The sequence below is a fragment of the Meles meles genome, chromosome 19 (assembly GCF_922984935.1).
Source record: "Meles meles chromosome 19, mMelMel3.1 paternal haplotype, whole genome shotgun sequence".
NCBI classification, from domain to species: Eukaryota; Metazoa; Chordata; class Mammalia; order Carnivora; family Mustelidae; genus Meles; species Meles meles.
Window position 1 is genome coordinate 48087214 of NC_060084.1, and position 58206 is coordinate 48145419.

Sequence of the window (58206 nt, forward strand, 5' to 3'; positions counted from 1 at the left end):
TAAATTCCTCAGGGAACTTTGGATCTCAAAGCTGCATCAAATGTCGGCTCCTCGGATATCACCGTTACGACCGTCGATAATAAACGGAGTTTATTGCTAATCGCGGTGAGGGAGAACACCGCAGTAGCGGACACAGCAGCAACTCCACGGGGCCACGAAGTCAGGGTTGGTATTCACTGAGAATTGCAAGTTTGGTTTCAATGCAACGAACTTGGTTAGGTTTGCGTAAGGATCGTGGTACTACAGTCCAGGATTGGGGGGAGCGGGGAGGGACAGCAAGGGTTTTTAGGTGCCAGCTGCTGCTGCTTACTTTCGAAGAGATTTAAGGTTGATGGAAGATTGAAGAGTGATGGAACCTGTGGAAGTTCCCGTGATGAACAATCAAGAAATTTGCTTGGACGGGAATCTCCTGGAATAGTAAAGGCGTGCTAATGACAACAGTTATGTTAATATAGACGGTATGTTGTGGGAAGGGAGGGAGGTAGCTAGGAAGTTTGATTCTTCAGTGTTCAAGCTGTCCACGCGGTGTGTCTTGTGGGGAGGGAAGGGAAAAGAGATAAGGGGAATGTGCTTGACTCCTCTGCCTCCTTTATTCCACAAGGCATCTAAGGGCTATCGACACTGTTTTGTGGCATGAGCTACTCATCCTAATAAGCTGAGAATTTATAAAAAGTTGATACAAACATTGATTATGCTCCAAAGAGAAATATCTTGAATTTCATTTACAAAAATAGGTTGTGTTAAAAAACGATTTAAGTGACTTTAAAGATCTCATTGGCTTTATGTAATGATTCTTCAATTGAGCATTATCCCTTCTAGTAAATGGAAGGGAGCTCCCAGGAGCTGCACAAATAGTCCATACAAGGAGGTTATTAGCAAAAAAGAAGAAGAAGAAAGAAGGAAGGAAAAGGGAAGAAAAGAAAGAAGGAAGGAAGGAAGAAGAAGAAAGAAAGAAGGAAAAGGGAAGAAAAGAAAGAAGGAAAGGATTATTTCAGGCCAGGTTACCTTGTCTTAGGGGAAGGCAGGGGGTCTTATCAGGCAAATTATTCCACTCCTGGGATAGAAGTCTTAGTTTGCCATCCTGGGGGCAAGTGATTCCCCCTTCGTTCGTTCGTTCTTTCGTTTGTTCCTTCCTTCCTTCTTCCCTCTCTTCCTCCTTCCCTCTCTTTCCCACTCTTTCCTTTCTTTCCCTCTTTCTTTTTCTTTCTCTTTCTCTCTCTCTCCCTTCTCTTTCTTCCTCCCCCCCCCCCCCCACTCTCTCTCCCCTTCCTCCCCTTCCTTCCTTCCGTTCCTTTTTTCCTTTTCTTTCCTTTCTAATAGTTGTGGCAGATGAAAATAGCTCTATTGCAGGGAATTTCAGAAAACACTGTGGTATGTGCCTATATAAAATTTAATTGTTTTGTAATTCATGTTCAGCCTCAGATTATCTCATTACATACTTTTACTGTTCTGCTCCCAACATAAATAAAGTGTTTTGTGATTGAATAACCCAAGTGAAACCAGGAAGCCACGATTTTTCTCCTCAGCTGGAAATGTATTTGTAGCTTTTTATTATGAAAGTTTTCAAACATATACAAAAACAGAGAGAATAGTAAAATGTTCCCCATACACTCATATCCCAATTTTAAGTTAATACCATTATAACCATCTAATTCATATATCATTTTTAAAAGGATTTTATTTATTTATTTGACAGACAGAGATCACAAGTAGGCAGAGAGGCAGGCAGAGAGAAAGAGGAGGAAGCAGGCTCCCTGCTGAGCAGAGAGCCCGATGCGGGGCTCCATCCCAGGACACTGGGATCATGACCTGAGCCGAAGACAGAGGCTTTAACCCACTGAGTCACCCAGGAGCCCCTCATTCCTATATCATTTTAATTTTTTAATTTAAGTTACGGAATCTTAGGACAAATCCCTGACATCGTGTTTTTAACTCCTCAATACTTTGGTAAATATTTCCTTAAAATATTTATTTCAAAACCACAGTATCATTATCACACTCAGTAATAATTACCAATAAATCCTTCACATCTCCCACTACCTGTAGAACTGTGCGCAGAAAGAGTTAGGGGTCTCCAGAAAAAGAAAGCGGGCTTTCATGACAGAAGTTACTTTAGGCCCCCAGCTGTTTTCTGTTATCCCTGTCCTACTGGCTCTACTTGCTTTAGCACAGTTCTTGCAAAACTTCCTAGGAGGTGTCAGAATTACAAAGAAATGCAAAAACCTCAGTAGTTGTGGATTTTTAAGGGAAATGAGAACTCTAGCAACCCAGAATATAGCCTAACCATATCAGAGACAATAAACCAGCAGCAGAACTCGAGGGCTGTTTCTTTCTTTCTTTCTTTCTTTTAAAGATTATATTTATTTGACAGAGATCTCAAGTAGGCAGAGAGGCAGGCAGAGAGAGAGGAAGCAGGCTCCCCACTGAGCAGAGATCCCGATGCGGGGCTCGATTCCAGGACCCTGGGATCATGACCTGAGTCGAAGGCAGAGGCTTTAACCCACTGAGCCACCCAGGAGCCCCTCTTTCTTTCTTTCTTTCTTTTTTTTTTTTTTTTAAAGATTTTATTGATTTATTTGAGAAAGAGACACAGTGAGAGAGGGAACATGGGCAGGGGGACTAGGAGAGGGAGAAGCAGGCCTCCCACTGAGCATGTGGGGCTTGATCCCAGGATACTGGGATCATGACCTGAGCCAAAGGCAGATGCTTAACGACTGAACCACCCAGGTGTCCCATCCAGTGCTCGTTCAAAAGCAAACAAGACCCCGCGCATTCCTTACCTAGAACGAAGGGCTCAAGACCTCCTCCTGTTTATACTGGCTCTCAGAGCATGCCCACAGCCCCATACCCTTGTCCGACAGTTACCTCTGCTTCATTATTCCACTAAAGTCTTCACCCTTGGAGGAGCACAAGATTCATTTACATAATATGGGAGGCCTGTATAGGCATGTTCTTTTTTAAAATATTTTATTTATTTGACAGAGAGAAATCACAACTATGCAGAGAGGCAGGCAGAGAGAGAGGAGGAAGCAGGCTCCCTGCAGAGCAGAGAGCCCGATGCGGGGCTGCACCCCAGGGCTTCAACCCACTGAGCCACCCAGGCGCCCCAAGGCATGTTTTTTAAAGAGCATGTGCAACCGTAGGCCCACCTTTGCATACAATAACGAAGCTCCCTTTGCTGAATATTCATCCTAACTCCTAAAGAGAAACCTCTCATCCCTGCCAGGGGAGTCACAGCTTTGGAAGCTAGTCCTGTGATCTCTTTATTTGCTGCAAACAAAATTTCCTTGGCATGACAGCTCCACCCAGTGTAGTCTCTACCTCTAACTCACCAAGGAGCAAACTCGCATTAATTTGGTTGCAGACACAAACTAAAATGCGAGTCTCTTATGTCAGGGACAAAATGGAGCTGGTTAATGCAAGTGCAAAAAAGGAAACTTATAACCTAACCTTGAAGGAATGTACATCTCTTCTCAGAAATCAGCAGAAGACACCAGCCAGTTCCCAAATGCCAGGTCTGATCATGACCATCTCTGTGATGAAGTTCTTGAACCTAGGTGAGGTTCAGTGGGGTGAGGTTCGGAGCCGACAGCTAAGAAAGAATTCTTAAGACATCTTTGGTGCAAAAAGGTGGTTTATTAGAGCACGGGGACAGGACCTGTGGGCAGACGGAGATGCTGCCCCGGGGATGTGAGGAGTGGTTGGTTATATACACAGGAGTTGGGTAGGTGAGGACAAAGGGGGTGTTCAGAAGGGCTATCTGGGTAAAGAAGACTGTCAGGATACTGAAGGCCCGATTATTATCAAGCCAAGGCCGTTTTCCGTCTAATGAGGCGCTAACACGAAGACAGTTGGGGGTCTCCTGGTGGAATGTCCCATTCCTGCTATCAAGCGCCCTTGTTAGTGAGATTTAGGTTTAGAAGAAATTTAACTTTATTTACTTATCCTTCTACCTCAGTCTCCTTCAGTTTTGTTTATGGAGGGGAGGGTGATGTTAGGGCTTGAGGAACTGAGTTATGTGCCTCTGGAAATGGGGCTATTGATAAGGTAACTTCTTTGTTGTAAATCTCAAGGACTTTTGTAAACCAAGGGGGAGACTCCGATCTTGCAGGATTGTGATCTCTGCAAGTTAACTATTTGTTTTTCTTTTATGGCAGTTAGAGGTGCCTGAGGAATGTCACACATAGGGGAGCGGGTGGAGAGGGGGTGCAGGGTGCCAGCTTTTGCTTTGTCCTCAGCCAGCCTCCTGCTCCCTCAGCAGTTGCACATTCTATTAATATACTGAAAACCATTAAATTGTATACTTTAGAAGCATGAATTTTATAATATGTGAATTATATCAATACAACTGTTGGGTCCCCCCAAAACTGGGTACCCCAATAATGGGTCCGTGATTAAAGGAACGAGACTGATATAAGGCGAAAGTCAAGCAAAGCTTTATTTCACGCCAAGCATCAAGAATCTAACCGAACTTTCGGGGCCGCACCCATTACAAGAGAGGGCGACCCTTCTCTGTTTCACAGACTAGCTTTTAAGGGCAAAGGCCATGCGGTTGGGCCTGGCCACGCACAGGTGGCCAATGAAAATGTAACACACAGGAAACTCCACAGTGATGCTAGGTGACCAATTGAATTACAATTTACCTTAGTAGACTTTTGAACCAGCCTATTACACCTTGATTAGGATTGGCGCCAAAAAGGTTCCCAGAGGGCGGGGGTCCCTACTCCTTGGTAGCTAAGGAGACAGTATGCAACCCCCCACTGATCGGATGTCTCCACCTGGCCAGACCCACCCTTTTTCTGGGCTTTGTTACCTGGAGCTGGTTTCCAGGGACTTGTTTCCAAGTAAATCCCCTGGGGGAAGGGGCAGGGACAGTTTCTAAATAGGTCCTTACACAACCACTTTAAAAGCATTGCTAGAGAGACTCTTCATAGTGACAAAATGTTAAATTAACCAAGACCATAGGACAATTCTAAATTGTATGCACCTGTGTAATAAATAGTTTGGCTGAATTTTGTCTCCAGGTCCTAGAAGATAGCCCTTAAACCCTTAGAATCTGCTGAGTGATAGGAATCTTTCTTATTCATGGTGGGGAGAGGTGGTTTCCTCAGACTATACCTGCTAGTTTATGCTGGAAAGATGAGTTTTGGGGAACCCCTAGATAGTCTATGATGATGGAATGAGTCAGGGTGGGGGCTGATCACACCAGAAAAACTGACCATGTGGTTCGAGGGTTGGGATTTAACTGGGTAATATTAATCTGTAGGGGGAAAGGGGAGTAGAGATTGAGGCACAAGACCGATGATTCAATCAGTCATATCTACAGACAATGAGGCTTGGGTAAGCTTCCCTAGTTGGCAATATTCTGAGTATTGTCACACATCTGTGTGCTGAGAAGGCAACATGTCCCTCCCAGACCTCAGCTTATTTGTCTCTCCTTTTGGCTGGTTCTGTTTATATACTTTTGCTAAAAACAAAACTGTAATTCGTAAATATAGTGTTTTCCTGAGTTCTGTAAGTGGTTACAGTGAATTATCAAAACTGAGGGGCTGGTGGTCTGCTGGTCAGAAGTAAGGGTGGAAATGGAGTCCATGAAATTGCAGCTCTTGTGAGGACTGGAAGTCTTATGAGGACTGTGCCCCTAAAATATGCAGTCTGACTTACCTCTGGGTAGTTGGAATGAGAGGTCATTGTACCATGTACTAACACGGGAATACTTCGATGATCTCAGGGTAGGAAAAGTTAATAAGTACATAAAGTTCCCTAATAATAAAAGGACAGATTGCTATATTAGACCCTATTCAAATTAAGAATGCATGTTTCATATGGTATAACTTACTTGTGGAGCATAAGGAATAACATGGAGGGCATTAGGGGAAGGAAAGCAAAAGTGAATTGGGGGAACTCGGAGGGGGAGATGAAGCATGAGAGACTATGGACTCTGAGAAACAAACTGAGGGTTTTGGAAGAGAGGGGTTGGGAGCGAGGTTAGCCTGGTGGTGGGTACTAAGGAGGGTACATATTGCATGGAGCACTGGGTGTGGTGCAAAAAAAAAATGAATCTTGGAACACTGAAAAAATAAAATAAAATAAGAATTATAGCTTAAAAAAAAAGAATGCATCTGTTCATCACAAAACATTATGAGACCTCATTTTAACAGTGAACAAAAATACTTCAAAAATCCCATTTTTAAGACATTTAGGAAAGCAGGAACACTGACTGGATATTTGATGATGTCAAGGAATGTTTTATGCGTTGGGGCAGAGAGAAGAAGAAGGGGGGAAAGAAATAGAGGAGAAGAGAATGTATTGTGGTTATGTTTTAAGAATAAAATTCTTATCTCTTAGAGATACATGCAGATGAAATGTGTGGAAACTGCTTCAGAATACAGGTTGGGAAAATCAGGTGGAGATAGAGATAAAATAAGATTATTAGCCATGAATAGTTATTTGTTAAAACTCAGTAATAAGTATATAATGGTTCATCATATTATATGCATTTACATTTTTTCTTTAAAAAAAAAACAGGTTATACGACAGTAAAGTGACAAAATGTTAATTTCACCAAGACCATAGACAAGTAAATCCAAGACCATAGACATAGTAAATCACGGAATGGGAGAAGATAAGTGCAGTACATATATCTGACAGAGGGCTTATATTAAAAATATAAAAAGTATTAAAAATATAAAAAGAGCTCTCACAAGTCAATAAAAAGAGACACAGGCCAATAGAAAAATAGTCAAGACACCTGAAAGGCATATTACAGGAATAGGAGTCCTGAATGGGTCCCTCTTCCCCCCTACTCCTAATTCCCAGTTACCTGTATCTTTTGAGGCAGCCCACAGCTGCTGGGACCTGTAGGTGAATAACATTGCCAGCTTCCCTATAGCGCACGTGAGGGAGCCAGAGCTTTCTTCTCTTCGTTGGAAAAAGCCTCAGTGAGTGTCTCAAGAGTGAGGAAGTGAGGATGTCAGTGCCTAGTCTGATGTCAAGGTCTGAGAAGTTTTACCATGCCCAAGAGGTGTATACATTCCAGTTCTCATTGTGATCATGTAATAACTAAATTTAAATCAATTGTTTGAAAGGAAGCAAGAAAGAAATTTTTTTAAAAAAACAAATATCCAGAATGATGAAATCTGGCAAGAATTATAAACTTGGGGTATTGAGGTACTTACTTTTTTCCATTTGTTCGTTCATTAAACAAATATTTTTTAAAGACTTATTTATTTTGGGGGAGGAGCAGAGGGAGAAAATCCATGCCATGTCAGCCATGAATCACCTTCTCTAACTGAATGCCCCAACTCAGTGTGACATAAGCTCTGCTCTAGGCAAGTAGGGCCAAGAAGACCTTCTCTCTCCATTCCCAGTATAGGGCTATCATTTCTACCCAGGAGGAACAGGCTAACATCATGTGTCTTTCCCTCCAGCTTGATGATGCAGAAGCTCTATTCCAGGCAAGCACAGTTGAGAAGTCTGGGACTCCTTTCCACACTCAGTCTCCACTTGGAGTGAAGGTTCTTCTCCAGGTGTGGCAGACCAGAAAAATTGACCCTGATTGATCCTGCCCCAGCTTGCTCATGGGACAGAAGTCTTAACTCAGGAGAGGATAGCTAATAGACCAAGGGCTCCTATCCCTGTATAATATCCTGCTTATAGAGAGGAGGGTCACTGTTCCAGCCCCCAGACACAGAGAATTGTGAAACGTTCTGCCCAGGAGGAGAGCCAGACCATAAGAACAGAGAACTCTGCAATTCTCCCTAAAGGGACTGGCTTTGTTTGAAAGAGTGTGGATGAGTTCAAGCCCAAGATCACTGTTCAAAACAAGGGAGATTTTGGAGAAGAGGAATTAAGAGGAGGTTAGTACCTCCATGGTAGCAACAACAGAAACAGAATACATCTTAGGGGCTTGACAGAGAGAACCAGAGTGAGAGAGAGAAATGGCTAAGAAAAGCCTTCATCAGGTTGGGGCAAGCCTCAAAGGCCTACAAAAGGGCTCATGGATTTACTGGTGAACTCCATCAAATATTTAAAGAAGAATTAACACCAATTCTTCACAAACTCAATTCATTCTATAAGGCCTGTATTACTCTGACACAAAATTAACAAAGATATCACAAGAAAACCAAAGATTAATCCTTGCAAATACAGATGTAAAAATCTTCAGTGAAATACTGGCTTAATTAATCCAGCAGTACATAAAAGGGATTATACAGAATGACCAGTGGGATTTATCTCAGGAATGCAAGGTTGGTTTAATACCTGAGTATCATTAATGTGATATACCACACTGATAGAATAAAGGACAAAATCCACATTATTAACTCCTTAAAACACGTGAAAAGCAGTTGACAATAAAACCATTTTAAGAACAGTCTATAAACTAGGAATAGAAGAAACTTCCTCAATTTGATAAAAGACATCTGTGAAGAAAACACATTCAGCCAACACTGAATGTTTTCAGGAATGACGCAAGGATATCCGCTCTTGCTACTTCAGCATTGTACTGGTGTTTCTAGCCAGGGCCAGTAGGCAAGAAGAAGAAAAAAAAAGCACTCAGATAGAAAAGGAAGAATACAACTATATTTGCATGTGATAAACTTGTATATTGAAAATCCTAAGAAGTCAACTTAAAATTATTAGAACTAATGAGGAAGTTCAGCAAGACTGTAGAAGATCAACATAAAAAATTAATTTCTACACACTAGCAATAGACAATCCAAAACTGAAATTAAGAAAAGATTAATATTTACTTAATAATTTCAGATATCCCATTTCACCTAGATTTAATGCTTTGGTAAAGGACATTCACTGCAAAATCTAAAAGAAGAAAGCCACATAAAATCCTCCTTATCAGAACAAGTAATTATTTATGTGAGGTATCCTGCACATGTTATCTGATGCATGTATATGCACATACACACATATTTTTGATATTAATCTGTGAAGACTGAAACCTGTTTTCTGTAAATTACATTATGTTTTGTCATGGTTTTTAAAGATTTTATTAAGTAATTTCCACACCCAATGTGGGGCTTGAACTCACAACCCTAAGATCAAGAGTCACAAGCTCCATTGAGTGAGCTAGCCAGGTGCTCCATGTTTTGTTTGAATATACCATGTTTGGTATATTCCTTGTTGTTACAGGAATATACCAAATCTTTTCAGAATCTATTGATGAACACTTGTTATATCCAGTTGTAAAAGCTCAATGACATCATTGATATGATACTTATCTTTTCTGTTTTAAATTTCCTATTCTAAGGTTTGTAGATCTAAGAGAGACACATTAAACAGTTTAAAATATACTGGCCAATTCCTTTTCAACATCTGTGTATGTTTTTACTGGAACCCACAGAGAAAAATGTGTAATGATGCCAACCTTGCCCCAATAATGAATATATTTGAAAATTAAATGACCAGAAGTGCCTGGGTGGCTCAGCAGGTTAAGTGTCCAACTCTTGATCTCAGATGAGGGCTTGCTCTCAGGGTCATCAATTCAACCCCATGTTGGGATCCATGCTGGGCATGGAGCCTACTTTTAAAAGAAAAAGTAAATGACCAGATGATAATAATTTAAAAAGAAATCTTTTCCTTTGGGGATTGGGAAGGAGAATACTTGATAGGGAACTTGAGAAAACTACTATCCTTGAAGTTCAACATAATCCTACCTGAAATGTTGATGGAAGAAATGCTACCATACTCTGAATACAATCATAGCTAAAGCCTTGGGACACCTGGGTGGCTCAGTCATTAAGCATCTGCCTTCGGCTCAGGTCATGATCCCAGGGTCCTGGGATGGAGCCCTGCATCAGGCTCCCTGCTTGGCAGGAAGTCTGCTTCACCCACTCCCACTCCCCCTGCTTCTGTTCCCTCTCTAGTTCTCTCTCCGTCAAACAAATAAATAAATGAAATCTTTTTAAAAAATAATATCAAAGCCTCAATGAAAGTATGCAGAAAAAAAAAGCAATTACCAATTGCTGGACTTTACTTGCTTGAGTTTACTATGACAATTTTGTCCTTAGTAACTACTTTTGACAATTTCTAAGTGCTATATTAAAATTCTACTCTAACACTGTAGTGGGGACAAAAGATTCAAGTGTTATGTAGTATCCTATTATGAAAGGCTAAAAAATTAATTTTCAGTTAGGCTGTACTGTCATAAAAATCACAAAAAAATAGTTAAACTTATACTGTATGTAAGCAGTGGAACACCAGACAGAGTCCCAAATGATAAGAACCCAACTTGAGAAGGCTTTTATAAATTAGCCAAAGACAGCCCCTGTATATTGGCCCTATGTTGTTTATTTCTTCGTAGCAGGCTGGGACCATTAGCTTAGAAGCGCTAGTGCCACACTCAAATCCAATTAAACACATTCGTTTGTTTTTGTTTTTGTTTTATTTAATTTTATTTTTTCACTGTTCCAAGATTCACTGCTTATACACCACACCCAGTGCTCCATGCAATACGTGCCCTTCTTAATACTCACCACCAGGTCCACCTAACCCCCCAAGCCTCTCCCCTCCAAAACCCTCAGTTTGTTTCTCAAAGTCCACAGTCTCTCATGCTTCATCTCCCCCTCTGATTTCCCCCAATTCACTTTTCCTTTCCTTCTAATGTCCTCCATGCTATTCCTTATGCTCCACAAGTAAGTGAAACCATATGATAATTGACTTTCTCTGCTTGACTTATTTCATTCAGCATAATCTCCTCCAGTCTCGTCCATGTTGATGTAAAAGTTGGGTAGTCATCCTTTCTGATGGACGCATAATATTCCATTGTATATATGAACCATATCTTCTTTATCCATTCACCTGTTGAAGGGCATCTTGGCTCTTTCCAGAGTTTGGTGATTGTGGCCATTGCTGCTATGAACACTGGGGTAGAGATGGCCCTTCTTTTCACTACGTCTGTATCTTTGGGGTAACAGTGTCTTTTGAAAAGCATAGGTTTTAATTTTTTTTTAAAGAATTTATTTATTTATTTGACAGAGAGAGATCACAAGTAGGCAGAGAGGCAGGCGAGAGAGAGGGGGAAGCAGGCTCCCCGCTGAGCAGAGAGCCCGATGTGGGGCTCGATCCCAGGACCCTGAGATCATGACCTGAGCTGAAGGCAGAGGCTTAAACCACTGAGCCACCCAGGGGCCCCGGTTTTAAATTTTGATGAAGTACAGCTGATCAATTTTCTTGTATGGATCATACCAAGAACTAACCCCATGACTAACTCAAGGTGATAAAGAAAACTATCCCACATTTTCCAGACTTTTTACTGTTTAGGATTTACATTTAGGTCTAAGACCCATTTTGAGTTAATTTTTCATATGGTATGATGTATAGGTCGAGAGTCATTCTTTTGCACATGGATGCTTAATTATTCCTGAATATTTTACTGAAAGATTATTTCTCCCATTGAATTGCTTTCGCACAGTTGTCAAAAGTCAATTGACCACATATATTTGGGCCTACTTCTGGACTCTATTATGTTCTACTGTTTTATGTGTCTATCCTTTCACCAATACCACACTATCTTGATTAATAGTATCTTTATATTAAGTCTTGAGATCAGATAGTGTGAATCTTCCAAGATTGTTTTCCTTTTTTATTTTTTAGGTCATTTTTATTTCTTTGCTTCTTGCAGATTTTAGAAATAGCTTGTCAATTTCTGCAAAAACTCCCGTTGGACTATTGAGTGGGACTGTGTTGCACTTATAGATCAATTTAGGATAAATTGCTTAACAAAAGTGAGTCTTCCTTCTATTAGAAGCTCATATCTATTTGTTTGAATGATCTTTTAAATTTTTCATCAGTATTTTGTAATATGCAGCATAGAGATCACACACACTCATGTCCCTTACTTGCCCCCCAATATTATATATTTGATGCTATTGTAAGTGGTACTGCTTTTTTCTTTCCTGATTTCAATTTCCAATACTTCAGAACAAGTATAGTGATTTCTGTATATTAGTCTTTTATCCAGTGACTTTGCTAAACTAATTTATTAGTTCTTTCATTAACTCCTTGAACTCGTCTGCATAATCTTGGCTTCTGCAATTAGAGTTTTTTCTCTTTTCCTATCTTTTTTTTTCTCACCTTAGTGTGTTGGCTACTACCTCCCATATGATGTTGACATGGGGTGGTGAGAGTATAAGTCCTTGCCTTGTTTCCAAACTTCAGGTGAAAGGATCCAATCTTTTTTTTCCTTCTAGCAGTTTGTATTTTATTTTTTATATTAACTAACTGGAATTAAAATAAAAACTTTTTTAAAAGATTCAATCTTTCACCATTAAAAATGATGCTATCAATATTTTTGCCAATGTCCTTTATCAGCTTGAGGAAGTTTCCCTTTAATTCCTAGGTTTGGGGGGTTTTTTTAAGTCATGAATTGATGTTCAATTTTGTCAAAGTCTTCTCCTTTTAACTGAATAGACAGTTTGACTTCTGAATATTGAAACAATTTGCATTTTCAGAATCTATACCACTTGTGATGAGTTATCCTTTGTAGAAATTGTTAAATGATATTTTGTTGGGAATTTCCACAACTATTGTCATGAAGAATATTAATAGTTTTCTGCTTTTATAATGTCACTGTTGGATTTTGTTATCAGGGTAATGCTGCTTCATAAAATGACAGGTATAGTGCCCATAATTTTTTTAAGATTTTGATTAGAATGAAAATCATTTTTTCCTGACATATTTCGCTAGAATTTGCCAGTAAAGCCATTTGCCCCTAGGTTTCCTTTGCTAGATGGATTTTTTAAAAATTTAAACAAAAAAGCTAGTAGAACTAACAAATTACTTTAGCAAAGTCACTGTATTATTAGTTTTAGAGGTAGAATTTAGTGATTCTTCAGTTGCATACAACACCTAGCTAAAATGCTAGTTTTTATCTATACATTCAACTTATTTGGGAGATACAGGACTATCCAGGCTGTCCACTTCTTGTGTATGATTTGGTAATATGTGTCTTTCAAGGAATTCATACATTTTGTTGAAATTGTTAATTTTATAGGCATAAAGGTGTTTCTAATATGAAGTTTGTTCCCAATGTTTTCAGGGACCTTGACACCTGGAAGCCATGCACTGGGTTGACATTCTAGAACTGCTGCTCCTGGTGGTTGGTAACAGGTATCACTTGCTTGATACAGTTTAATTCCATTTGGAATAGAGAACATACCTTGCATGATTTGACTTTTAAATTTGGTATGGTTTGCTTTATGGTCCAGAATACGATTTATATTGGCAAATGTTCCAAATCACTTGAAAGTAATGTGTATTCAGCCACTATTGGATGACATGTTCTCAAAATGGCAAATAAGTCAAGCTGGGTGGTAATGTTGTTCAAGTCTTCGATATCCTTACTGATTTTCTGCCATCTTGTTTTGTCAATTACTAAGGGAACTATTTAGTTTTCCAAATATACTTGTGGGTTTCTATCAGTTCTTGCTTCATGAATCTTGAAACACTTGTTAGGTACATACACATTTAGAATTGTATGTTACCTGCTGTACCCTTGCTAATAGTCCTTGTGTGAACTCTTTGTTGGTATGAATATAGATAGTCCAGCTTTCTTTTGATTAGTTTTAGCATGGCATACCTTTTTTCATCCTTAGTCTTTTAACCTACTTACCTCTTTATATTAAAAACTTTCTCTTACAGAAAACATAAAGCATATGTTAGGTTTTGCTTTTTTATCCAATCTGACAATGTTTTAAGTGGTGTGTTTAGAACATTTACATTTAATGTAATTATTGATATCACAGGATTTAAACATCATGCTAATGTTTACTATTTCCACCATGTGATATTTGTTCAATTTTCCTGCTTTTGGATAGAGTTTTTTTTTTTAATAATTCCATTTTTTCTCTACTTCTGACTTATTAGTTATATACCAGTTTAAGTTTTTTAATGGTTGCTCTGGAGCTTATAATATGCACCTATAATTTTCCACAGTCTACCTTCTAATATGTGGATTCATGTAGTGTAGAATAGCAAGCTTCCAATTACTCTCTGCTCTGCTTTATGGTATTGTCACATTTTACTCCTTGTATATGCTATAAACTCACAAAACAGCTCACATTTTTTGCTTTAATGAATATTTTCAAGTGATTAAAAAGAAGAAAAACTATTTTACATTTGACTTGATTTTAAGCATTTTCAAAGTTCGTTTACTCATTTTGTCTCAATTTCTATCTCTTTCTCTTTCCATTTCCTTCTCTTTCGCTTTTCTTTTCTTCTCTCTTTTGATCCGAATTTACTTCTGGTATAATATTCTGTAGAAATTCCTTTAATATTTCTTATAGTACTGATCTGCTGGTAGTGAATTCTATTGGCTTTTATTTACCTGAAAATCTTTATTTTTGCATACTTTTTTGAGAAACATTTTCATTGGGCTAGGAATTTTTGATTAGCACTATTTTGTTTCAGAATGTTAAAGATACCACTTCACTGACTCTGGCTTGAATAGTTTTTGGTGAGAAGTCAGCTTTTTTTCTCATCTCTGTTCTTTGTATGTAATGTGTCCTTTTTCTCTGCCATCAATATTTCCTTTGCCTTGTTTATTTTTAGCTATTTGGTAATAATAGATCAAGTTTTCTTTCTTATTTTTTGTTTTTAAATCCTGGTTGGTACTCAGAGCTTCTTGGATTTGGCAGAGGTCTTTTATTATTTTGGGGGAAATTCTCTGCTATTATCTCTGCAAATATTTTTTCTCTCATTTTTCTCTCCTCTCTTCCTAGATTTCCATCACATATATGAGCCCATAAAGATGTTTTCCCATGGTTCTTTGATACTTTATTCTGTGTTCTTCACACTTTTTGTTTTAGTTTGGATGATTTCAATTGATCTATATTCAAGTTCTGACACTTTTCTCAGCTTTGTTGCGCCTACTCACAAGTCCTTCAAAAGCATCCTTTGTGATACATTTTCTTTTCCAGCATTTCTGATTCGATTCTTCATTAATTTCTACTGAAATCCCCCCATCTGTTCATGTATATTGTCTGCCCTTCTCACATAAGCACTCAACACATCCATCAGTTATGTAAAATTCTCATTTCCAAAATATGCTCATCTCGATGTGTGGTTTATTAATTAGTCTGCTGCTGCTTGGCAGAGGATTATTTGTTCTTTTCATTTTGTAATTTTTTTTTTGATTGCATGCCAAATAGCATGTATGGAAGAGTGGAGACCGAAGTAAGTACTATATTTGTCTGCAACTGGGCACTGCTATTCTGCTAGGATGTTAGGATGAACCAATCTGGTAAGGAACAAAGTTGGAATTAGATTCTGCTGTTGCAATAGTTATCTTCAATACACCACTTCACATTTTTTCTGTTACCTGGTGTTTAGGGTAGGGGCTGAAGTGCTGGAGGATTTTTCTCAATGTTCCTTCTTCACCCTCAGCTTTTGGCCATCCCTGTGTACCTGTGCCTATCTTTGCCACAGGATTCTCTGTCTACGTTCTTGCCATTTCCCCAATGTTGCCTGCTATTGCTTAATGCTAGGAGCAAGCCAGCCTGTTTATGGGAAAGAGAGATATTCTTTATTGTCTTGGTTTAGTCTCAGTTTTGAGTGGGGATTGAAGAGGACAGATTTTATGCATTTGGGGGCGCTAGGACTACATAACCCCCCAAACAAGACAGAAGCTCTCTTCCCTCAGCTGTGAGCAAAAAAGGTAATACTGCCATCTTCTGACCAATCTAAAGACAAGAATTCACACCAAAGGACAGGAGTGAGAGAATTAAAGAAAAGCAAAACAAAGCTTCCTTGGCTGACCCAGACCCAAGTCTTACCCTGCCAGTATCTTCATTTATATGAGCTGAGAAATATGTTTGGTTAGGCAACTCTATGTTACATTTTTTAAAGAAGATTTTATTTATTCTTTGACAGAGAGAGACACAGCAAGAGAGAGAGCACAAGCATGGGGAGTAGGAAAGGGAGAAGCAGGCTTCCCGCAGAGCAGGGAGCCCAGTGCGGGGGCTCAATCCCAGGACCCGGGGATCATGACCTGAGCTGAAGGCAGATTCTCAATGACTGAGCCACCCAGGTATCCCTATGTTACATTTCTCACTACTTAAAACTAAAATCACCCTAAATGATAAAACCACCATGAGCTCTCATGATCTTCCTTTGTAGGTGATGACAGTAAAGAAATGCATTAGAAACCCTGATTTCTGATGATATAGTGCAACTTGAACTAGTCCCTTGGAAGCCAGGTTAAGTGAGTACTTTGGTCACCTTGTTCATCCAATGAGGGAAATGTGATGGAAAAATTATAATGCAGGGGCGCCTGGGTGGCTCAGTGGGTTAAGCCTCTGCCTTCGACTCAATTCATGATCTCAGGGTCCTGGGATCAAGCCCTGCATCTGGCTCTCTGCTCAGCAAGGAGCCTGCTTCCCCCTCTCCCCTGCCTGCCTCTCTGCCTGCTTGTGACCTCTCTCTCTGTCAAATAAATAAATAAAATCTTTAAAAAAAAAGAAAAAGAAAAATTATAACGCACCAATTTATAACACTACTGAATTGTACTAGGGCATTCTAGGCTAAATTGAGACCTAAAGAAATTTCACAGGAAGATAATAGTGCTGACACCCAATTTATCTGTATCCCCCCAAACCCAGGGAATTTTGAAAATTAACTTCAGGGATTTTATTCTTTAGTTTTGGCCATAATGCCACCTACTGAAATAGAATAATCACATTTAGGTTCTTAACCATTGGGGATAAAATCTCAGCAGTTTACTGCTTCAGTAAAGTTGGTAAATGTTAGTTGAAAAAAGCTATAAATGAAGTACAAAAAAGAAAAGACAAAGCCAAAATTTTGCTTGTCAGAGAAAACCATTGTATATATGATGATGAGTAATCTTTCATACAACATCTATGAAGCATGTGTTTGAACACTTATGTATACAGACTTAAATAACTGGATATTATGAAGGTACAATCACATTTTCACTGCATAATAAGATTGATTCCTTACTTTCTATAACTCCATTTTATAGGAATTAGAGAAATTTATTCAAATCCCTACTTATTTCCAGTTTAAAAAATTACCCACGTTCTACAATTTTTTCTATTAAAATTGCTTTATCGTAAGTTATTATTCTATGTTTCCAGGTGGGTATGCACATTTTACATATATATAGTATTTCCATACATATATATGTATGTATGTAAAATGTGCATACCCACCGGGAAATACTACATAGCCTATATATGGTGTACATACACTATATATACACTTGTACATATAGAGTATGACTCTGCTCTAACAAACGTGTATTTTCAAACCCACCAACAGAATGCATTGTTTTTGGAAGATAGAGACTAGCAAGTAAAAGGCAATCCTATCTTAATAACCAATACATTTCATAAGATGTTCAGAAAAATTCAATATTTTTCCTTTCTTTGTGTGAGTGGGAAGACAGGGATGGAGAACTCGATAAAATTAAAGCCCTCCAAAAGCATCACAGATTCTACCTAAGAAGGTTTGAATTGGACAAAGACTGTAATTCTTAGAAATCAATCAGATCAGGGGTGCCTGGGTGGCTCAGTGGGTTAAAGCCTCTGCCTTCGGATCATGATCCCAGGGTCCTGGGGTCGAGCTCTACATCGGGCTCTCTGCTCAGTGGGGAGCCTGCTTCCCCCTCTCTTTGTCTCTCTACCTGCTTGTAATCTCTCTCTGTCAAATAAATAAATAAAATATTAAAAAAAAGAAATCAATCAGATCAAAAGAACTTTGATGTCAATATGGAGACTAAAGAACCAAAGTATTGTAATTTTGACATTTATTAAGAAAGTATTTTTCATTAGTAACCATTTCTGACACTTTGCAAATATTACAGTAAAACTCTGCCTTAACACAGAGGGCAGGAGTAAAAAGTCAATTATGTAAAATGCAGTGTAACCAAAAACATTGTTTTTCAGTTTGTACTGTCACTTAAAGTGCACATACATGTGTACATACACACACACACACACACAGTGCTAAACTTAAACTGATGGTATACTGTATAGAAAGAGACCACATGGTAAGAATTCAGCTCATCCTGTTTAAGACAGGACAAAGGATGGGAGCCAATCCCCACAGGATTACAGCCAAGTTCACGTAATTTCAGATTGCAATATTGCTTGATATCCAGTATTTCAAGGAATGTTTTCACACTTGAAGTGCCTATATCAAGGTTACTTGCAGGATTCCTCCTCCAAACATTTTAAAATGGTTTTTTTTTTTGGGGGGGGGGTGAGCTTAATAAAATTTTTAAATAGGATACTTGTATACAGTTTTTGTCATTAGGCAAAAAGTACTGAGCACCTACAATGAGTTACACAATGTCATGGTTTTGTAAACTCAGTAATGAACGAAGCCCCTTCCCTCACTAAGCTTCTATTAGGACATGGGTTTAGGCACACTCATCAGAGTGTGTAACTTTTGTAACACACTCTGTACAAAAAAAAAAAAAAAGTTACTCTTACAGAGTAACTTTTGTTACTCGTATCTTTCAAAAGCCCTAGTGCAATGATAGTTAAAGTCATGCACAATACCTGTTAAAGTTGTGACAAAATTCCTTTTTGGAAACTCTCCAGTTAGATGTCTCTGCTGTGTGGTCTGACTATTGTGAATGTCGAGGTTGGGCAGAAACATTACATTTTCATTAAAGAAATTTTTTCTACTGTAATACCTGTAGAGATTGGAAAATTTCAGTTCCTAGTTGAGGGCTTCAGAACAAACAGAACTGTTTTATAGAACTTCATTTCTGTATGGATTCTCTGATGAAGGATAATCCTTACTATACTCTTCACTTTTATAGAATTTATCACCACTGTGGACTCTCTGATGAATAAGGAGACCTGAGCTCCAACGGAAACCCTTACCACATGCATCACATTTGTATGGTTTCTCTCCTGTGTGGACTCTCTGATGGGCCTGAAGGTTTGATCTCTGACTGAAGCCCTTTCCACACACCTCACATTTGTATGGTTTTTCCCCAGTGTGGACTCTGTGATGAGCTTGAAGACTTGAAAACCCACTGAAACCCTTACCACACTGTTCACATTTATAGGGCCTCCCTTCTGTGTGGACCCTCTGATGTGCTTGAAGGCGTGAACTCTCACTGAAGCCCTTTGTGCATACCTCACATTTGTATGGTTTCCCTCCTGTGTGGACCCTCCGATGTGCTTCAAGGCGTGAACTCTGACTAAAGCCCTTCCCACACATCTCACATTTGTATGGTTTCACTCTAGTGTGGACTCTCTGATGACCCTGAAGATAGGCTCTCTGACTGAAGCCCTTCCCACATACCTCACATATATATGGTCTCTCTCCAGTGTGGACACTCTGATGGCTTTGAAGGTATGATCTCTGACTGAAGCTCTTACCACACTCATCACACTGGTATGGCTTCTCTCCTGTGTGGACTCTCTGATGGGCCAGAAGAGTTGAGGCCTTACTGAAGCCCTTACCACATTCTCCACATTTATAGGGTTTCTCTCCAGTGTGTACTCTCTGATGAATTTGAAGATTAAAGCTCCAACTGAATCCCTTCCCACACTCCTCACATTTGAATGGTTTTTCTCCAGTGTGGACTCTCTGATGGCCTTGCAGGTGTGAACTCCGACTGAAGCCCTTCCCACACTCTTCACACTTGTATGGTTTCTCTCCAGTGTGAACTCTCTGATGGCCTTGAAGGTATGAATTGCGACTGAAGCCCTTCCCACACTCTTCACATTTGTATGGTTTTTCTCCAGTGTGGACTCTCTGATGGGCTTGAAGGTATGAACTCCGACTAAATCCCTTGTCACACTCCTCACATTTATAAGGTTTCTCTCCTGTGTGGACTCTCTGATGAACATTAAGAACTGACCTATGACTGAAGCCTTTACCACAGGCATTGCATTTATATGGCTTCTCTCCAGTGTGGGCTCTCTGACGATCTTTAAGTTTTGAATTCCAACTGAAGCCATTCCCACAATCCTTATAAGCTTTCTCGCCAATGTGAATTTTCTGATGACCTTGAAGATACGAATTTTGGTTGAAGCTGTTACCACATGCATAATGTTTATATGGCTTTTCCCTCATGTGGACTATCTGAAGGTCCTGAAAATGGGAGGCCAGACTGAAGCCATTACCACATACCTCGGAATTATAAGGAATCTCTCCCATGTGAACCCTACACTGAATGTTAAGATTTGAGCTACAAATAAAACCCTTCTCATATTCCATATCTGTGTATAGTTTCTCTTCAGTGTGGGTTTTCTGGTGGACTTGAAGACAAGAACTCTGATTAAAGACATCCCCATTCTCTTCATATTCATGGGGTTTCTCCACAGTACAGACCCTAAAAATACTGTTAAGGTCTAAGCTATGACTGAAGTCTTTCTCATAAATATTGCATCTACAGGAAGTCCCCCCGGTGTGAATAAGTTCACAAGTGTTGAGAGAGGGGCACTGACTGAAGTTCTCACCATATCCACATTTACATGGCTTCTCCACTGTATGCTCTCTGTGTTCTCTCTGATGGGACTGCAGGTGTGAACCCTCAAAAATACAACCATCTCCTCTATGAACACTTTGATTAATACAAAGAGCTGAACTGTAACTGCAACCCTTTCTACACGGACGGTAAGAATGGGTCTTCCCTTCTAAGTGTAACTGCTGATAAACTTCCGAGCTGGAATCATCGCTGAAGTCTTTTTTGTACTCATGACAGGGATAGGACTTTTGCCCTGTTTGAATTAAGTCTTGATTAAGCAATGAAGCCTTCATGATGTTCCCTCCACAGTCATGGCAGCTGTAGTTTTTTTCTGTTTGGTGTACTCCCACATTGTCATTGTGATGTGATACCCAACTGGTGCTGTCACACTTACAGAAATTATTTTTTATCAAAATTTGCTGACATCTACACTGATAATTATGTGACTGTGTCAGATACATTTTCCTCCAGGAATGCTGGGATCTCCAAGATGGAAATTCTTGACTTTCTAGGCAATTGGAAACATCCTCTATATGAGTCAGTATACAGTTCTCGTCTTCAGAAATATGAACTGGCACTCCTGCCCAAAGCTTGCAGGGGACATCACCTCGTTTTTGCAACTGAGAAATATTCCCTTGAAAATTTTTCATGGAATCTGGACACCTGGTTAACCCGCCTGCACCCTGTTGCCAGGTCTGCCGGGAAGAAACCTCTTTGGGAGAAATGTAGTATAATCCCACTTCTTGACTACTCTCCATATTGTGTTGACTCTTGGCTCCTATAACAATAAAGAGAATTTAGATATGTGCACAAGTGAATTTTTTATCCAGAGATTTTCAAGATTTTGCACTTAGGTCATGACATGAAACTTTAATGAACTATGTTTCCATCATTTATTCATGTTTATTTGACAGACAGAGATCACAAGGTGGCAGAGAGGCAGGCAGAGAAAGAGAGGGGGAAGCAGGCTCCCCGCTGAGCAGAGAGCCCAATGCGGGGCTCAATCCCAGGACCCTGAGATCATGACCTGAGCTGAAGGCAGAGGCTTAACCCACTGAGCCACCCAGGCGCCCCTCATGTTACTACTTCTACAAGTACTTAGAAAGTAGCTCTTCTTTGGTTATATTCAGGAATATAAGTAGGATCCACATAATTCAGGCTATTTGTATGCCTCAAAATCAGGCCTTTGCAACACAACCTAGAAACATCAAACATGGTAGCCCTGTTCGAAAGATCTATTAAAACCATATAAGTATTATCATGGGTTTATCATGAGTTGCCTGGAGATCCCACAGACAAACTAGAAGGCGGTATTCTCGAATTGGAAAGAATAGGATTCAAGTGGACAAATGGTTTTTGTCCTGATAATAACTTTTGCTTTTTTTCTCTGGCATGTGGGTATGGCAATGTTTTAGTTTGTGTTAGGAGATAGTGTTAAATGCTGTGCAAAGGTAAACACAGAGGCATCATATGGCCTCTCTCTAATAAGCTACTTATCACTATGAGAATAAACAACTCTTCTAAGTCACTTCATGCTATATCAGTTTCAACTCTTTAAAAAAAAATGGTATGGTATATATGAACCATATCATCTTTATCCATTCGTCTGTTGAAGGGCATCTTGGCCCTTGCCACAGTTTGGCGATTGTGGCAATTGTTGCTATGAACATTGGGGTTATATGGCTCTTCTTTTCACTGCATCTGTATCTTTGGAGGGTTATAGAAGGGAGGGGGGTTGGGGGTTAGGTGAGCCTGGTGGTTGGGTATTAAGGAGGGTACATATTGCATGGAGAACTGGGTGTGGTGCATAAACAACGAATCTTGGAACACTGAAAAAATAAAATTAAATTTAAAAAAATTTCACGATTAGCAAAGGACATTCTATAGGTCAGAATGTGAAACACTGTGACAGAATTCAACTCCAAAGACAGAAAAAAAAAAAGGAGGTGGAGGGAGGGAGCACAGCCAAGTTCCCTGGCACCTTCGGGTGTCCTTTGAGGCAAATCACCAAAAACCAAAACTCAATGAATGCTGACTTTGGCTTGTGTCCTTTTCCTGGAAAAATACTTTAATGTTTAGGGATTTTGAAGCACAGACTTGAAGACAGGCACATTTTGGTGGAAATGGTCTGTCACTTAGTTATTAACACTCTGCTTATAAGCAGACAGCAAATCTTCATATCCTGGCAAGAAGTATCCTTCCTGCAGACAATGGATTCAGCAGGGCTGACATCATTCATTTATTGAAGAGTGACATAACACAGTTGATACTGAAAAAAACATGTCATAAACCCCAGATATTGAAGAGGAATATAAAGTGAAACAATCTTTTAGTTCCCATTTTGGAAAAGAGCAACTTAAAGCTTTTATTTTTTTCTTCTTGTTACAGGCTTGGTTTATTTTTTTTTAATTATGTTCAGTGCCACTGTATAGTACGTAATTAGTTCTTGATGCAGTGTTCAATGATTCATTAGTTAAGTATGTACTCATCACGGCACATGCCCTCCTCAATACCCATCACCCTGTTACCAGTCCCCCCACCGTCTGAAACCCCCAGATTGTTTCTCTGTTCTCTGTTTCTCAGAGTCCATAGTCTCTCATGGTTCACCTCCCTCTCTGATTTCTCCCCCTTTGGATTTCCCTCCCTTCCCCTATGGTTCTCCATGCCACTGCTTATGTTCCACGTATGAGTGAAACCCTATGATAATTGTCTTTCTCTGCTTGGCTTACTTCACTTAACAGAATCCCCTCCAGTTCTTTTCTTTAAAAGATTTTACGTATTTATTTGACAGAGAGAAAGGGGTGGGGGTAGAACAAGCAGAGGGAGCAGCAGGCAGAGGGAGAAGCAGGCTCCCTGCTGAGCAGGAAGCCCAATGCAGGACTCGATCCCAGGACCCCAGGATCACGACCTGAGCTGAAGGCAGACACTTAACCGACTGAGCCACCCAGGTGCCCCAACATGTATTTTTCTAACACTTGGCAGCCCATTAACTCTCTACAGCATCCAGAAAAGAAAGCAGTAAAACAGGATTCTTTTCATACATGAATACTATCCTCAAACATAATCATTCTTCCTTTTCTGTGTTTGTCTGTCTGTCCACACTGGAACGTATTATCTACCAGGATGAACTCTTTGATTCCAGCAAACAGAAGTTACTCAATAAGCGTATGATGAACAGATCCTGTGGTGAGTCATTCTCACTCTCAAAACTGTAAGGGCATGGATACGTGTTGTTGTTCGTGGGAAAGAAACTGGTGACGGTAATTTTGCCACAAAGTTGAAAAGCTGTGTAAGAGGCAGGGCAACCGTTAGGGGATCACCTGCTGATGAGAAAAGCCAAGGTCACAGGAATCTTGTGGATTCTTTTTAATTTTTAAAATAACTTAAAATAGTGTATTTTTTCTTGTATAAAATCTACAGGTAACCCCTCATTATCCCCAACTTAAAAAAAAAAAAGGAAAACGAAAATGCCACACTGATGCCGGGGTGGCCTTAGAATCGGGGGTACTGCAAAGACGGCAGGGTAACACTTCATGGCACAGCCATATGTACTCCTCTTGGTACTTAAGAAAAAAGCGAGTGGGGCGCCTGGGTGGCTCAGTGGGTCATGTGTCCAACTCTTGATTTTGGCTCAGGTCATGATCTCAGGGCTGTGAGATCAAGCCCCATGTCAGACTCTGTGCTGGGCATGGAGCCTGCTTAAGATTCTCTCTCTCTCTCCCCCCTTGCCCTTCCCCCCTACCAAAAAAACCCCACAACATTTAGTGATGTCTCTGGTTTCTCAAAAGCCAGGCTTCCAGTTATTACATGAATATCTTATCACATAAAGATGAAGTGAAGGAGGGGCACCTGGGTGGCTCAGTGGGTTAAAGCCTCTGCCTTCTGCTCAGGTCATGATCCCAGAGTCCTGGGATCAAGCCCCAAATCAGGCTCCCTGCTCAGTGGGGAACCTGCTTCCCCCCTTCACCCCCCTCCACCTGCCTCTCTGCCTACTACTTGTGATCTTTGTCAAATAAATAAATAAAATCTTAAAAATTTTTAAACAAAATTTTAAAATAATAAAAAATAAAATAAAATACATTAAAAAAAGATGAAGTGAAGGGACATATTACAGGAGGCAGATAAAGTAAATAGCTTATGCATGAGAAGCTTGGCATCTAGCTAGAGTTCATCATGATGCTTAGCTTTGTTTGGTATCATCAGAAACACTCAGTATGTATTCATAAAGATACCGTTTAATATGTTCTATCTTTTGGGACTGACATGGTGGCTTGAGGACATGACAGCAGCTTGCTATAACCAGTTTTTTGGGGAGTGTTATATGTACACAATGATTCTTGGAACACTACGCCAAAAACTAATGATGTACTGTATGGTGACTAACAATAATAAAAAATAATTTAAAAAAAAACCTCTTTCAATAGAGAACCGTACATCACGTATGACATGACCCCTCTCAAATATTTAAGAGATTAAAGTTTCTATTTGACCAGTGGCTTTCCAATGTTAAAGGAATACAGGAAGGGAAAAAAATGGTTATTTCACTTGGTTTCAGGCTCTATGGAAAAATTACGCATTTAACAACAGTAACCTGAACTTCCTTCAGCCAGGGGTGCATACCAGAACACCTTGTCATTTCCTTTCCTTCTCTCAACGTTTAGTTCTATCTTAGTATCAAAGGTGCTGATGAGAAACTGTGTTAAGTCAAATTCATAAATGAACTTTTCTGATGGAGAAAATACGCACTGCAAAAGAGCACTAAAAGACTTCATCTCAGGGAGGAAAGCTGAGAATTTATTTCACCTCCTTAATGATCCTGCTTTAGAGTTGGAGAAAGTGCATCATTCCAGCATCTTCTACGAACCAATTCAACAACAAATGTTATAGGTGTTGTAAATACCAAACAATTCCTTTAAATTTAATAGTTAGCTAGTTAGTAAGAGTTAATAATAATGAATTAAGAGAAAAAAAATCGCAATTTATATTTTCTTTTTCTCTCCTCTTTTAATAGAAGCTAGTCAAGAATATCAATCCGGGTGACCCAGGATGAGATGACCCTGCACTCTTACTGACCCTCCCCCCCTTTTTTTTGGTGTAGTGTTCAATGATTCATTAGTTGTTTATAACATTCAGAGCTCATCACATTACGGGCCCTCCTTAATGCCCATCCCCCAGTTATCCCATCCCCTCCACACACCTCCCTTTCCACAACCCTCAGGTTGTTTCCCAGAGTCTTACTGACCTTTTTGACAGCAAGAGAAAGGAAGGCACTTTTCAGGCAGTAGAGGATACGGATAAACACTTGTATAGCTGGCCACTCCCTTCACCACATCTGAGACTTAGCTCTGTGAGCATATATTTAACCTTTGGAGGATTTCTTGGGTCTCCACTGCTTTTCCTCACCATTGAATGAGTTTGATCTTTCTGTTTTGGAAGGTTATTAGTTATCAATTCAGTTTCCTTATCAGATTATCGATTTCTTCTCGTGTTAAGTTTTGGCAAGTTAAGCTTTTCATGGAATTGGTCCATTGCATCTAGGTTATCAAATCTGTGGGCTTAGAGTTTGTCCACAGTATTCCTTTTTTATCCTTTTAATGTTCCTAGGACCTGGGTTATGTCCCCTCTTCCATGTTTGATATTAGTAATTTGTATCTTCTCTCTTCTTAGTTGGCCTGGCTAGATGCTTACTGATCTTAATTTTTCAAAGAACCAGACTTTTTTTTTTTTTTTTTTCTCTATTGGTTTCCTGTTTTCAATTTGATTTCTTCTCTAATTCTTATTATTTCTTTTCTTCTGCTGACTTTGGATTTAATTTGCTCTTTTTTTTCTGGTTTTCTAAGGTAGGAACATATATAGTGGATTTTAGATCTTTCTTCTCTCTTTTTTTAAATATTTTATTTCTTTATTTGACACACAGAAAGAGAGAGATCACAAGTAGGCAGAGAGGCAGGCAGAGAGAGAGGGGGAAGCAGGATCCCTGCTGAGCAGAGAGGCCGATAAAGGGGCTTGATCCCAGGACTCTGAGATCATGACCTGAGCTGAAGGCCGAGGCTTACCCCACTGAGCCACTCAGGTGCCCCAGATCTTTCTTCTGTTCTAACATATATGCCTATAGTGCTTTAAATTTCCCTCCGAGCACTGCTTTCTCTGCATCCCATAATTTTGATAAGCTGTGTTTAATTTTCACTTAGTTCAAAATATCTTTAAATTTCTCTCAAGATTCTACTTTAACCCATGTGTTACTTAGACGTGTGTTGTTGGCTCTCCGTATATTTTAAGATTTTCCAGTTATTTAGTTTATTGTTTCTAATAAAATTCAATTTTGGTCTGAGAGCAGACATTGTATGATTTTTCTTTAAAATCTGGTAAGGGTGTCTTATGGCCCAGAGTGTGGTCTATCTTGGTGGATTTCCCCTGTGAGCGAGAGAAGAATTCTACCTTTCTAATTATCCAGGTTAAAAAGGGCTCCAACACCCCCACTCCATGCCACAAGGCTGTAATTTTAGAATCAGTTTTAATTCAGTCTTCAGGGGGAAACATATAATATATGGAAATAAGAACAGGTTATGCAGAGTGGGAGCAGAGGGCAAAATGCAGAAAATCCCCTTTATATGAGAGCATAAAATTGGCAGGCCTACCATAGCATGAGATCTGATATCAGAACCACTATTAACAATCAAAAAAGTTATAAGAAAAACAGATTAAACATATGTATAATTTAAAAACCAGATTTGTATATTTTATTAGCAACATGACATTTTCTCCATATCTTCCTTATGTCTGAGGTTAGTTAAGGCAAATCTAGTAAGTTTTCTATTAAAGTGGCTCAGTGGGTTAAAGCCTCTGCCTTCAGCACAGGTCATGATCCCAGGGTCCTGGGATCGAGCCCCGCATCGGGCTCTCAGCTCAGCGGGGAGCCAGCTTCCTCCTCTCTCTCTCTGCCTGCCTCTCTGCCTACTCGTGATCTCTGTCTGTCAAATAAATAAATAAAATCTAAAAAAAAAAAAAAAAGCAAATTTTGGCAGGGAATTATAATTCCAAATAAACATCAGTTTGGCACCTGTAAGATGTCCCTGAATTTTGGGGCGCCTGGGTGGCTCAGTGGGTTAAAGCCTCTGCCTTCGGCTCAGGTCATGATCCCAGGGTCCTGGGATTGAGCCCCGCGTCAGGCTCTCTGCTTAGCGGGGAGCCTGCTTCCCCCTCTCTCTCTCTGCCTGCCTCTCTGCCTACTTGTAATCTCTATCTGTCAAATAAATAAATCTTAAAAAAAAAAAGATGTCCCTAAATATTTATGAAAGGTTGTGTTAAAACTTGAGGTTTAGGGGCGTCTGAGTGGCTCAGTCAGTTAAGCCTCTGACTTTGGCTCAGATCATGATCTCAGGGTGCTAGGACTGATCCCTGCATTGGGCTCTGTGCTCAGTGGGGAGCCTGTTTCTCCCCATCCTCTCTGCCTCTCACCCTTTCGTATGTTCTCTCTCTCTCAAATAAATAAATAAAAGATTAAAAAAAAAAAAACTTGAGGTTTAAATTAAGGTTAACATACAAAGTTAAACTACGGTTACAATTATTAACACAGTGATGTTTGATATCCTAGTAAGCCATAAGGGAATTAAAATTACCGAAGGAAACAGCTGAGAACAGCTGAGACCCACTGATAGGAATGGGGAGTTTCTTTGTTCAGTGCCAGATAATAATAAACTCAAGAAAGCATAGTTAAAGATGAGGAATTCTTAGGGACTGTCTGTAAGAAAAACACCAACTTCTCAGCTGTTCTTTTTCACTATTGGGAGTGACAATCAGGTTGGGACAGAGAAGGAGATCAGAGTGCAAGAAAATATCTATGAGAGATTATTTAAAGATAATGCTGAGGAAATCTGGCCCACCAGTAGACTCATGGCACTTTATTTTTATTTTTAAATTTAATTAATTAGAGAGAAAGAGAGAGAGACCAGGCAGAATAGCAGAGGGAGAGGGAGAAGCAGACTCCCCACTGAGCACAGAGCCAGACACTGGGCTCGATCCCAGGACCCGAGGATCATGACCTGAGCTGAAGGCAGACACTTAACCAATTGAGCCACTCAGGTGCTCCTCATGGCATTAAAAAAAAAAGAGGGTGGGGGAGAAATCAGAGAGGGAGACAAACTATGAGAGACTCTGGACTCCCGGAAACAAACTGAGGGTTGCAGAAGGGTGGGGTATTGGGTAACCGGGTGGTGGGTGTTAAGGAGGGCATGTGATGTGATGAGCACCGGGTATTCTATGCAACTAATGAATCATTGAACCACATCAAAAACTAATGAAGCACTGTATATTGGCTAACTGAACATAATATAAATAAATAAATAAATAAATGGATTAGTGCCATGAAGCCAGGGAAGCTTCAATACTGAAAGAGTTTAATATGTGTTCTGAAGATACTTTGGTCTTCACTGAAGGGGAAATTTCTGGGTTACTTCAAGGTGTTCCAATGCTGGTACTGGCCTCTGGAACCAGAAGAGCTGTGACACTCTGGGGTGTGTGTGTGTGTGTGTAACGCACGTGCACACACACAGTCATGCCCAAGTTGCTCCTGGTAATGTGAACGTGGAGCTTTCTCTGCAGTAGTTGACAGATACAAAAATCTCACACTACATCCTGCTGGTTTATCTGACGTCCTTGACATGGGCTTTGGAGTCTGTCATTCCATCCTCAGACTTTCTAGGAGCCTGGACAGGAGGAACGACTATAAACTGGGAAGGACTGAGATATGTTCAGTGTCTCCTGAGAAATAAGAAAACCGAGCCACAAGGACATGAAAATGTACCCCTGGTTGAGGGGGAGCACTGCCTCCCCGTGGTCTTGGGGGGACCTCTTGCCAGATATTGTGCTCACTGATGTACAGAGTTGCTGCTTTCCAATCTCTTCCCTCAGAGAAAATAAATGCCAAATACTTTTCTGAAAAGTTTAGTGGATTCAGATCTAGCTGTAGCCAGCCAATTACCAAGAGAAAGAAGAGCACGATAATTTGTAGGGAGCACCTTCTTACTTAAGATGAAGGGACACCTGGGGGCTCAGTTGGTTAAGCCTCTGCCTTCGGCTCAGGTCATGATCCCAGGGTCCTGGGATGGAGCCGTGTGGGGCTCCCTGCTCTGCCCCTCCCCCTGCTCCCGCTCTCTCTTGCTCACTCTTTCTCCCTCAAATAAATAAAATCTTTAAAAAAAAAAAAGAAAGAAAGAAAGATGGAGGTTACTAAAAGTAAGGATCTCATGGTTAATGAAGTGGATGGTTGGGATATTATGGGAGATGACATGCTCTCATAATGCAAATGAAAAAAAGAAACAAACTCGCTATAGAAGAAAAAGAAAAGAAAAGCCCCGAAGCCCTTGGTTTGTGGAGCCATGATGCCTGTCTGGCCCTAGAGACCAAAACTTCGCTTTCCATCCCTGCTGGGAATTTCATTTTTCATCAGCAGCCACCGACACTGTTAGGTACAGGGCTGGTAAAGGGTCATCCTTCAGAGCCCCTGGGGACTGTGACACCTCATGGAAGCGAGGGCTGCAGGTGGCTCTAAGGGGTTGATGACTGTACATCAGACGGAATTAACTAGGCAGTTCCACGAAACAGATTCTGTTTACTTATGTGGCTTGATAAGTTGACCATATGTATACCTAATCACTTGTTTTACTGTAAGTAAAATTATTTTGCTTATCACTTTTCAAATATGAGACATGATTTAATGATTGGCAAGGAAGGCTGTACTTTTTTGAAAACAGATTACGAGATATTGCTGGATATATTTGGAACATATGACCTAGAACAGCGTGAGGACACTAATGGAGAGAAACCATTTGTGAGGCTTAAAATCGATTTAGTAGGTTATGCATATAACTTAAAAAAACCCAGAAGATATTAGAGGTACACTGCATGTCCAGATATCATTGCATGAAATGCTTGTTTCAGATGCGCAGATATGTCCATATACATACATCTGTCTATACAGGGTTACATTACATAGTGGGGGACGTGACTGGAAAAGTACGAAAACCACAGGTCTAACCATTTGAGGAAAGTATAAACTTCACAATGAAATAACAGCAAGGCTCAAATGCAAAGTTCAAATGTGGAAATGCGGAAAACTATCAATGAGTAGGTTTGTACCTTTTAGTTTCATGCCTATATGGGCTAAAGTTTCAAAATATAAGGAACAAATTAGCACTTGAAATAGATTCTTTCTCTCCCTCAGGATATGTGAACCCTGAGAGTACAGCTTCTTTTTTTCTGTTTACAATGGCCACCAGTTGAAAGTTATACCCTAGATCCTCAAGAGAATGAAGATTTGAAAAAAAAATTAAAAATCTGGGCATTTCTTTAAGCTAATAACAAACTATCGGAGAAATTAAGAAAACAATCCCATTTACAACTGCATCACAAAGAATAAAATATCTAGGACTAAATTTAACCAAGGAAGTCAAAGATCTATACATTGGAAAAATTACAAGACACAAAATTAATGAAGAGAATTAATGAAAGAAACTGAAGAAGACACAAATAAATGGAAATATATTTACACTCATGGATTGGAAGAATTAATATTGTTAAAATGTCCATGCTACCCAAAGCAATCTACAAATCCAGTATAATCCCTATCAAAATCCAATGGTATGTTCTGCAGAAATAGAACAAACAAGCCCAAAAATTTGTATGACAAAAGACCCCAAATAGACCCCAAATAAAAAAAAAAGAAAAAAAAAAGAAACTGTGGTGTATACACACACACACACATATAACACACACATATTATATATACACACACTGGTGTGTATATATGTGTGTGTGTATATATATACACACATACACACACATATATATACCTATATCTGTCTATAGATATAGATAGATAGGTGTATACAGATGTAGACAGATACATACATACAGATATATATAGATAGATAGAGGTGTGTGTGTGTGTGTATATATATATATATATATATATATATATATATATATAGTGTAATACTACTCAGCCACAGGAATGTAATCTTTTTTTTTTAAAGATTTTATTTATTTATTTGAGAGAGAGAGATCACAAGTAGGCAGAGAGGCAGGCAGAGAGAGAGGGAGGAAGCAGGCTCCCCGCTGAGCAGAGAGCCCGATGTGGGGCTCAATCCTGGACGATGACCTGAGCTGAAGGCAGAGGCTTGAACCCACTGAGCCATCCAGGCGCCCCAATGGCTACCTATCTATACTCAAAGATACTAATTAGAATTAGGATAGGCCTTCATCAGAAAACAAACAGCATTCTAGAATATGCTTTGATTGTGCTGATTTATTCTATGCCTGCCAGCTGTCCCACGGAGGACTGAGGACAGTTAGGACCTTGCATCTGTTAACCAATTCATTCACTCAAGGCAAAGAGAAAAGCAAGTCGAGTAACCCGAAGCAGAAGCATAATTATGATGGTCCGATGGGCAGCAGTGAGGCAGAGCAGAACAGAATGAATGAGCAGAAGGAAACACCTACAGATAAATATGGAAAGCCAGAGGGGGCTGGGGGCATAGACAGCTTAGGGCCCGACATGTTCTGACTCATGTCTAAGGGGAGAATCTCTAGCTGCTGTGTTACTGCAGGACAGCTCTTACCTAAATATCCATCTCTTTGGGCTTCTGTCTCCACCATCAAGAGCTTTTCTTCTCTCTCCAGCTGGAATATAAGGTCTGGCTTGAAGGGCTGATTCCCTGAAGAAAGGCAAGGAGAGCAGAAGTTTTAAGTTTTAATGAAGTCCAACTGACATTTTTTTTTTGGTTTCTGAATCGTGCTTTTGATGTCTAAGAACTGTTTGCCTAACCCAAGGTCCAGAAGATTTTCTCCTGTGTTTCCTTCTAGAAGTTTCATACTTTTACAGTTTCCATTAGGTCTTTGACCCACTTTGAGTCAATTTCTTAGTGAGCTGCAAGGCATGGGTACAGATGCATACAGAAGTCTAAATGTTTCAGCACCCTCTGTTGAAAAGACTGTATTTTCTCCAGTAAATTGCTGTGGCACCTGTAATACATCTAAAATAGTTTTAGGGGGCGCCTGGGTGGCTCAGTCATTAAGCCACTGCCTTTGGCTCAGGTCATGATCACAGGGTCCTGGGATATAGCCCCATATTGGGCTCCCTGCTTGGTGGGAAGCCTGCTTCTCCCTCTCCCTCTGCTGTTCTGGTGCTCCCTCTCTCGCTGTGTCTCCCTCTGTCAAATAAATAAATAACATCTTAAAAAAAAAATAAGTAGTTTCAGACTGGCTTCTTCCATCTCGCTGCAATAAGCAAATCCACTAGAAATTCTTCAGGACTGCAGTTTGTTTTCCCATCCCCCTCCCACTGTACCTAATGCTAAGGGGACACAGTCATGTGCTGTGCTCCTTAGCTAGGTCCCTAAGTTCTTTCTTTCTTTGCTCTCTTCAGTGTGGTTAGGGTACCAGTTTCGAATCTAATTAATTTCATTTGTTTCATTGCTCTTTTAGTTTTAGATTATCATACCTTCACATTCTTATTTTTTTCTCTCAAAATTATATTTAAATTCTAATTAGTTAAGAGAGAGTGTAGTATTTGTTTCAGGGGTAGAATTTAATGATTCATCAGCTGCATATAACACCCAGCGCTCAAGACAACAAGTACCCTCCTTAATGCCCATCACCCAGTTACCCCTCTTACTTGTTTCTTATTTAATTTGTATAATGCGTTGAACTAATGGATTCTCAAAAGTCCAAACCAGACAGAAAGGCACCCCCAAAGGAGTGTGACACGTATCTTCCATGCTCTTACCTCCCACCCACTATATGAGACTAACTTCACGAATCTCTAATTAATCCTTCTTGGGTTTCTTCTTATCAAGACAAGCAGATAGACGTAGGTTTCCTTATTTCCCTTCTTTCTTACATGAATCGCAGTATGCTATTAACGCTCTTTTGCACTACTTCCGATGCATTAGATTTTATCTATATTTATATCACTTTTTATATATTTTTATATACATTTATACTTTTATACAAATATCATATATTTATATTTCCCACAACTTTGCCCAAAAAACTCCAGTGTTGAGTATTTGAATTTTTGCTCATCTCACAGGCGAGAAATGGTATTTCAGGATAATTTTACTTAATATCTCCCTTGTGTTTCATGAAATGGAACATCTACTCATGCGTGCGGACATCTATGCATGTGAATATATGCACGTGCACACGCCTACCTTCTAGGTCTATCCCCCGAGACAAAGAAACAAAGCCACCGCAGTAGCAGGGACAGTACCCAGCATTCAGACCTTGTTGTTAAAACCATTCTCCAAGAAACAGATGACTCCAGCGTTGGGGTTATAAAATAAAAGATGAACACAGAACAGCATCTATGCCATAAAGTAAAGGAAGTGCTCAAAAATATGGTGGGGGCATATCACAAAAGGCCAAATTTGGAACAATTTTAGCACCGAAATAATTACAGTAATATTGTAAACCATTTTTTACAAAAAGAATTCAGGAGTCCCAACAAATACATAAATAAGTGATTAAGGCACGTGGGGCTCTTGGTTACTGTAGAAGGCCAAGGGCTGATTGCCAACTGCGAAGGAGGTAATAAGTCAGAAAATCATTTTGTAAGGACCCTCATAAAGACCAGCAAAGGCAAGGATCAGCACTGGATATTAAATCTACAGGGAATATTTGTGTGGTCTTAAAAAGTGTTGCCCTATGATTGCAAGAGAAACAAAGAAGATAATTTTACAGTGGAGAAACTGGCCATCTGGACTGCATGATCAAAATCAGCACCACCAATGAGGGACAGATGCTATGCCTCTACCCGGGATGTTCTCGAAAGGACTACCAATGTCAAGTTCCAGCCAGAATGGATCATCTGAACCGAATTATAAGGAGGAATTAGGAATGCTATATGAAAAAGGGGGGCACGGGCAGGGAAGGAATAACAGTATTCTTCCAAAATGTCGCTGTCACAAAAGACAAAGAAATTGCTGTGGAAATGCTCCAAATTAAAGGAGGCTGAAGAGATGTGACAGTCAGACTAGACGCAAGACTAGGCCTCACTCTGGAGAAAGAAAAATGTGGTTTTGGGGATGTAACTGGCTCTACTGATAAAATCAGAGCATAAATGAAAGATTGGATAAAAGTCTTATAGTTGCCCTGGGAATATGTAAGAGAATATTCTCATTTCTACAAAATACACTGTTCAGAGAAGAATTAAGCTTGCTCAAAGAGAGGTCTGGTCTTTGTCCCCAGCTCTTGGGAATTGATCTCTAAGTCCTTGGGATTTCCTGTCTCGTAGGAGTGTCTTTCTCATGTGGAGGCTTTGGACAACACCAGATTCTTACCAATGTGATTTATGGTGGAGCCTTTGGGCCACCTGCTATCAGTCTGATTTAAAGAGGGGCTGGAAACTAAGGTCACACACTCAGGGGTCCAGCCACATCTATACGGCCAAAGCACAGTAAAAGCTCTGGACCCCAAGGCTCGTCTGAGCCTTCCTGGTTGGCAATACTATACTCCATGTGTACCATGACCTTCACTGCTGGGTGGAGTCCCTGCGGTCTACAACTCCTCTGGGAGAGAAAACTAGAAGCTGGTGCTGGAAATCCCCTGGATTCTGCCCCAGGTGCCTCTTCCCTTGGCTCTGTCCTTTTCATTTAATAAAGTGTAACCGTGAGTATAACCGCTTTCAGTGCTTTCTGAGAGTTCTTCTAGTGAATTATTGAGGCTGAGGGTTATCTTGGGGACCCCTGAGCTTACAATTGGTGTCAGAATAAAGGCAGTCTTGGGGACCCCCAAACTCTGCATATACACTGAAGCATTTAGAGATAAAGGGCCATGGTGCGTATAAATTACCCTCAAATGGTTCAGAAAAAAATATGAATATCCATATGTTATCGCACATATACACAATTATGTATGGAGAGAGAAGGAACCTGCTCAGAAATAAAATAAATGGGTAAAAATATTACTATGGGTGAATCTAGGTAAAAGCTATGGGGTGCTCTTATTCTTTACTTTTGCAAATGTTCTGTAAGTTTGAAGTTATTTACAAATACACTGGTAAAGGGAAAAAAAATACCTCTGAAAAATCAAGTTAATACATAGTTGCTTTCACTGGCACATTGGGCGGGGGAGGGGAATAAAAAAACTAGAACAACTCACTAAACTGACTTCATGACAAACAACAGGGCTGGACCATAATTCGCCCCGTTACATAGTTGGAAGGACAGAAACGTCTTGTCGGTGTTGGACGGCGATTATTAGGACTCTTATCTGACCAAGCTCACGGGATGATTTCAAGAGTCTCAGAGCTTCAAACACCTGAGACACCGAGTGCCTGTCCTCACCCACAGAGAGCAGGTTCCGGAAGTTCTCCAGCATCACGTCCCGGTACAGCTTCCTCTGGGCGGGGTCCAGCAGCGGCAGCTCCTCCTCACTGAACACCACCGCCACGTCCTTGAACGTCACCGCCTCCTACACCAAGCACACACAGACTGTGTTTATGAAAGATGGCAGCACTGGGAAAGTGTCAAGGATGGGAAGCTGTTCTAGAATCTGGGGGACCCAGTCAAAGTAGCTGCCTTCTACGACACTCATTCCATCCACCAAAAGGGACGCAAGGAAAGAAATCATGGACGTGGGGCGCCTGGGTGGCTCAGTGGGTTAAGCCGCTGCCTTCGGCTCAGGTCATGATCTCAGGGTCCTGGGATCGAGTCCCGCATCGGGGTCTCTGCTCAACAGGGAGCCTGCTTCCCTCTCTCTCTCTCTCTGCCTGCCTCTCTGCCTACTTGTGATCTCTCTCTGTCAAATAAATAAATAAAAATCTTAAAAAAAAAAAAAAGAAATCGTGGACATTACATCGCCACCAAACAAACAGCTGCCTTTTGTTAGCCTCCTATAGGTAAGCATCCTAGGCTGCTATAACTTTAAATTTTATTAAGAACACCATTTGCCCCCAGAAAAGCTTTAGTTCTAATAGCGTGTGATGGAGAGTCTCTGTTCTCCGTTTTACACACACGCACACATTCCACTTACTTAATTTGCCAAACTTAGAGGTATCGGTCTTTTACATACTGTTGGAGTATGAAGGTCACCCTCTATGCCCCGCCCCCAGAGTGTGCAGCAGTGGCGTGGGCACAGCTCCAGAGCCGGGCTGCCTGTCCTCACACTGAATGTTCTGCCTTGTGCTAGCTACGTGCCCTTGGAGAAGGTCTTCATTCTTTCCTCCATGTGCTGGTACCTATACCATAGGGTACTGATAACAACACGAGCGACTATAGGGAAAGCAATTCGGAGCAGGGCCTGGCGCAGAGTACGCAGAGTTAGCTATTATTATGATTAGTATTATTTATTTTTTTAAAAGATTTTATTTATTTATTGGTCAGAGAGAGAGAGAGCACAAGCAGGCAGAGGCAGAGCAAGAAGCAGGCTCCCCGCTGAGCAGGGAGCCTGATGCAGGACTTGATCCTAGGACCCTGGGATCACAACCTGAGCTGAAGGCAGACACTTAACCGACTGAGCCACCCAGGCGCCCCTTATGATTAGTACTATGATCACGTCTGTCATCCTACTGCAGCACTGTACAGTAAGTCAATGATCTAGGTAGGATACGATCAACTCATCTAAATAATGCAGTTTTAGATTATCTATCATAAACAATGTCACAACAAAAGTCCCTTTTGTGTGGACCTTGGATTATCTCCTTAAAACGAATACTGAAAAATAGAAATGGTAATGCTGAATGACAACTTTCAGCATTTTGATTCATGACAGGTGTTTCCTCCAAAAGAGATTTTTCCAGCTCATTCTTCTTCCACGTATAAATCCCTAAACTTCTATACCAGATATTAATACTTAAAACAGATATGAATACCAAATATGAATACTTAAAAAAAACTCTGATAATCTCAGAAGTAAATTTGGGAAGTAAAGACCACTTATTTAGAAAAATTTTCACAAAGTTGATTAGTAATGAAGACCACTCCCTTTTATGTATTTGCTGGTCATCTCTTGTTCTTGTATTCAAAATACTCATTTTGGGGACATTAAGTTCTTTCTTCCAAATATGTTACAAATATTTTTCATTCTACTTGGGCTATTTGTCTTGTGCCTTTTTACTGTAGGGAAATGTAAATTTTTTGTATGAAGATCTTTGTTCTGGCTGGAGCTCCAAATGTCACGTCAGGCCTTGGTCTCTGAATGAAAACCTGGCATGGTTTTGGATGTTGTTTTGCTTTGCCTTTCTTTCCTCCAGTGTCTCCTTCCTGATACTTTTATCCAGAAGGGAAAGGCTTTGGAGTTGGCCGGATATTCGTCTGCTGTAGGAACTTGAGCAGGACTTGAACGTCCATGAACCTCTTACCTTCACGTTAACAGTGCAGATTATTCTAAATCCCCCTTGGAACAGTGAATAAAGTGACAGATGGAATGTGCCTGCACGTCTTATGGTATGACTACAATTTTTTAATTAAGTATCTGTATATCTGCTCTAAGAAATTAATACATGAAGGGCAAAAAACACAAAAGTACACAAATATACACAGACACACACAAAGAAAGCTTCAGGTTTGGGGAAGAAAAAAATCGAGTTTTTTGTATGAAAACACCTCACAATTTTTTTTTTAGTTCATTTTCAGTATGATCCTGTTAGACAAAAACATCTTTTAGGTATTCTTTTTGTAAAATACCCAAGGCATCACTTAGGAGAAAAAAGTTTTTTTAGTTTGAGTCCCTACAACAGAAGGACAAATTATATTAGAATTCTCTCAGAATTGCTTTTTGTGGGGCACCTGGATGGCTCAGTCAGTTGAGCATCCAACTCTTAGTTTAGGGTCAGGTCATGATCTCAACGTAATGGATCGAGCCCCAAGTCGGGCTCCATGCTCAGTGGGGAATCTGCTTGAGAATCTCTCCCTCTTCCTTTGCCCCTCCCCCGCTCTCTCTCTCAAATAAATAAATAAATTTTCTAAAAAACTGCTTTTTGAGTAAAGACTGTATGCAGCAAAACTGATACTTCTGCATAAAACTGCTAGAATCCTCAAGAACTTAGAAGCTTGTGAATGGGGGTGGGGGCCACCTGGGTGGCTCAGTGGGTTAAGCCTCTGCTTTTGGCTCCGGTCATGATCCCAGATTCCTGGGATTGAGCCCCGCATTGGGCTCTCTACTCAGCAGGGAGCCTGCTTCCTCCTCTCTCTCTATCTGTCTCTCTGCCTACTTGTGATCTCTGTCAAATAAATAAATAAAACTTAAAAAAAAAAAAAACAACCCTTGTGAATGGGGAATAGTGAAAAGTGGGGACAGGGAACAGTGTCCACTAAAAAAATATTAGATGGCAAATTAAGTGTTATAATCTTAAGTGAAAAAATTCAAAATTGTACCTATTATTGTACATAATAATACATATAAAATAACTGAAAAAATAAATAATTTATAAGCAGAATGATATGTGAGGTTTTTCTTTTTTTTAATTTCTTTTTTTTTTAAGATTTAATTTTAAGTTATCTCACAGCAATGTGGGGCTCGAACTCACAACCTTGAGATCAAGAGTCGCCTGCTCCATCAACTGAGCCAGCCAGGTGCTCCCATTTAAAAATCTTTTCTCGGGGTGCCTGGCTGGCTCAGTGGGTTGAAACAACTGCCTTCAGCTCAAGTAATGATCTCAGGGTCCTCCAATCGAGCCCCGCATCGGGCTCTCTGCTCAGCGGGGAGCCTGCTTCCCCCTCTCTCTCTGCCTGCCTCTTTGCCTACTTGTGATCTCTGTCAAATAAATAAAAATAAATAAAATCTTTTAAAAAAATAAAATAAAAATCTTTTCTCTTTTACACTATTATTTGTAAAAATAAAATAATAAGACAAAAACTGAAAGGAAAACGTTTTTAAAAACAAAGAGCATGGCACATAAATGGTTAACAGCTGCTGAAATTCTTTATTCTTGGCAAGGAAGAGGAAAAAAAGAGTCCACCTAACTGAGAAGTGAAAGAAAATGTTCAATGACAGAAATACAAACCCAGCTCACCTGGAACTTGATCATTTTCTCCTCCTTTTCCTAGGGAAAGGCAGAGACCTGAGAAGGCAAAACAAGGTCATGAGAAAGAAGCCATGAGAGAAAGGGAAATGTATCTTTGTGTAAAATAGGCAAAGGTGTCCCTTGCTTGCCCCCAGAAGACGCTGCCGCAGACACCTTGGCAGGCTGGGTGTGGGCTGGATTCCAGCTACCATGCGGTTATCCTGGCAGGATGCCCTCATGCATGGGACAGTCTGCACAGTGATACTCGGCGCTCCTCACAGATCTCTCTGCTCCTACGGAACTCACTCTTATCCTGGAAAATGTGGAAAAGGAGAGGCAGCAGGATGTACTGGTTAAAGCTGGACTCTGGGCACAAAATTCAGTTTCAAAATCTGGCACTGTTGTGTATTTGCTGTACATGCTATATGTTGGCATCGCTACAGAATAAACATGTAATATTTAACATACAGGACATATATGAGTACAACATATAATATGTTATATGCACATATATTAACCACGGTTAATTAATTAACCTCTCTAGGATTCATTTTTGTAATCTGAAGCATTAGGACCATAACAGAACCAACATTACCAGATTGTTATTAGGATTTTATGTGAATAGCATAAAAATGTTGTAATTATACCAATGTTTTCTAGATGCTAAAAAAAAGAGCTTCCCTATGACCCAGGAACTGTACTACTGGGTATTTACCCCCAAAGACACAGATGTAGTGAAAAGAAGGGGCACATGCACCCCAATGTTCATAGCAGCAATGTCCACAACAGCCAAACTGTGGCTATTGTGGACATTGCTGCTATGAACATTGGGGTGCATGCCCTTCAACAGACGAATGGATAAAGAAGATGTGGTTCATACACACAATGGAATATTCCTCAGTCATCAGAAAGGACAGATACCCACCATTTGCACTGACATGGATGGAACTAGAGAGGATTATGCTAAGTGAAATAAGTCAAGCAGAGAAAGACAATTATCATATGGTTTCACTCCTATGTGGAACGTAAGGAATATCACAGAGGACCACAGGGGAAGGGAGGGAAAACTGAATGGGAAGATACAACAGACTCTGGATTCCGGGGAACAAACTGAGAGTTACAGAAGGGATGGGAAGTGGAGGGAGGGGGTAACCAGGTGATGGGTATTAAGGAGGGCACGTGTTGCGATGAGCACTGGGTGTTAAATGCAACTAAGGAATTCATTCAACACTACATCAAAAACTAATGGTATGCTCTATGTTGGTTAACTGAACACAATAATAAAAAAAAAGGAGGGCACATGTTGTGATCAGTACTGGGTGTTATACGCAACTAATGAATCATTGAACACTATATCAAAACCTAATGATGTACTATACAGTGGCTAACTGAACATAATAATAATAAAAAAAGAAAATCAGATACTATTCTCCATCATAAAACTGTCCTTGTCAATGTGTCTTATAAGACAACTGGGCGGCAAAGATGGCTTCTTAATCAGTTGCCCCAGTAATAATGTTTGTTTCGACACTGAAAACACACTTCTGAAAAATTTAATGACTGACGGATATTCTTTTCTAAAATTATTTTTTATTATTTATTATTATTTGAGTATAGTTGACACATAATGTTACATTAGTTTCAGGTGTATAACATAGTGATTCCACAAGTTTATACATTATTCTTTTTTTTTTAAGATTTATTTGACAGAGATCACAAGTAGGCAGAGAAGCAGGCATAGAGAGAGAGGAGGAAGCAGGCTCCCTGCTAAGCAGAGAGCCCGATGTGGGGCTCGATCCCAGGACTCTGGGATCATGACCCGAGCCAAAGGCAGAGGCTTGAACCCACTGAGCCACCCAGGCGCCCCTCACAAGTTTATACATTATTCTGTGTTTACCACAAGTGTAGCTGCCATCTGTCCCCATATTCTTCCTGAAGTCAGAGAAGGCTCAGATAGCACATCCCTCTTCCCACATGGATATAATGAAGGATATAATGGTGCCACTGTATTTCTCATATCCATGTAAGGTGTTGGCTCAGCTTGCAAGGACTTGGGGACCAGGAGTTAAATTTCTTGGGCAAGGTTATTTATTGTATTCAACAGGTGCTTACTGTTATTTACTGTTCTCAAGCAACTTCGCGATGATTCGTGGAAAAGAAAGGACTCAAAAAAAAAGGCTGGTTGTAGGCTGTGAGTAAGGTACAGCCTTTTGTACCACATTAGAGAGAGGTTTTCTTCTCCTGAGGCAGAGAACGCATCTCCTCCCAAGTCCCTGCCCACATAGGCCACAGCTGAAGAATCCACAGAATGTATGCACAACTACCAAGAGCAAGTATTGACCTGGCTTTGTAGTTAGTAGTGAAAGAGCTGAGTTTTCTTCTCACTTACCCAATATTTAGAGACCACCTTCTGAAAGGGATATAGTTCCTAGACCTCTAGTTGCTCAGAGTCTAAGTGTGGGAAGACCAATTAGGAAATGAGCTGTTACACACCAACAGATGCCACAATAGAGTGTACACAGGGTCCTCTGGGGTAACATGGAAAGGGTCCCCAAACCTACACTGGATAAGGGAGAGAGTTAGATGGGCTCAACGAAGAAAATGAGGCCTGATGCTAGCCCTGGAGGATGACAGTGCCATATTAGCCACTCAAAGCTCAACAGGGTACTCAAACAGCCGAACAGAGGGTACTTGGGACAAATAAGGTGAAAAGGTGGTAAGAAGTCAGGAACCAAATCACATGCCTTAGAGGCACTGCCTCATTTAATCCTCAAAAAACCTAAAGGATTAAGACAATTTTTACTGTTGAGAACATTGAAGCATTGAGTTGTTGTTGTTTTTTAATGGCAACACTAGGGCTTATTAAGCTCTGCCTTAGTGCAGGCACTGGGGCTTGCCCGTGATCCTCTTCATATATAAAGCCCGAATGTTCTACCAGTTCCTCTTGAGCAATGACACCAGGAAACTGACAGCTAAGTGGAAGTTGTATACAAGCCCATCATCGGTCATCTTCATGTGGCCAACAGCCTTGCCAGACACAACACTTTCTTCATCTGGACTTTGACTTTGGACTTCACTTCATCCACTTTGGCCACCATGTTCTCATTGTGGGTCAGCAAGGAAAGGAAGTTGCCAGCTTATTCAGGCCTGGACCCAGAATTCGTGGGATCTGTTTGATCAGAGATTCTGATCTGATTCTATCATACTTCTTGGCCAACTTCTTAACTGATTTTTAATTCTTGCTGACGCTTCTGTGCCTCAATGCCCATGTGAGTAATATCCACAGCCTTAGCCTCATCGCAGTACTTCTGGTCCCCTAAATCACACCTGGAGAACCTGTGGCAGGGAGTGGACCTAAGCCTGATGGTAGGGTCATGGTTCTTCAAGCTGACTTGCAGCTCCACAGTCTCCGAAAACTTCCAGTGCTTATGCTGCTTCCTGGGCAGGACTTCCCGCATTGCTTCGTACAGCCTGTCCCAGGAATCTTTGCTGCTCATGCTGCTGCACACTGCAGTAACTGGAAAAGCTGAAGCATTGAGATTTTAAGTTATTTATTCATGATTATCCATTCAGTCAGCAGAGCAGCCAAGATTATCATCCCAGAGTCCATGTTCTTAATTACAAGGATGGTGGCTTTCAATCTACCAGCTCACTGGTTATTGTTGGGAAGTTAATAAAACAATGGAAACAAAACCAATGCCCAGGCCCCAGTCCAGGGTCTATAATTGGTATCTGTGGAGGAAGAGGTTTCATGAAAATGAAACCTCTTTTGCTCATGTGACTACAGTTTGCAGAGAGGGTTGCAAACATAGATTCTGAGATGAATAGAGGCAATTTGCAGGCTGAGCCTATGCAATCAACCATTAGATCGTTCAGCCTCCCAATGAGTATAGAGAATGACTGGAGAACACCTAAGCCAGGAGCAGAGCAGGGTCTGGGAGTCAGTCCTTATGACTCCCAGCTTCCCACTGCTCCCCATTATAAGGTGCTCCTGGAGCTGTGTCTAAGGGGGGTTGTGGATGTTTCTTCAGGCACATACTCAGTATGAATACAGGCATCCAGTTAGACTTGCTTCATCAGATTTATCAAGCAATAGGAGTCACAAATCATCCAAGGGACTTTAAGAATTCAGAATATAAAGCAATTTATGTTGTAATAAAAAATAAAGCAATTCATTTTAAACAGGCCTTTAAACAGTAGTCATCTCTCAGAATGTTCTTGTTCCTTTACATGTTAGAAAGAGTCTGATTATGTCCCTTTCTTGGTTAAAACACGTGAATGGCTGCCCACTGCCTTTAGAATAAAGTCTAGACTCTTAGCAAGCCATCTATAGAGGAGTCTTCCATGTCTGCTCTCCCCTGTAAACTCCAGCTGTGTAAATTACTTGATCTCACAGGAAAGCTTCCAGGATTTTGTAGGCGAAGAGAGGTTTTCCAAAAACAAGTATGGCCAGTAGTTTACCCACCTGCATCCTAGATCCTCTTAGCTTTTTATACCAGCTTTTTATACATCCCCTGTTCTAAGATACCTTTTAACAGACTTTGCTACCAGCCTTATCAACTCCTAAAACCCACTTTGCCAGTCTGATAAAAGCAGAGTGTTTTGGCCAAGAGCCTAGGCTATAGAATCAGGTTGCCAAGCTTCAATCAAGATTCTGCCACTTAATAGCAGAGTAAACTTTGCAAAACAATTAGCCTCTTAATGTTTCTGTTTCTTCATCTGTAAAATGAAGACAAAAGTAGGGTTATTATGAAGAACGAATGAGTTAATGCATCCAAGCGTTAGAAAGTCCGTGTAGTTCATAATAAGCCCCAACAAATGTTAGCTGTTGTTGTTATCCTCGTCATTGTCACCATGAAATAAACACAGAAGCTGCACATCAGCCCTAGTTTGCCTCCAAGAATATTTATTTTAGGTTAGTAATTAACAGTAGGCATATACCATCTTTTGAATATTCTGAAAAAGTGGGTGGCTTCAGCATCCTACTCAATCTGATTGAGATAAAGGGCAGAAAATATTTATATCGTTTGTTTATCCCACATCCATTTTCCGAAAATTTGAATACAATCTCACTGAGCTGAAGGTCCCTCTTCCTTGATGCCTGCTGGAAAGCTACATCAACCACAAACAGGTACTGAATAACTCCTCTCTGTCAAAACCTATACTTGGCAATAAGCGCAGAGAACTTGACATTGTCCCTACTACACAGAAACCTGCAACGGAGTGGGAGAGACAGAGCAGAAACACCAGTGAACTCACAGACAGGTCAACAGAAATTATCAGAACTGAAGCTCATGCAAATCATGTGCATTTTGTTGTTTATTTCATAGTGTGTTCTGGAAAGGTTAATATTATTTTTCAGGTCTTTTGTATTCTTACTGAACAAGCCTGCTTTTTCTGTGAGTTACTGAGAATACTCAAATCTCCATATGAAATTGTGGGTTTCTCCATTTCTTCTTTTGGTTCTGCCCAGTTTTTTTCATGTAGTTTGAAGCTATGTTGTTTTGTGAATATGCAATTTAGGATGGAATGTTATGTCTATTTGATGAACTTACCCTTGGTGTAAGGTTCCTCTTTGTCCCTAGTAATAGTCGTTGGTCTGAAGTCTACTTTGTCTGATATTCCTATAGCCATTCCAGCTTTCTCTTGATTGTTGTTTCCACGGCACATCTTTTTGGGGTAATCCCTTTAACCTTTATCATATCTATATCCTTATATGTAAAGTAGGCTCTTTAGATAGCATATACTTGGTTCTTGTTTTTTAATCCATTTTATAATCTTTTAATTAATGTATTTAGGCCATTAGCATTTAATGTAATTTTTATATGGTTGGATTTAAGTCTACCACTTTACCCTAATTTTCCTCCTTTTCTTTTTTTTTAATTTAAATTAAATTAGCCAACATATAGTACATCATTAGTTTCAGATGTAGAGTTCAATAATTCATCAGCTGCATATAAAACCCAGTGCTAATCACATCATGTGTCCTCCTTAAATGCCCATCACCTAATTGCCCTATCCCCAACCAATTACCCTATCCCCACCCCCACCCATCTTCCCTCCAGCAACACTGTTTCTCTCCTACAGTTAAGAGTCTCTCATGGTTTGTCTCCCTCTCTGATCACTTCTCATTCAGTTTTCCCTCCCTTCCCCTATGACCTTCTGTGTTGTTTCTTATATTCCACATATGAGTGAAACTATATGATAATTGTCTCTGACTGACTTATTTCATTCAACATAATCTCCTCCAGTTCCATCCACATTGATGTAAATGGTATGTATTCATCCTTTCTGATGGCTGAGTAATATTCCTCTGTGTGTGTGTGTGTGTGTGTGTGTGTGTGTGTACAGACATTGTCATATATATACACACACACACACACACACACACACAATGGAATACTACTCACATTCTTTATCCATTCATCTGTCTATGGACATCTTGATTCTTTCAATAGTTTGGCTATTGTGGACACTGCTGCTATAAACATTTCCTCCATGATTTTCTTCCTCAATTACCCATTTCCTGCCTTTTTGGGGGTTATTTGAAAAAAAAAATTAGGATTCCATTCATTTTAATTTATCTGTTAACCTACGGCTATAGCTCTTGGGATTTTTTCCTCTAGCGTTCCAATATATACACCTAGTCTTTCACAGTGTACTTAGTGTTATTGTTTTACCACCTCCACTAAAATGCAGAAGCCTTACCATCAAACAGTAGTAGTTGTATCTATTACTCTATATAAAATACTCTAACCAAGTTATAATTTTCACTTTAAACAGTCATGTATATTTTTAAGAGGAGAAAAACAATATTTTATATTTATCAAAAAACTTAGTATTTCTGTTGCTCTTTCTTCATTTCTTAAGTTCCTAGTTTCCATTTGGTATCATTTCTATCCAGCCTAAAGAACCTCTTTTAGTATTCCATTTTAGCACAGATGTGACACTCCTCCCCCTTCATTCCCAGAGGAAATTTTCACTGGATATATAATTTTGAGTTGGCAATTCCTTTCTTTAAGCCCTTTAAATATGTTGTTCTGTCTTCTGGCATGCATGGTTTCTCCTGAGAAATCTGCAGATATTTAAATCATTGTTCTGCCACATACAATGTGCTACTTTCTCTAGCTTTAGTCAAGAATTTTAATCTATAATTTTCAGAACTTTACGATACATCCAGAAGTAATTCTGAGTTTCTTGTATTTGATATTCACCACTTCTTGAATCTGAATTTATGTATCTCACCAAATTTGAAGGGTTTTCAGCCAGTACTTCCACACAAATATTCCTCTCCTCCTCTCCTAAGACTCCAATCACATGAATATTAGACTTTTGACATTGCCCCATAAGGATCTAAGGTTCTGCTCATATTTTCAGTATTTTCTCCTCTCTGTTGCTCAGACTGAAATATTTACATTGCTTTACCTTTGAGTTCATTGATTCTTTCCTTTTTCATCTCCAGTCTGCTATAAAATCTTATAAAGTTTGAAATTTTATAAAGTATTTTCTCAAACTATAATAGAAATAAACTAGAGATGAATAACAAAAAGATATCTGGAAATCTCCATTTGGAAATTAAACAGCATACTTCTAAGCAACCAAAAGGAAAGAGAGCATACTTTAAATGGAATCAAAATGAAGAAACAACATATCAAAATGTGTGAGATACAGGCAAAGCAGATATTATAGAGAAATGTATTCACGTATTAGAAAAGAGGAGTCTAAAATCAATTTAAGCTAACAACTAGGAAAGGGCAAATAAATTACACTTAAAGTAAATAGAAAAAAGGAAATAATAAAAAGTAGAGAGAAATCAATAAATCCAATAAACATAAGGCATAAATCAATGTAACTGAAAACATAAGAACCCTAGAGAAAATCAGAGGTTTAGCAAATTTGGCTACTATACAGGCCCCTGCCTGTTTTTGTTTAGGCTGTGAGCTAACAATGGGACTAACACTGATTTTTTTTTAAAGACTATTCTTTTATGGTATGTGAAAATGATCAAATGATATTATTCCACAAATTCTATAAGGTATTATTGGAATATAGGCATGTTCATTTGTTTAAGTAATATTTCTGGTTCCTTTCATACTACAGCAGCAGAGTTATATAGTTGTTAATATAGACTGCTATATACTGAAGAGATTATATACAAACCTATCAGCAACCATATATCAAAAACCACTACTAAACATGCAAAAAGGGGCACCTGGGTGGCTCAGTGGATTAAGCCGCTGCCTTCGGCTCAGGTCATGATCTCAGGGTCCTGGGATCGAGCCCCGCATCGGGCTCTCTGCTCTGCAGGGAGCCTGCTTCCTCCTCTCTCTCTCTGCCTGCCTCTCTGCCTACTTGTGACCTCTCTCTCTGTCAAATAAATAAATAAAAAATCTTAAAAAAAAAATATGCAAAAAATAGAAAGAAATCCAAATACATCACTAAGGAAAATCAGCAAACCACGAAAGAGAAGAAGACAATAAAGGATCAGAGAAAATCTCCAGAAACAACCACAAAGCAAGTAACAAAATGTTAATAAACCCATATCTATTAATAATTACTTTGAATGTAAATGGACTAAAGCATCAATCAAAAAAACTAAGGGTGTCAGAATGGATTGAAAAGAAAAAAAGATCTATCTATTTGCTGCTTACAAGAGACTCATATTTGACCTAATAACACCTGTAGATTGACAGTGAGGCATGGAGAAACATTTACTAAGCGAATGGATGTCAAAAGAAAAATGGAGTAGAAATACTTGTTTCAGACAAACTAGACTTTAAAACAAAGACTGAAAAAAAACCCACAAAAACAAACAAACAAACAAAAAACCAAAGACTGTAACAAGAGATGAAGAAGAAGGGCATTATATAATAAAGGGGACAATCCAACAAGAAGATGTAACAATTGTAAATATTTATGCCCCCAATGTGGGAGCACTCAAATATATAAAACAATTAATTACAAACATAAAGAAATATATGATAATAATACAATAATAGTAGGGGACTTTAACACCCCACATATCAATGGGCAGATCAACTAAGCAGAAAATCAACAAGGAAACAATGGCTTAAATGACACACTGGACCAGGTGAATTTAACTGATATATTCAGAACATTCCAACCTAAAACAGCAGAATACATATTCTTTACAAGTGCACATGGAATATTCTCCAGAACAGATCAAGTATTAGGTCACAAATCAGCCCTCAACAAATACAAAAAGACTGAGATTATACCATGCACATTTTCTGATCACAACACTATGAAACTTGAAGTCAACCACAAGAAAAAATCTGGAAAGACCACAAATACATGGAGGTTAAATAACATGCTACTAAACCATGAATGGGTCAACCAGGAAATAGAGAAGAAGTTAAGAAATATACGGAGACAAAAGTGAAAACATGATGGTCCAAAACTTTTAGGACATATCAAAAGCAGTCCTAAGAGGGAAGTATATAGCAACAGAAGCTTACCTCAAGGAGCAAGAAAAATCTCAAATAAACAATCTAACTTACATGTAAAGGAGCTAGGAAAAAAAAAACAACAAAGTCTAAAGCCAGCAGAAGGAAGGAAATAATAAAGATTAGAGCAGAAATAAATTATATAGAAACTAAAAAACAATAGAACAGATCAATGAAACGGGGAGGTGGTGCTTCTTTGAAAAAATCAATAAAATTGATAAACCTCTAGCCAGACTTATTAAAAAGAAAAGAGAAGGGACCCAAATAAATTAACAAATGAGATAGGAGAAATAACAACCAATACCACAGAAATATAAATAATTATAAGAGAACATTATGAAAAAGTACAGACCAACAAATTGGACAGCCTGGAAGAAATGGGTGAGTTCCTAGAAATATACAAACTACCAAAGCTGAAACAGGAAGAAATAGAAAAGTTGTAATCAAAAATTTCCCAAGAAACAAAAGTTCAGGGCCAGATGGCTTCATAGGGGAATTCCACCAAACTCTTAAAGAAGAGTTATACCTATTCTTCTCAAACTATCCCCAAAAAATAGAAAAAGAAGGAAAACTTCCAAACTCAATCTACAAAGACAGGATTACCTTGATCCCAAAACCAAAAAATCCATTAAAAAGGAGAATTATAGAGGCACCTGGGTGGCTCAGTGGGTTAAAGCCTCTGCCTTCGGCTCAAGTCGTGATCCCAGGGTCCTGGGATCGAGCCCTGCATTGGGCTCTCTGGTCAGCAGGGAGCCTGCTTCCACCTCTCTCTCTGCCTGTCTCTCTGCCTGCTTGTGATCTCTGTCAAATAAATAAATAAAATCTTAAAAAAAAAAGGAGCATTATAGGCAAATATCCCTGATGAATATGGATGAAAAATTCTCAATAAAATACTAGCAAATTAAATCCAACAGTACCTTAAAAGAATCATTCACCATGATCAAGTGGGATTTATTCCTGGGCTGCAAGGGTGATATAATATTTGCAAATCAACCAATGTGATACACTACATCAATAAAAGAGAAGATAAGAACCATATGATCCTTTCAATAGATGCAGAAAAAGCATCTGACGATGTACAACATCCACTCATAATAAAAAACCTTCCAGAAAATAGGGATAGAGGGAACATACCTCAACATGATATAGGCCGTATACAAAAAAACCCCATAATTAGTATCATTCTCAACGGGAAAAACCTGAGAGCTTTTCCTCTATGGTCAGGAACAAGATAAAGATGTTCACTCACAGCACTGCTATTTAACATAGGACTGGAAGTCCTGGCTTCAGCAATCCAACAACAAAAAGAAATAAAAGGGATCCACATCTGTAAGGAAGAAGTCAAACTTTCACTATTCGCAGATGCCATGATACTCTGCAGAAAACCCAAAAGACGCCACCAAAAACTGTTAAAAGAGTTACACAAATTCTGTAATGTCACAGGATACAAAATCACTGTATGGAAATCTGTGGCATTCTATACACCAATAATGAAACAGCATTTACAACTGCATCCAAAACCATAAGATACCTAGGAAAAAACCTAATCAAAGAGGTGAAAGACCTGTACTCTGAAAACTAGGAAAAAACTGATGAAAGAAATTGAAGAGGAAACAAAGAAATGGAAAGACACTCCATTTTTGGAAGTGGAAAACATTGTTAAATGTTTTCTTCCACTGGAATGAAAAACATTGTTAAAATTTCTATACTACCCAAAGCAATCTACACATTTAATGCAATCTTGATCAAAATACCAACAGTATTTTTCATAGAGCTAGAACAAACAACCTTAAAATTTGTGTGGAACCACAAAAGACCCCAAACAGCCAAAGCAACCTTGAAAGAGAAAGCAAAACTGGAGGCATCACAATTCTAAGACTGCAAAAGTTGTATTACAAAACTATAGACACCAAAACAGTATGGTACTGGCACAAAAATAGCCACACAGATCAGTGTGCCTGTGTCTGTGTCAACACACAGAAAACCCAGAATTGGACCCACAACTATATGATCAATTAACTTTAGACAAAGCAGGAATGCATACCCAATGGGACAAAGCCTGTCTTTTTAACAAATGGTGTTGGGAAAACCGGACAGCACCATGCAAAAGAACAAAACTGGACTGTTTTCTTACACCATACACAAAAATAAATCCAACATGGATGAAAGACCTAAATGTGAGGCAGGAAACCATCAAAATTCTAGAGGAGAACAGAAGCAGTGAGCTCTTTGACATCGACCATACCAACTTCTTTCTAGATATGGCTCCTGAGGCAAAGGAAACAAAAACAAAAATAAACTATTGGGATTACATTAAAATAAAAGGCTTCTGCACAGTGGAGGAAACAATCAACAAAACTAAAAGGCAACCTATGAAATGGGAGAAGATATTTGCAAATGACATATCTGATAAAGAGTTAGCATCTAAATATATAAGAACTTCTACGAATCAACACCCCTCAAAAAAATTACAATTAAAATATGGACAGAAGACATGAACAGGCCTGTCTCCAAATAAGACACACAGATGGCCAACAGACACATGGAAAGATGCTCAACATCACTTACCAGGGAAATGCAAATCAAAACTATAAAAAGGTTCTGCACAGCAAAGGAAAGAGTCAACAAAACAAAGAGGCAACCACAGAATGGGAGAAGATATTCACGATATTCACAAATGACACTGCAGACAAAGGGCTGATATCCAAGATCTATAAAGAACTCCTCAAACTCAACACTCAAAAAACAGATAATCACATCAAAAAATGGGCGGAAGACAAGAAAAGACACTTCTCCAAAGAAGACAAACAAATGGCTAACAGACACATGAAAAAATGTTCATCATCATTAGCCATCAGGGAGACTCAAATCAAAAACACATTGAGATACCACCTTACACCAGTTAGAATGGCCAAAATTAACAAGACAGTAAATAACAAGTGTTGGAGAGGATGTGGAGAAAGGGGAACCCTCTTACAATGGTGGGAATGTAAGCTGGTGCAGCCACTTTGGAAAACAGTGTGTTAAGAAATTAAAAGCAGAGCTTCCCTATGACCCAGCAATTGCACTACTGGGTATTCACCCCAAAGATACAGATGTAGTGCAAAGAAGGGCCATCTGTACCCCAATGTTCATAGCAGCAATGGCTACAGTCGCCAAACTATGGAAAGAGCCAAGATGCCCTTCAATAGACAAATGGATAAAGAAGATACTGCTCATATACACTATGGAGTATTATGCCTCCATTAGAAAGGATGAATTCCCAACTTCTGTATCAACATGGACGGGACTGGAGGAGATTATGCTGAGTGAAATAAGTAAAGCAGAGAAAGTCAATTATCATAGGGTATCACTTACTTATGGAGCATAAGGCATAACACGGAGGTCATTAGGAGAAAGAAAGGAAATGTGAATTGAGGGAAACCAGAGGGGGAGACGAACCATGAGAGACTGTGGAGTCTGAGAAACAAACTGAGGCTTTTGGAGGGGAGAGGGTGGGGGGATGGGTGAGCCTGGTGGTGGGTATTAAGGAGGGCATGTATTGCATGGACCACTTGGGTGTGGTGCATGAACAATGAATCTTGGAACACTGAAAAAATAAGATAAAATTTTTAAAAATGAGATGTCACTTCACATCTATCAGAATGGCTAAAATCAACAACACAAGAACACTTGTTGGTGAAAAAGTGGAGAAAGAGGAACCCTTTTACACTGTTGGTGGGAATGCAGACCAGCGCAACCAATGCGGAAAATATATGGAGATTCCTCCAAAAGTTAAAAATAGAACTACCCTATGATCTACCAATTGCACTACCGTGTATCTACACAACGGATACAAAAATACTGATTCAAAGGGAAACATGCATCCTGATGTTAATGGCAGCATTTATCTACAGTAGACAAAATATGGAAACAGCTCAAGTGCCCATCGACTGATGAATTGATAAGGAAGATATGGTGTATAAATACAATGGAGTATTACTCAGCTATAAAAAAGAATGAAACATTGCCATTTGCAAAGATGTGGATGGAGCTAGAGAGTACTTTCCTAACCGCAATGAGTCAGTCAGAGAAAGAGAAATATCATATTATTTCCCTCATAGGTGGAGTTAAAGAAACCAAACAAACGAGCAAAGGAAAAACGAGAGGCAAACCAAGAAAGAGACTCTCAACTATAAAGAACAAACTGATAGTTACCAGAATGGAGGTTGGTGGGGGGATGGGTGACATAGGAGATGGGGATTAAGGAGTGCACTTGTCATGAGCATTGGGTGATGTATAGAAGTATTGAATCACTATACTGTACACCTGAAACTAATATTACGCTCTATGTTAACAAATTGGAATTTAAATAAAAGCTTGAAAAAGTAAATATAATTGTTATTATTCATGCCCAAGTACTCCCCCACACCTTCCTGTATTTATTTATTCAACAAAAGTCAGGGCATCGCAGTAGAATTTACAGATGAGTTAAGGAAATACCTTCTCCCCTGAGAGGAGATAACCTAAGAGGAAGAGAGAGGCCAAGTCCTACTCAGGTGAGGCTCTGCTTCCAGGAGCCAAAGCGCCATTCCCTCCTCCCAGGGGCCTTTTTCAAGAAGTCCAGGCTGGGGAAGGAAAGGAGGCTGAGAGAAATCACAACTTCATTAGAACTCCCGCATAAATTACCGTGGAATCCCAGACAACACCCAGGAATGACCCTTTATAGCTACTTAAATTCAGACTTAAAAAAAAAAAATGGGAATCTGGTTGCAGCCTCCCTTCCTTCAGGGATCCCAGAAGGGTCAGGGGCACTGCAGCAGCAGTTCGGACACCACCCCAGGTTCACAGATGCTTTCAGGGAACTGAGCGCTTCTCCAGAAATTTAAAAGTACTGCTTATCAAGAGACCTATTTTTTTTTTTTTTTAACCCCAAGCCAGACTCTAAGCCTTCCCTTTCTACATCCTCATTTAACTCTTAAAGTAACTCTATTAGGTAGACACTACTATCCACTTAAAGAAAAGAGGCAGAGACACGGGTTCTCCGAATAGTATATAGCTGGGAAGCTGGGAAGCGGCAGCACTGGCCGGGGGTCGGGGAAAGGGTCGGGGAAGTGCAGAACCCGGGAGACCCTCGCTCCCAGCGACGTCGGCGCCTGGCCCTGCCCGGGAGCCAGGGATGCACGCACTGCCGCACGCACTGCCCCGCACTCCACAGAGCTCATTCAGAGGGAACACAGACCCCGCCCTTCGCCGCGGGCGGATTCTCTTCCCCAGGGTCGACGGCCTGATGACCACGGGCCCACGGCGAAGTGAGGCCAGGTCACTGCGACTGCCGAGAGGGTTCTCGAGGAGGGAAGGCTCACCTTTCGCAGAGGAATCAAGGCCGCGGCCTCTTGTACCTGGAGCGGAAGCGACTCTGTCTACAGAGACGTCCTGGACTACGCTTCCCAGAATTCCCGACGGGAGCAGGGTCGCAGCCTCGGCCTCCAGCAGCGGAAGTTATCCTGCTGTACTCTTTTCCCAGACTACACTTCCCAGAATCCCCAGCACCCCCACCCCTTCGCCTTCCTAGGGCGGAAGTGTCGGCTGTCACACGGAGTTCCTGGATTGTATTTAAAAGCGTGTGGCTCCGAATCGAATTTCGTAACCCGGGAATGCTGCCAAGTGTATAGAACTCTTTCATGTACGTCTGTATTTTCTCCAACCATCGATGCATTCAGGGCGTCTTTCCGGAGCATAATGCGTCTGACCTTGTGGATCTTGTGGACCACAAATCCCGGAATCTCCTGCGGAGTGGCCCTTTCCTCAAGGCTCCCCCTCTCTTTGGGATAGTCAGCATTTAAATAGTCGGTGTTCTCTTTCGGAGAGTCAGCCTGAATTAATTCTATACTGTTAGTCGAGGTTGGCCGCCCCGCCCCCCATCGTTTTCTTGAAATTTTTTCTTCCGAATGTGACAAAAACTGAGACAACTCAACCGAAGCAAACTACCTATTCGAAGAAACTACCTTATAGACGCGAGAGAACCTTGAACTGGGAGAAAGAGGAAAGGAAAGGGAGAGGAAGGAAGGAAGAAAAACATTATAGAAAGGAAGAGATGGATGCGGGGTTTGAGAGGGGCGGAATGCAGATACTATAAGGAAATTATTGCTGACCTGTACTGAGTATCGAATTTGACAAATATAGACTCTCAACCTTACTGTGATTGGTTTGCATTTCTTTATTCTTTATGGGCATACATGCATCTAGAACTGAGAGAGACAGAACAAGAACAGGGCAAGAATGTTCCCATTCAACACTTTTCAACATTACACTGGAAGTTGTAACTAATGCATTAAGATAGGAAAAGGAAATTAAAAGTATACGGATTGGGAATGAAGAAATAAAACTGTCATTGTTCACAGATGATATGATCATCTATGCAGAAAGTCCAAAAGAATTGACAAAAAAATTCCCAGAAATAATAAGCCATCATAGCAAGTTTGCAGGATGCAAAGTTAATACAAAAGTCTAATGTTTTCCTATATACCAACAATGAAGAAGTAGAATTTGAAACTAAAACATAATACCATTTGGGGCACCTGAGTGGCTCAGTGGGGCTCTGCCTTTGGCTCAGATCATGATCTCAGGGTCCTGGGATCAAGCCCCATATTGGGCTCTCTGCTCAGCAGGGAGCTTGCTTCTCCCCTCTCTCTGTCTGCCTCTCTGCCTACTTGTGATCTCTCGCTCTGTCAAATAAATAAAATCTTAAAAAATAATAATACCATTAGCAACCCCCTAAAGGAAAACTTAATTACAAACTTAACACAAAATGTGTAAAAGATTGATATGATGAAAACTACAAAACTCTAATGAAAGAAATCAAACAATAGCTAAATAAATGGAAAGATATTCCATATTCATGGATAGGAAGACTCAATATACTCAAGATGTCAGTTCTTCACAATTTCATCTATAGATTCAGTGCAGTCTTGGGCAAAATCCCAGCAAGTTATTTTGTGGATATTGAAAAACTTTTCTAAAGTTTATATGGAGAGGAAAAGACCCAGAATAGCCAACATAATATTGAAGAATAAAAAAGTTGGGAGTAGAGACACTTCTTGACTCTGAGACTTACTATGCTACAGTGTAACTACAGTGATGGAGACAGTGGAGATATTGATGAAAGAACAGACAAATGGGGGTTCCTGGGTGGTGCAGTCAGTTGAAAATCTGACTCTTGGGGCGCCTGGGTGGCTCAGTGGTTTAAGCCGCTGCCTTCAGCTCAGGTCATGATCTCAGGGTCCTGGGATCGAGTCCCACATCGGGCTCTCTGCTCAGCAGGGAGCCTGCTTCCCTCTCACTCTCTCTGACTACCTCTCTGCCTACTTATGATCTCTCTCTGTCAAATAAATAAATAAAATCTTTAAAAAAAAAAAAAAAGAAAATCTGACTCTTGGTTTTGGCCCAGGTTGTGATCTTACAGTCATAAGATCAAGCCCTGTGTCAGGCTCCATGGTTCATCACAGAGTATGCTTGAGATTCTCTCTCCCTCTCCCTCTCCCTCTGCCCCTCCTGCTTATTCTATCTCTCTCAAATAAATAAATCTTTTTCTTTTAAAAATAGACAAATAGATCAGCACACCAGATACACAACCCAGAAATAGACTCATATAAAAATAGTCAACTGACCTTTGACAAGGGAGCAAAAGCAAAACAATGATTCAGAAATAGTCATTTCAACAAATGGTTCTGGAACAACTGGATGTCCTAATAAAGGGGAAAAAAGGAGGATCTAGACACAGACCTTACATCCTTCACATAAATTAACTTAAAATGGATCAAAGACTTAACTATAAAACCCAAACATAAAAATCCTAGAAGATAGTACAGGGGAAAATCTAGATGATCTTGATGACCATCATGTGTCTTTGTAGATACAACACTAAAGTATGATCCATGAAAGAAATAGTTGACAAACTGGATTTCACTAAAATTAAAAACTTCTGCTCTGTGAAAGAGAACTTCAAGATAATGGGAAGATAAACCACAGACTGGATGAAAATATTTGCAAAAGACCATCTGATAAAGGGTCTCTATACAAAATAAAGAACTCTCAACACTCAACAAGAAGACAAACAATCCAATTTAAAAATAGGTCAAAGACTCATATCAAAGAAGATATACACATGACAAATCAGCATACGAATAGATACTCTACATCCTATGTCCCCAAGGAAATGAAAAGCAAAAGATTACTTTCTCATTTTTTCTTAATCAAAATCCCATCAATAACTAAAATTTTTTTTGTATATCCGTACAATGGAAGTACTAGTCAACATTAAAAAGAAACTAGAAGTAATTACTAGATTTATACAACAATAAGGATGAATTTCACAAGTATTACGCTAAGTGTAAGAATTGAGACAAAATGTACATTTTATGATTCTACTGCTATATCATACTGCAAAAGAAAAGAAAAACTACAGGAAAAGAAATTAGACCCATGGTTATAAAAGGCTGGTAGCAGGTTGAGTGGATTGACGATGTAAAGGCACCAAGGATCTGTTTTTGTTAGGCAAATGTTGTGTTTCTAACTAAGACAATTAACTTTTTAAAGATCAGTTTCTAAATGGTAAAAATGAAACTGAGAAAGCACTTCATGGAATAATTTGCAGAAGATAAGAACTCAGCTCCTATGCTATGGATATATAGTGTTCAGACCTCTATAAGAGGGTAGAAAAATATGCAAGTGTGTGCACTCCCAGTATAATCTGAATCATCTGTAGGTCTCTCTGGACTTGAATTTATCTTATCAGCCCACCATGCTTACTCCAATTATAAAATATATAGATTATTGACTGCTGCCACGCAGTCTATATTTAAGTCATCCTTGCATTCTTTTATTCATATGCAAATATACTGCACTTTCTTCTTATAAACTTGAGAAAAGAGTATCAGTGTGTTCAGTGAACTCTAATGGGATCCACTGATTTCCCTAGTCTCCCTGTCAGACACAGGAATCTCATAGACTGCTCGAAAGGCCTCTTGTAGATTCTACTTTAGTATCAGCTCCGAGACCACAGGTTGTGCAGTGAGCGTATTGAGCTACAAGTTGACTATTCATATCTTTTATATTCATATCCATATTTCTATTGGAGTTTCATTACCTTATGAATCTCCAAGATTAAGCCACTTTCTAGCCTATATGTTGTTCATATTTTCAGCCTGATTTATTGTATGTCCTCTACACCTGTATGTATGGTGTCCTCTTAACAAGGAAATCTAAAACTTTCATACAGAGTTGCTCACTGT

At 39.8% G+C, this 58206-nt stretch overlaps 1 protein-coding gene and 1 pseudogene across 1 annotated transcript; both read right to left on the reverse strand.

Annotated features, from left to right (window-relative positions):
* Positions 1-17762: 17762 nt before the first annotated feature.
* On the reverse strand, positions 17763-54331 carry ZNF112 (zinc finger protein 112). Its single transcript, XM_045988585.1, has 5 exons — positions 54280-54331; positions 39477-39524; positions 35809-35935; positions 32083-32178; positions 17763-21242 (listed from the first exon to the last, which is right to left on the reverse strand). The coding sequence occupies exons 2-5, from the start codon at positions 39489-39491 to the stop codon at positions 18733-18735; spliced, it is 2748 nt and encodes a 915-aa protein (XP_045844541.1). The 5' UTR covers positions 39492-39524; positions 54280-54331; the 3' UTR covers positions 17763-18732.
* LOC123931469 lies at positions 41317-54316 on the reverse strand (annotated as a pseudogene).
* Positions 54332-58206: the final 3875 nt, after the last annotated feature.

Bases quoted from the DNA above. Each gene is read 5' to 3' on its own strand.
- ZNF112 (XM_045988585.1), bottom strand. The intron at 32,179-35,808 runs GTGAGGACAGGC...GCCTTTCTTCAG, and splicing joins CCGGAACCTGCTCTCTGTGG to GGAATCAGCCCTTCAAGCCA. The intron at 21,243-32,082 runs GTAAGAGCTGTC...TTATTGTTATAG, and splicing joins CCAAAGAGATGGATATTTAG to GAGCCAAGAGTCAACACAAT.